A 72089-nucleotide genomic window follows, 5' to 3' on the forward strand; every position below is an offset into this window, starting at 1 on the left:
AAGTCTAACATTTTACTTTCCTTTAACCCATAAAGTAATTAGACGTTTTGTAATTCCTATACATACAAGGTGCATATAATATCAAGGCATACATCGTTAACAATATCTATAGGTAAGAATTCAAGAGGACTGTCACCCTCATGGTATTCCTCATGAACTTTATTGCGAAATGTGTCATTTGTTCTGAGAGGAGCATCAATTTCAGGAAAAGTCATTCTATGTTGAATGTATTCATCTTCTTGAGTACAAGACGAACACCCAAAATAAGCATTATGTGCTCGTACATTGGCCGGAGTATCACAGATTATGTGTCCTACTTTAAATTAAAATAATCTATTGTTCACAAACAAATCATTGTGTAAAATTTCACAAAGATCGTCTGCAAATGGTTGAAAGAATTCATGGACGGATGTTGGTTTTGTTGTTCCATGAAAAATCCCTACTAGAAATACATATTTATTTATTGATGGACAATTAATAACTGATATTAAAATAGGCCAAAGTTGGCTTTTAGAACTATTTGAAATTGGGTGACCATCTACATTAATACCTAACTTTAAATCTCCTTCACAATCAATTAAATTAAAATATTTTTTCAGTACTGGTACTGGAATCACCAAACACGGTAAAGCCTTATAACAGTTAAAATCGAAAACCATATACGGGCATCATGCAGCAAACGATATTTCACGTGACGGGTGAAAAACTTCGAAGAAAAATCATTAATAACTGGTAAATGAAAAAATTATATGTGCACAACTTATGCAGCAGGTTGTAGGGATCAATTTTATATCTTACGACTTTCGACCTATCTCCCACGGTTTTCCCGAAAAACAGTTCGTAAACGAGAATTTTTATTTTTCGAAATTTTCAATTTTCATTCGCGTTTTGTCGGTCACACCTGGTGATCCAACGATAATTTATCACATAGGTTTAAATATTCTACAAGTAAGTCTACACCATAATCAGTTTTTAATTTTTCCAAAAACTCGTTAGGTATTTTAAATTTTGAGTTTTCAAAATCGTTCGACCTAAGTACGAGGTTTAAAAATCCTAATAACGCCCCAACCTGTAGTCGTACGGACCTCATACCGATACCAATCGAACCGCGCCGACTTCCTCAAAAAACCAAAATTATTAAAACTGATAATCAGTAATCACCAAACACGGTAAAGCCTTATAACAGTTAATAATCGAAAACCATATACCGGCATCATGCAGCAAACGATATTTCACGTGACGGATATTTCTTCGTTTACGAAGTGTTTTCCGGGAAAACCGTGTGAGATAGGACGAAAGTCGTAAGACATAAAATTGATCCCCATAACTATCTTCATAATTTGTGTGCATTTGATTTTTCGAAAAACCACTATTAAGGATTTTTAATCGTCGTACTTTGGTCGAACGATTTTTGAAAACCCAAAATTTTAAGTAACGAGTTTTTGGAAAAATGTAAAACTGATTCTGGTGTAGAATTACATGTAGAATATTTTTACGTCTGTGATAAATTGCCAAACTTTGAAACGCGAACAAACCTAAAACGAATAAAAAGTTCAAAAAGATAATTCGTTAAATCGATATACGGGGGTATACTATAAAGAAACGTATGCGTATACAAAAAAACAAGCGATTCGATTTTCAACTATTTTCGCACCCCGATTACGGGGTAAATAATGATCCTACGCATTTTGACCATAGAGCCTTTATAACTCGTCATGGCATTTATAAGTCAGCACTCGAATTTCAAAAAGATTGAACAAAAACTCAATTTAAAAAAATTCGGAAAATACGTAAAATCTAAGTACCAAAAAAGAAAAAGAATATCATAACTTCTCACAAAAACGTCCGATTTCTTTGGTTTTGGTACCGTTCGATTTTTGACAAAAATTTCTTAACGATTCGTAGAAAACCACCCAAAGTCTAAGTGTTCCGTGGCGACAAAGTCCAAAAACTGCAAAATCCTAATTTCCGACGCCAAAAAGAGGGGTAAAAAAGGCTCTTACAGTATCGACACAAGACGCCGATTTTGATTACCGGTCTACAAAAAATCGAACCTGCAAATTTCAGAAACGTGGAACAAAAAATAAACATTTTTCAAAATATCCATGGGGGGGGGCATAAGGCCCTCCGACCACCGAAAGATTTTATGTAAAATAACTTAAAACAAAACTTTTTGTGAAGAAACTATGCTCCTACATCGAAACACGGCCGAGTAACACTCGACTGAAAAACTTTCGGAATTTCGGAATTCCAAAGCCCCAAAGTGGGGTAAAAACGGCTTTTACGGTCTCGACAAAAGATACCACTTTTAATCAGAATCCTCAAACAAAAATAAACAATTAATAAACATTCAAATATATTACAAACAATTGATTTAGGTACTTATTATACACAAGTTTTACTTATGTTAAAGTTGAACCAAACTTTCAGCCAGGGGCAGCAAACGTAAAACAAGTAATCCGTTATTCGTTGCCCGATAAAGTCGTTAAAATGTTGAATAACGGAAATTTATTAATTTCGACCGACGGAATACGACGGATAAATAATAATGTATCTGGTTCTGATGAACGTGGTGAGAAATTCATATACTCAAAAATCGTAGTAGAACTATTTACAATGTTGAATAGTTGGTATTAATTTGAATTTTTGCGATTTGAGGTTAGTGTTCGAACTTTTAATTTCTGTTATTACCTAGAATTCCTGTTGAAGAGATTCAACAGGAAGGGGTCCAACTCTTATCACAAGGTCCAACTGTACCCATCCCGAGATAAATATTATTGGATAATAGGAAAAGAAAAACGTGAAATCACAAATAACAATAACAATGATAACAACAAAACACGCAGACGATAAAGAACGGACATAAGAACACATAAAAGTGCACAAAAAATACAAAATGAATAACGAACAACCAAAACAAAACGGATATACTATAGAGATACGATACCATACAGAATATATCACGCAAACGCTATTTCGACTTTTTAGTACCCCGTAAAAAAGGGTCTAACGCGTTTCGACAACAGAACTATTTCTACTCCTGGTGGATTTATACACCAGTATTTAAAATTTCAATGTGATAGGAAAACACAAATTCGTAAAACACGTACCACCAAAAAACAATAAATACATTACGCAAATTACATCACATTAGAAATATAACACGTATCAAACACTGCAACATTGGAATACAAAATTATCGGACAAAAACTGCTACAACGTACTCGGCACATAAGGGAACTTTTCATCGGCGTACCGTAAATTATCGGAATCTCTAGTTTCAGAAAAATCCAACAAAGTCTAGAGGTTTTTCAAAATCAAAATTGAGGGGGGGGGTCAAATGCACCCCGACTATGAGAGGACTTTTTATAGGGGCTTAAATCAAAATAATTTGTGCAAAAACGGTGCACCTACGTTAAAAACCGACCGAGGTATACAAGAATCAAAAAACAGGGGGAGGGGTAAATTTTCGGTATGTTATGCACGGTCCCGCCCCCGACCGTAAGCCGCTTACGAAACAACGATACGACGATCGGCGGCTGCGCAATGACGAAAAACATATTTTCTGAAAAAATAGCACTGCAACACTACGTACACCACGTACACGCTTTGCGCACGCCGTATAGTCAAACAAATGTTAGCTTAAATGGCTAGATAACACAAAAGACTAGTCCGGTTAGAACATGGTGCGGACGAACACTCTGCACGGGGCGAAAGCGAGGTGGAGCAGGGTTCCACTGATGCACCTATTTTTTTTTTTTCCAAAAAATATTACAAGTCCAAAAAAACGAAAATAAATCATAACGCCCCAACCAGCAGTCGTACGGACCCCAAACCGGCACAAATCGAACCACGCCGACTTCCCCAATAAACCAAAATTATAAAAACTGCTAATCACCAAAAACGGTAAATCCATTTAAGCGAAAACCATATCCGGCATCATGCGGCAAACGATATTTCGTGTGACGGACGGGTGAAAAACTCCAAAAACCGGCTAGGCGCTTGGGAACAAAGTTTATCAGTGCCGTATTCTAGATCCAAATCTAGGGTTTCAAACAAATTGGGCAAAAATTAAAAAAAAAAAAACCACAGGTTATTTATATTACACAAATTACATCACATTAGAAATATAACACGTATCAAACACTGCAACATTGGAATACAAAATTATCGGACAAAAACTGCTACAACGTACTCGGCACATAAGGGAACTTTTCATCGGCGTATCGTAAATTATCGGAATCTCTAGTTTCAGAAAAATCCAACAAAGTCTAGAAGTTTTTCAAAATCAAAATTGAGGGGGGGGGCAAATGCACCCCGACTATGAGTGGAATTTTTAGAGGGGCTTAAAACATAATGTTTTGTGTAAAAACGGTGCACCTACGTTAAAAACCGACCGAGATATACTTAAAACAAAAAACAGGGGGGGGTAAATATTCAGTATGTTAAGCATAGGACCGCCCCCCAAAGGAAACCGTTCAGGAAATAACGATACGACGATCGGCGGCTGCGGAATGACGAAAACCATACTTTCCGAAAGAGAAACGCTAATACCACACCACGCACACCGTGTACGCCCTTTGGAAACACAAATTTCAAATATACAAGGAAAACCGGAAAAATAATAACTCCCCAACCAAAGGTCGTACAGACACCAAACCAACACCAATGGAATCGGACAGACGTCCCCCATCATAAAAAAATATCAAAACAGCTAACCTTACGGAAAACCGCTGATCTAAGTTGGAAAAACCATAATAAAGGGGGAAAAAACCATATTTCCCCAACTTTGGCCGACCCCCACCATTTGGTAAATCTACCTAGTCCTTGAAACCAAAACCCACGGATGCGCAGACATGTCGTCTATCAATTGAGACCAAAAAAAAACGTTAACCTTACGGAAAACTCCGGAGATAAGGCCGGAAAACTCAAAAAAAATTACCACAGAACCCAAATTTCCCCCTTCTCAAGTTCTCCATCCCTAGCTCCGGAGTTTTCCGTAAGGTTAACGTTTTTGACGACCTCTATCGATTCAGTACTAAATTCCCTATCGGGGGGTGTGACATTCGTAGCGCTGAAAAGAATACCGCTGGAGCTATAACCACTCCAAGTCAAAATTTTACAAAAACATGACCAAAAAACCCCTTTTTTTGGCTATGTTGTTGACTTGGAACAACGATATCTCCAAAACTAAAAGAGATAACCAGGATCTGCCAACGTGAGTCGATGAGTCTACTATATTACATCCGAAATTCACACCTGTAGGACTTCGGCACACCCTCTAACATTTTCATACAATATAAAGTGACCTAGCTCATCAACCATACGCCGTATAGACTTCAAACTGCCACCAAAAAAAGCGCCGTCGTCAGAACTATGAGTACCGCGAGTCCGAGCGTTAACCTCCTGTAAACACCGGTTCCATAACGGGAAAACCCAAAAAACCCCAAAAATAGTCATTTTTCTACAAAATAAAAGGCCCTAGCTCCTCAACCAAACGCCCTATAGACTTCAAACCGAAACCAAAAGAAACGTCGTCATCAGAACTATAAGTACCGCGAGTACAAGCGTTAACCTCCTGTAAACACCGGTTCCATAACGGGAAAACCCAAAAAACCCCAAAAAATAGTCATTTTTCTACAATATAAAAGGCCCTAGCTCCCCAACCATTTACCCTATAGACTTCAAACCACAACTAAAAAAAGCGCCGTCGTCAGTACTATGAGTATCGCGAGTACGAGCGTTAACCTCCTGTAAACACCGGTTCCATTACAGAAAAACCCAAAAAAAACCAAAAAATAGTCATTTTTCTACAATATAAAAGGCCCTAGCTCCTCAACCAAACGCCATATAGACTTCAAACCGAAACCAAAACAAACGTCGTCCTCAGAACTATAAGTACCGCGAGTACAAGCGTTAACCTCCTGTAAACAACGGCTCCATAACGTAAAAACCGAAAAAAAATTACTTTTTAACAAAATTTCACTTTTTTATAGTCACCAAAACCTGGAGCAAAAACTTACAGGAGGTTAACTTCGAACCGCTATCAAAAGAAAGCTTATTAGTTGCTGAATGCGACGCTGCAAGAACTGGAACGCTAATGTAAAAAGCAACCGAGTAACGACCCGTCAAAGTTAAAATTTAGTCAAAAAAACCATGAAAAAAACGTATTTTTTTCTCAGAGTATTCAACTTTGAAGGGCCATATCTCCAAAACTATTTGAGATACGCCAAATCTGGCTCCATGAGTCGATGCGTCTGCCTCTCCTCTATAACATATCCATGAACCAGACTTAACCTCCGTCCCGAGACCCCCTAACCTAACCTAACCTAACCTAACCTAACCTAACCTAACCTAACCTAACCTAACCTAACCTAACCTAACCTAACCTAACCTAACCTAACCTAACCTAACCTAACCTAACCTAACCTAACCTAACCTAACCTAACCTAACCTAACCTAACCTAACCTAACCTAACCTAACCTAACCTAACCTAACCTAACCTAACCTAACCTAACCTAACCTAACCTAACCTAACCTAACCTAACCCTAACCTAACCTAACCTAACCTAACCTAACCTAACCTAACCTAACCTAACCTAACCTAACCTAACCTAACCTAACCTAACCTAACCTAACCTAACCTAACCTAAACCTAACCTAACCTAACCTAACCTAACCTAACCTAACCTAACCTAACCTAACCTAACCTAACCTAACCTAACCTAACCTAACCTAACCTAACCTAACCTAACCTAACCTAACCTAACCTAACCTAACCTAACCTAACCTAACCTAACCTAACCTAACCTAACCTAACCTAACCTAACCTAGGCTCCAGCACCAACTAATTAAAGTCAGTACCGGGATTTTTTGGTACCTCTTGGCACCGACCGGAGTCGGTGAGCCCCCCCACCACGTCAAGGTGGGTACCGTTGGGGGGGAACCTAACCTAACCTAACCTAACCTAACCTAACCTAACCTAACCTAACCTAACCTAACTTTTTTTTTTTTTTTCATGTTTCAACCGACGACGCCGCGGGGACTGCTTGCGCATTACTTCCGCGACGCCGCCATCGTTTATTTGACAACAAATATTATACATACGTGGGGGTGATCCGGACAATACCCGATTTACCCCCGATCATTTTCCTGAGTTATACATAAAGAATTCAATTTACATTTTACATTGTTAATTTCGTCGGCTTAGCGTGGTCTTCACGAGCCGACCGGAGTCCGCCGCCCTGGTAGTCGCGTACAGTCCGTGTTGGGTTGCTGCGATGCCGTGATCGCCGTCCCGCCCGTGGTGTCACAGGTGGGGGATGAACAACGTGGTCGGTGACACCTCCGACGACTCGCATTAGCGAGTGGTGTGAGTGTCCCGTTGTTCATCTTAGGTCTAAATTGCTGCAGCTCTGTGATGAATCTGGTCTTCCCTTTCGTCTTCCTCCTTGGTGGTCATGATGGATTCGATCATACTGGTGAGAAGGTGACGGTTCGTTTTAGCTTGCTGGATCAGTCTTTCCCTGGCTGCAGATTCGTCGGGCAGGTCATTCGGAGGGGGACCGCACAGTAGGTCTTCCACGTCGCCCGCGTTTGGAGCAGTGCCGCAATAACCGGGTGTGTTGCGTGTGTCAAACACACGGGCCCAGGGCCCCAACCTATAATGGGGGGCCCAATGATAAAAATTGAAAAGTATGTAGATAGAAAAAAATAAAAAGATTTTGTTATAATAATATAATAATAATTAATAATTATTGAACAATAGATCGATTTTGTCTTGTACAACACAACGTTATCGTATATTAACGTTTCTTTTGCGGCCCGTATAACCGAAATTAAAAATAGTTTGGTTGCAATTGATTAAAGCGCGTCATGCGAAGGAACGCGTATTTTGACCGGCCTATATAGTATGAGTGTGTGACGCATCTCAATTATCGGTGTTTATTTTTGTTATGTGCCACGCGGGAAAACCGCGATCGGGCTAGCTTTTATATTGCACGACGACGACGCTCGTTGAAAATGCGGGATCTTCGTCAGTCGATGTTTTATATTCGGTCATTAGACAATAAGTTATCCATTTATTTATTTTTATTTACGTCTACAATAAATCATGCCGCCAAAAGCTTTAAGTGGAGCAGCTAAAAGAAAAAAAAAACACCAATTACAGTGTAATATTTTAAAAACCAATCAGAAGATAAATAATTTTTTTGAAAGCAGTCAACATAACAATGGTAAGTACAAAATTATTTTATGAATAAATATTGTTGACTAGCAAGATGTTAAATTAGAGATGACTGAGATTTTGTTATTTAATCTAGGTATTTATTAACAATTTTATTGCAATATTCATACCTATATCATGGTCCGTGAGACTCTTTTTGAAATCTCATACAGTTAAAATTTTAAACTCTACTACTAGTTTTTCAAACAAAAATTTTAAAATTATGGGATACTTTCCTTGTTTACTTCAAAAATGTACATATTATACAATTTTAGCTCATAAATGTAAATTTTTCATTGGTTTTTGTACTTTTAAACCGTGTGATCCCGTATAGCATGGGTGACCAAACTTTTTTTGGTCACGATCTACTAATATATACTTCACCCTTGAGGATCAACTTCCATTTACAATTTATATAATATATAAAAATTATACAGATAAAATTTATCGACAATTTGTTCACTACAACGTCGATTAATTTTCGTGCGCGTGGCCCTAAAAATAAATTCTAACATGATCGACTAAAATTATCCGCGATCGACTGTTTGGCTGTCTCTTCCGTATAGGGTCTCATACTCTCATTCTTATAGCACAGTAAATTAAATTTTGGTCGGTTTATAAATATATATTAATCAGGGATTCCAAATTGAAGTAAATGAGTGAACTATATTATAAAATTATTATATATTTTTCGTTATTTTTATTGAAAATTAGGTTAACATGATTTTTGGCATATTTGGTTCTTTAAGACTAATAAAATTACCTACTTAATTTAAATAAAAGGGTTAAAATTGAAATTATATGGAAAAAACTCAAAAACTTCAAATGTATTTATACTACTCGATATAATATTATATACCTAAAATTAATTTTGGTTTAATAGTTGTAGAATGTGATGTGGAACTTGAAAGTGTTGGACAAATATCTGAAAATGATTTGAACAATATTTTAGACTCAGAAGATGGACAAGACACAAATAATATATACACCGAAAATAATATATCTTCTGATGTTAGTACATCTACAGGTATACACTAGCTCAAATATATACATATGTTAATAATATTTCAGTATTGTAAAATATTTTTTAATACCTAATTCTTGTGATTTTAAGAATCTATTCAAATTCTATAATTACATTATACTTAAACCTAATAATATAATTAATTTTGATATTATAGTTGTGGAATATGATGTGGGACTTGAAAGTGTTGGACAAATATCAGAAAATGAATTTAAAAGTATTTTAGACTCAAAACAAGATGGACAAGACAAAAATAATACATATACTGAAAATAATAACTCTCCTAATGTTAGCACTTCTACAGGTATACACTAGCGTCTAGCTCAAATACGTACATATGTTAATAATATTTCAGTGTTGTAAAATATTTTTAATACCTAATATTTTTGATTTAAAAATTTCTATTTTATTCTATACTATTAATTATTATTATGTATGCATTATAATAATTTTGATTTTGATTTTTTCTAATATTACAAATTTATTATTAAAAATTTATTATTTTTATATTATGCTATATTATAATAAATATTTTAAAACTTATAGATTTGAATAGTATGCTGAATCTTCAAGATGATTTCCCAACAGACATAGCCAAATTTCCATGGACTATTACTGATTCAAATTTAATAAGAAGTTTGATTTTATATGGACCCTGTAAGCCAGATATTAACTTTCCAGTAAATAATAATGGTAAACGTTTTTCATCTAGTTATTATTTTCTAACAACTAAATCTGGTACAAAAATTCCAAGAACTTGGCTATGTTATTCTTATAACTTAGACTGTGTGTATTGCGAATCATGTTGGCTGTTTGCTGATAGATCTTATGGCAAATTTAAGTGGGATTGGATTTATGGTATTAATGATTGGAATCACTTGTCACAAAGTATTCAAAGACATGAATCATCTATTCAACATTTGGATGCTGCCAAAATTCGTTCCATTTGGGTTAAAAATGAAACCATTGACGCTAGTTTAGAAAAACAATATACTGATGAAGCAGTGAAATGGAGGAATGTATTGAAAAGGTTGATAAAAATTATACTTTCTATAACAGCAGGAAATTGTGCTTTAAGAGGGAATGAAGGAAGCCTAAAAATTAAGTGTGCCACCGAAGGAAACTTTTTAAGAACAGTTCGATTACTCGCAGAGTTTGATCCTATTCTAAATGATATTTTAAATGATGAAAATCAAAAAATTAAGTATTTAAGTTGGTCTATTCAGAACGAGTTGTTAGACATTTTGTCTACAGAGTTACGTCATTTAATTTGTAATAAAATAAGATCTAGTAGTTTCTTTTCTGTTATATTAGACTCAACTCAAGATGTAACCAAACAAGACCAAGTTAGTCTTGTAATTCGTTATACTACATTAGATTTTGAAAAGAAACAAATACAAATTAAAGAGTCATTTCTTGGTTTTTATTTACTATCCCATCATGGTGCAGCAAATTATGTAGAACTTTTAAAAAATACATTAATGAGATTAGATTTAAATATTATGAAATGTCGTGGTCAAGGATATGACGGAGCAGCAGTGATGAGTGGTTCAATAACAGGCGTTCAAAAACAAATTTGTGATATTGTACCTAACGCTACATTTGTTCATTGCTGTTCCCATAATATAAATTTAGTTTTATGTGATGCTGCTAAAAGTACTAGAAAAATACAATCATTTTTTGATACTGTGCAAGACATCTACAATTTTTTTAGCTCAAGTTCGCCAAGATGGGCTCAGCTAGCCTTTGGTGAAGAGTACGGGATAAAAATAAATAAAATAACTTTAAAAAAAGTGTGTCCTACTCGATGGGAAGCAAGACATAATGCTTTATTTTCATTAAAACACAGGTTTGTTGATGTTTTGAAAGCTCTTTCTAATATCCAGCTTTCAAGTTCCAAAAAAGATGAAATAAATATGGCTACAACTTTAAAAAAAAAAATGGAAAGTGCTGAATTTATAATTATTCTATGTATATGGGAACCCATTTTAAAATCTTTACAAGTGGTATCAAAGAGTATGCAATCAGTTAATTTCAGCTTGCAAAAAGCATCAACAGAATTAGAAAGTGCTATTTCAATTATAGAAAAGTTGCGGGATCAATATGACCAAATAGTAGAAGATTCAAGGGAATTATGTATGAAGTGGAATATACCCTTCAAGTTAAGTGAAACTCGTCAAAGATATGCTAAAAAGTATTTTGATGAAGTAGACAGTGATCGGCGGCTTACTACAACTGATGATAATTTTAGAGTTACTATATTTTACCCAGTTGTAGATACAACACTATTACAATTAAGAGTTAGATTTAAAGGAATGAAAACTGTGTGTAATGATTTTATTATATTAATGCCTGAAATATTAACATCAATGGTTGACGAATTGATTGTTAAGTCATCATATGACTTTATTAACAAATATAAAGAAGATATCAGTTCTGACTTCACTCGTCAACTTATAATAATTAAAGGCTATTTATCTTCCAAATTTCAAACCAACTATTTAAAAAGTATGACAATTCATGATTTAGCTGATACTATTGTTAAGGAAGAGCTAACATCAATATTTCCTGATGTATTTATCGGTACTATAATTTTTTTGACTATACCAGTGACATCTGCTTCAGCTGAGAGATCCTTTTCAAAGCTTAAACTTATCAAAAATTACTTACGAAACTCCATCGGTCAAGAGAGACTTTCAAGTATAGCTTTGCTTAATATTGAAAGACAACAAACAAATGATATTAACATAGAAAATATAATTAACAATTTTGCCAACAAAAAGGCAAGAAAAAAGAATTTTTTAAAGTGAGTAATGTATTTTTTTTTTCAATTTTTTAATTGGCTGTTAATGCTTATGTATAGTGTGTTCAATTAAATTGTTACTTGATAATTATTTATATTTAAAATTAATAAAAAAAGGTTACAAATTATTACATTTATTTATTTGTAAATACATACCTGTATGTGTTTTCCTTATGTTAACCTTATTTTTGTTTATATTTGTATGAGTAAAAATTCAAAATTCCAAAGTATGTTTTCAAATTTGGAAAAATTAATTTTCAAGACAGGGGGGGGGCATTAATTTTATTTGCACACGGGCCCAAATTGGTGTAGTTGCGGCACTGGTTTGGAGGTCTCCTTAGTATTTCTGTTAGTGGGGCACGTTCGTCCAGCCACCTTGGACAGGCAAACACGGTGTGTTCGGCCGTGTCGTCTGGGTCCATGCAATAACCGCAGTAGCTGTCGTCAGCCCGATCCCTTTTTGTGAGGTAGCTGCGGAAGCAACCATGTCCTGACATCACCTGGGTCAAATGATACGTCATTACTAGCGTTGGCTTAGTTAGCCATCGTGAGAGGTTTGGAATCAGTCTATGGGTCCATTTTCGGCCGATGGCGTCCGGTGTGGTTGCGATTCGATCCCATCTGGATTGCCATGCGCATATGGTGATTGTCCTCTCTTCTCTTTTGATTGCTGCAATCGGTGTTAGGGGTTCTACGTCGTCTCTCCGGGATTTTACTCTAGCTCGTTCGTGAGCGAGTAGGTCGGCTGGGATCATTGTCGCGAGTACGATTCTTTCCTCTCGAACCTGTTTTTTGTTTTGGTCGCCGGTACTGTCGGCGCGGGCTCCTGGGCGGAATTCTGGTGGACTGCGTTATCCGTTGGGTCGGTGTTGCACTGCACGAAGTTGAGTGCCATCACACCGCTCCGTTCACTTCTGCAGGCGTCTCGCTTCTAGAGGTCTGCGGTTGCTGCTTCTGCTACGTCTGCTTTTGTTGGGTGCAGTCCTTCACCAGGTGGTCATCCTTCCTGCACCTGTGACAGCGACGGGGCTTGGCCTCGCCTCGGCACTCGGCCGCGAGATGACCTTTGCCTTGACACCGGAAGCAGGTCGGTTGGTTGTTAGCCAACAGCTTGACCCTGCACCTGGTCCACCTCACGGAGACCGCATTCTTCTCCGCCAACGTGATGGCGTCCTTGAGCGGCAAGTGGAGGCTCGCGACGAACTCCCCTCTTCCTCCGGAGTTCTTGCGGATGATCAGGTTCTCGGAGGTGACTCCGGTGACTCCCGCCTGCGTGACGCCGGCAACGACGTCCTCTGCCTCTGCCCATTCTGGAACTCCCAGCAGAAGGACGGGTGTGCGGGTCTCGGGTAACCTCACCCTTGCCGCGTCTCCCACCACCTCCCGGATCTTCCCGGCTAGGAGCGTGGCTTTTTCATTCCCCTCAACCTCGAGGAGAATTCCACCCGCCCTGGTCTTCCTCGTCGTCAGCACCTTGACGCCGAGAGACTGAAGGTTGATCGAACCCGACACCTTCTTCATCAAGGAGGCTAGAGAGCCTCCTTCAGCCAGGCGGTCGATGGTGACCGCCATGGATCGCGGAGTGCGCTTCCGCAGGAGAGCCACTTGGTCGGCGGTCGAGCGCGGTTGTCGGGCCGGCTTCGGTGGCCTCGTCTTCCTCACCACCTCGCTCCAGGTCTGCTGTTTCTGGGGCTGCCGCTGCTGGGGCTGTTGCTGTTGTGGCTGCTGCTTCTGGGGCTGCTGCTTCTGCATTTCTCGCTGCAATTGTTGCGGGCTCTCTTGCTGCTGAGACTGCTGTAACCGCTGCCGCTTTTTGCCCTTCCGCCGTTGTTGCTGTTGCTGTTGCTGTTGCTTCTGCTGCTGTTGCTGTTGCTTTCGCTGCTTCTCCGGAACCGCTTGCGGGGAAGCAGTATTCGTGGCCGCATCCTTGCACTCTCGCCTGGCGGCTTCTCTAGAACTCGTCTTCTTGCTCTGAATAGTCTCTGACTGTGCATTGTCAATGGGAATGTCCTCTGTCTGGGTACTACTATCATTGACCTTTTTCCCAGTTTACGTTGAACTCTTGATCTTCAGGTATTGGTTAAGAACTAATCCAGTGTTTGCAAGTGTATCCTTAAGTTCTTTATGGACATTTCGTGTTCTTTTTGCAAAATCATTCATGGAGTTCACATATCCTTTTATCATAGTTAAAAGTTCCGATTCGTTGAGGACCGCTATGTCAATCGTCCTCCTGTGTTCGCGTTCCGATTCAGTTCCAGTCCGTTCCGTTGAATCCATTTTTTTTCCAGTTTCCAAGGCAGTTGTGTCACATCTCATGGCACTCACGTGAGTACCCACCAGCGCCTGTGAAGGAACGCCGGCGGTCTTGGAATTGTCCCTCGACCCCACTGAGATCCCTTGCTCACCCAATGAAGTAGTCTCCTGGAGGATATCCGAACCTCCTGGAGAAGTAGCAATATTTGTTGTCGTCGAACTCATATTGGCTTTACAGTGTGCTCTGCCATTTTCACCCTGCTGGCAGGGGGTTTGCAGTTTTCCTTCTCCGCCCTTTTGCTGGTGTGAGCAGGTGGTTACGATCCCTGCCACCCTCAACCGGTTAAGGTCAAGAGCGGCGCTGAAGGCTCCAGCACCAACTAATTAAAGTCAGTACCGGGATTTTTTTAGGTACCTCTTGGCACCGACCGGAGTCGGTGAGCCCCCCCACCACGTCAAGGTGGGTCCCGTTGGGGGAAAAACCTAACCTAACCTAACTTAACCTAACCTAATCCTGTATGCTCTTAGGGCGATGACTCTCTGAGGCCTTACGAGCTAGGTGACCGATCTCGCCGAGGCAGAGACGGTGTCAGCCCAGACCGGGGCCGCGTAAAGAAGCTGGCTCTCCACGATGGAAGCCAGGAGCCTACTCTTCCACTGCCCCCGACCCATGATATTCGGCATCAGTCTTGCCAACGCGTTTGCCGATGCCAGCTCCTTTTTGCCAGCCATCCGTACGTGGTCGACGAAGGTCATCTTGCAATCCAGTCTGACCCCTAGATATCTTATTTCGCTGGAAAGCGCGATATAGTGTTCGTCTAAGCGGATTCGAGGAGGGGTGTAGGACAACCTTCTTGTCAGCATCACCACCTCGCTCTTCTGGTGCACCAGCTCCAGCCCTCTGCACCACATCCACCGATCGATCGCATAAAGCACGGGGTTCATGAGGTCCTCCAGCTGAGGCCCCATCCTGGCACTGCCGACCACCGCCAGGTCGTCTGCAAAGCCGACCAGCTGTACGCCCTGTGGTACGTCCAGGTTCAGCAGGTCGTCGTACGCAGCGTTCCATAGGGTCGGACAGAGCACGGACCCCTGTGGGACACCACACGTTACTGATCCTTTCGTCCTGTCGTCTCCGACCAGCAGACTCCTGTCCGATAACCATGACGGTAGAATCCTGATCAGGTACTCAGGAGTGCCTTTGCCTCTAGACGCGTGGTCGATCACCGGCCACCTCAGAGAGTTGAATGCATTTTTCACATCGAGCGTGACCAGCACGCACAAGTCTCTGGTGCCGGTGCCGGCGGCAGCGCGCCTAGCGATGCTCAGGACGCTTTCCACCGCTCTTTCCATGCTGATACCCTTCCTGAAGCCAAACTGATTGGGAGCTCTCCTATAGGGACCTCCACCGTCCAGATGCTCCTCCAGCCACTGCAGTAAGAGTCTTTCCAGAAGCTTAGCCGAAGTGTCCAGGAGGCATATGGGCCGAAAGCTGGACGGCGATTCCGCCGGCTTACCGCCTCCTTTATGGAGGAGCACGAGCTTTAGCCTTTTTCCAACAATTAGGGAAGTGCAGAGCCTTCAGGCAATTATTGAACGCCCTCACTAGCTGCTTTACCGCTTCGTTTGGGTCACCAGAAGGGTCTCCCGCCTTCCCCGCTGACAGCCTCTTGCAAGCTTTCTGCAGTTCTGACGTCGTGAAGCACGGAATGACCCTCTGGAACTGCAGAGTGTCCGTCTCGGGGTCGAAGGCGTCAAATAAGTTCCTGACTTCCGGGGCCGGAGCTGCGTCCCAGTCCGTCGGGGGGACCATTGGAAACAGGTGATCCGCATTTGTATGTTCTCTCCCTTTCGCGGCGTCTCTGTGTGTCTGCTACCGTTCTTCTACATCACAATACGATATGGTTTACCCCAGGGATCCTTTTCTACCAAATCACACAGGACCCGCCAGCTCCTATCTTTGGCGCGTCTTATGGCCAGTCGAAGGTCTTTCCTGGCCAGGGAGAAGCTGGACCTCGCACCCTCCGAGCCCTGCATCCCCACACGGCGAAGACAGTCTTGATAAGTTCGCCGGAGACCAAGCACTTTCTTTCTTAGTTCGTTGATATCGTTAGACCCCCAGTGGACGGGGAGCTTTCCTCTCGGGCCTCGGCTTCTTAGTGGCATGGACGCGTCACATGCCCCTATTAGGTACCTGTCGAGGGACTGAGCTGAGGCCGTCGCGAGTTCTAGGTGTCACTCCTGTCTATCTTAAGTGGGTACGACTTCACATAACTGGCGAATTCCAGAGGGTCTCTCCTCTTGGCCGACCAGCCAGGGTGAACGCTTGGAGATGGGGCGCGGTCGATGACAAACCTAATCTAACCTAACCAAATAAACTGCGAAAAACATTTAATGGCATCATGCGGCAACGATATTTGATTTAATAAGAGTCGCCTATTCCCGAAAACAAATAACTCCCGAACAAAAAGTCATATATATATGTACCAATCGATCCGGCACGAGGATCTCTATAAGCACAGCAATTATAAGAGTTAACCACCTGTAAACACCGGCGCTATGGCGAAAAAGCCAGAAAAAAAAGGACTTTCCAACAACAATTCACTTTTTTAAAGTTCCCAAGACCTGGATCCAAGAGGTTCACTATTAAATCAATATCAAAAGAAAGCTGAATAGTTGGTTGCTGAATGCAATACTGTAAAAACTAGAACGCTTATGTAAATAGCAACTGAGCAATGGCCGATCAAACGTAAAGTTTAGTCGTTAAACAATGAAAAAAATACGTTTTTACCAAGAGTTTTCAACTTTAGTGGGCCATATCTCGGAAACTAATAAAGATAAAATAATTCTGCGTGCGTGAGGCGATGCGTCTGCCTGTTCTCTATAACATATCTAAAATTCAGATCTAACCTCTGTCCACGTACCCCATAACCCTAACCCAAGACATGACGAAAAGACGTTACGATATTACAGCAGAACTCATTGATACATAAATAAATAATCGTATTTGTGTCTGTATTATAACCAACAGATTATTAATGTTCGGACTTCGTCAACCTGCGTTCGTGTTGCCCAGTCCCCCTGCCCCAGGTTGGTAACACTTCCGAAGAGACGCTCCTCTTCACCCCGGTCGACTATCAGCAGTTCGCAACGGTCGCAATGTTTTCGACGGCGCGTATGTTGGGAGGCTATCTGGTAGTATTGTTTTCCTGTTCGTTTCCGTTCGCAACACTTTTTTTATACACCATCTTGTTCTTTATGTGTATAAAGCACCGTTCTGTGTAGAAATATTGTTCTGATTTGAAGCCCGTTCATACAATATTTAGCTTTCGGTCCCGTCGACCATTAGCATCAAATATAAGCTCCAGCAGTTCGCCATTCATGGTTATTTTGCAGCTCGCAGTCATATTAATGTGGTAATTATTCACATGGTCCAGCTCGGATCCAAAACCTCGTGGTTTTCATCTCAAGTTCATCTCTCTCCAGTCAGCTCAAGACGCAGCTCAGCATTCCCCTCGTATTATCATTTATGTATTGAGCAGTTGTCTCGTTTCCACCTTGGCTATTGCCACATTTAATATTATTATTATAAATTGATACATATAGCTCGTTGTATTACGTATTTTATATATCTATATATGATGTATATGTTATAATTTGTCATTTGTTTTGTTGTGTATTCCGGTATGGGACGGAGTATATTTTATTAATATATTATTTTTTGTCTATTAGTCTGAGACTGATCATCTCAGACAATATATCGTTTCTTTTGATAATATTTGTAATAAAGATTTATTATATTTAATTGTTACAATTTAGTTGCATATATATTTATACTAGCTCTATTGTACCTAGTCCGTGGTGTGTGAGTTCTAGGTGCTAACCGCAGAGTAAGGAGTTCCTAATGCGAACAATTAAATTTGATATTAATAGTTTCAAATGATTTGTTTTTACACTACCAATCAATTGTTTAATTTTTATTATACTAGCTATCTATTATTTTATTATTCGTTACTCGATTCTCGTAGACCGTAGGTAGTCATAGTCAGTCTTGTCAAGTCATATTATAATATGTATATAGAATATAGATTATAAACTGAATAACAAACGTACAACATTTTTGTTAACAGCGTTTTTTTTTTTAATAAATATGAGCGAAAAGTGAATTAAGTTAAGTGGCGCTAAATTTCTAGAAAAATCTGAGAAAAAAATATAAAACAAACTATTATCAAACATATACAATTCAAAGTTTCATCTAAAAGGTAAAAACTATTATTAAAACAAAATAACAAATCACAAATGTATAGAAAATAGTACATCAGTACCTACTCCGTACTCCTAAATAACAAAAATGAATTAAATATATTGTATTATATTCTATACTATTTAATAAATAATAATGAAAAATACTTATTATAAGGTCACAATTAATATTTATTTAAGGGTTTTAAAACTAGTAGTAAATAATCTAATTTATAATACTATTCAGACTACGATTCTATACTATTTATTACATTCATTTTTTATTTATTTATTGTTTATTAAATATAAATGGTGGGACAGCATTATTTGACATATGCAATAACTTTTGTTCTATTCACTGTATTACATTTTAATGAATTAAAGATTAAACAATTTTAATACTGTTTTTATTTTAATATTTTTCTTTTTTGTATGAACTGTACAAGGTGTGTAAAGGGCGGCATTTGAAAATCTTACCCCAAGCTGCATATTCGTTAACCCGTCACTGATTATAAATAATAGAAACTGAAATAAATAAATATCAATATTAATAATAATACTTAATAGTTAATATGCACCACAATTTATAATATATTAAGTTAAATCTAATTTTACCAGTCGTGTCTGTAGGTTATAGGCATTATGCGCATAAACAATCAGAAATTAGATATTATATTTGTACTAAAATTAATTTTTCCCATTTATTGTTTTGAGCATAACCGTGACAATATTGAACGTTGTCGTCATCACCTGAAATTAAATTGGTAAAATGGTAACATTACATATTTATATAATATGTAGATATATACAGTGTCCCTTGTTCCATAAGACCCATTGCAATATCTCCTGAAATAATAGATTTCAAAATTATGGTTTTTTTTAAAAAGGCTCATAGAGACAAGGGGTCAAGGACTACAAGTATTTCATATTTTAATTTAATTTAATGTTTTGGTAAAAAAGTTAAAAAAAAATAATTTTGTATTTAATTATTTTCAAAAAATATCGAAGATAACCATTTTGTAGAGTATTTTTCTGAAATGTAGACGTTTCAATATTTTATTTTCATTAGTATCGTAATTTTTAATATTTTTTCTTGTTTCAAGAAAAATTGACGATTGTGAATTATTTAATACTATACAAGTACCATTATTATCAAACATGTGGCACGTGGGCTTTTGCGTATATTATACTACAATAATATTCACAAGAATAAAAAAAGATATTAAAAATCACAATTCTAATAAAAATAAAATTTTGAACGTTAAAATGTTCAGAAAAATAAACTACAAAATGACTATATCTTCGAGTTTTTTGAAATAAATTAAATAAAAAAATATTTTTTTTTAACTTATTTACCAAAACATTAAATTAAATTAAAATATGAAATATTTATATTCCATGTCCCTGGCAATTTTAAAAAAACAGAATTTTCATATCTCCATTATATTTCATTATTTTTTTTTTTTTTTTTGAGTAAATCCTCCCGGAACATCATGTATATGTCGCATCTATATCGCGTTATTGTACGTTTCACGAAATGGAATTACGAGTTCTCCACTTTACGTAATTACACAATATGGATTATATTTCGTGAAATGGATACTTAAACCGTAATCAATGGAACTTGTTCCGTCATTTGGATGTCCATATAGCAAAATTTAAAAAAAAATTGTTATATATTATTCCTAAAAATCATTTATAATTAATTTTACAAATTTTATTTTATTATTATTTTTAAGAAAATATTTTACAAATAGGTACTTGAATACAAACTCCCAAGACAATTTATTTAAAATTAAAATTATTAAAGGAAATGTAAGTCAGAATAACATACCTTCGCTGTTTGCTTGACGTGACAATAATTCTTATCTGTTCTATCCCGGGGCAGATTTACGCATAGGCAACCTAGGCCGGGCTAGGCATGTCCCTAGGGTGCAATATCTTTCGGTGGCGCCGCAATTTTTCAGTATATTTCTACTTTTATTTATACAATATAATTTTGCTTTATGGACATCCAAATGACGGAACAAATTCCGTTGATGACGGTTTAGGTATCCATTTCGCGAAATATAAATCCATATTGCGTAATTACGTGAAGTGGAGAAATCGCGGTTCCATTTCGTGAAATGGATGCAAACGTTGTCCATTTCGTGAAAAGTACAATAGCGTGATATAGATGCCACATAATATGTACAAATAATAATATATCTATTGCCCAATATTTCAATATTTTATGTATGAAACGATCACTTACACTAGAAAATAATTGTAAGTTAACGATTTTGTTTGGTGTTGCTTTTATCTTTAATTGATTAGCATTATTGAACTTCATGGCTATTAATAATATTTTTTTAAATTTTAAATCCATGCTCGTCCAATTACAAGAATATATTCCAAAGTTAACGGATTCTTTCTGTATTTAAACACAAAATTAATGAAAACATTTTACTAATATTACTGTGATATATTTTACTTTGTCATTTAAAACATCAAATAAATAGCAGTATAAGTATAACTGAATTATAAAAACAAAAAATGCTGTTGAGATCTTGAGTATATTGAAAATAGAAAATGATTCTGCTGACGAACATATCTATCAACAGAACAAAATTAATATCCATTAACTATGATAATATTTAGGACACATAAATAGGTTATATTATTATTGTAGTTAGTGTCAATCAGTGGGGTGCGCAGAGGGGCTTTTTCTTGTGCAATTTTTGTGTTTGGGTAAATAATGAATTATTACTTAAAATGTTATAACATATATCACCCCCTCATTGAAAATTCCTGAGTAGTGTTCTTTTTGATTTACGAAATACCTATACCAATAGGAGTATAGGACGCTTAATCATTTTACATTTTAGTTGTCTAAGATGAACAAATAATTAAAAAAAAAAAAACGTAAATTTAAGATTGAATAGCCTACTGATAGACGAATTGATTCTTAAGAAAAATGTATCATTGGGGTTTTCTAAAAGTATATTTAGATTTTAATACTGAGTTAATAATACAAATATAAAATTATTTGTGTAATTACCATAATAAATGAATATGTCAGTATTATTAATAAAACTGAATCTATAATAATCAAAAATATAACTATTATCCACACCACACGATAGAATGATTTTAATTTTCTGAAAAAAATATATATTTATTATTTATTTATACATTATTTTTAAAAAGTATCTAATATTATATATATACCTAATTGATGAAAATGTTACATCATTATTATTTTAAATTTAAATATTTAAAAAAATGATTATCTATCAGTCGAATAATATTCAAGCATTCCTAATTATATATTATAAAATGTAAAACACTAAATATAAACTTAAAATAAATACTCCATTCACGTAAATCAACCTGGGCGGTGTCTAGTTTTTGTCAGTGACGCACAGGTTACACACGTAATTGTTTCCCCTATTTAATCAACCAGCAATAATATAAATACAGAACGATACGTCGTCCATGTTAGCATAGAATATAATAGAATCGACAGTTAAACAGCTGATCGATTTGTTTTTATATAATATATTAAGATAAAATGTTATAATGTCTGTGCTGAACTTCTGAACTTCTTCAATTAACTATCAAAATATAAAACCATAAAATAACTCGGAAAGGGTTGATGTATCTACTATCAAACCATTAAAATAATATAAACGAATTCCATAAATATATGATTAGGTCCTTAATATATAAACCTTATTGTCAGTTGTCACTCAAAAAAAAAAAAATGAATCTGACCTTTCAAAAAATTATTTATTGAACAAAATGTTATAGAAGAAGTGAAATCAGTATACTAAAAAAAACTATTAACCGATGGTTTTAGTAATATTAAAATGTGTTCTCCAATGAGTATCAAATACTTTATCTTCTATAATGTATGAGTAGATACACCATAAATGGAATATTATTTAACAATAATTAAATCATTTGAATCTATTTATTTCATAAATCTGAACGCCAAAAATGTACCATTCCATGCACATAATAAATAATAGTAGTTATACATTTCCTTAAAAGTATAACATAATCATTTTTTGTGTAAATGTATAATATTACATTATAATAACCAAATAGGCAATAAGTTACAAGACTAACGTGTAAATTTTTTTCTGATCAATTATTATTGATTTAAGATCTTCATATGCTTCGAAACTATTATTTTCTTTTTCTGGAAAAATAAAAAATGTATATTGTTAATTTTCTATAATTTATAATTACTACAACATTCGGTAATATTATAGTAATTTGTAATATTACCGGATCATAAGATAATATTAGATATATAAATACTATTAATGAGTTGTAATTGTTTTTATTGTTTTATTATGTGTGTTCTTTTATGATAATCTTATATTTAATATGATTTTCTATGCTTTAATTTAAAAATTATAATCCTAATATATTGTAAACAAGTTTAGGCCCGTAAATTTATTAAAATATAAAGTATATATATTATATTATATTTTCATGTATTAAATTGAAAAATATTAAGTACCAAAAATGATACTTTATAAAATAATTTAATTTAAATTCAACTTGTATTTATATTATAACATAAAAGAAACATGTTTATAAAATGTTTACCTATTTAGAAAGTAAAAAGGAGTACCCATCGAAATACAAATTTTTAATCCTTATTTCAGCACGTACATGCGGAATTAGCAATTATTTATAATTTTCTAACTTATTTTATAAATTTTGTAATTAGAAAAAAATTACAAAAATCGTTTAAAAAAAATAATACAAATATCCTAATTCCTAATATGCAGACAAAAAGTTAGCATTGCCATTCAAGAAAAATAAGTGAAAACTAAAGTATGGTTAATATATAGGTAGTAAAATACTAATAATTTCGGCAATAATAGTTAACACTAGACCAGCGGTTACCAAATTTTTTTTTCCGCGGTGCCTTTTTTTTGGACCCAATTTAGCCACGGTGCCCTGCTGTGAATAACAAGAAAGACAGAACAAAAAAAATACTCATTGATAACCAATTTTACGTAGACCGCGGTGCACAGTTTGGGAACCGCGCACTAGACTAATACTTGTACTACTATTAATAGTATTTATATAGTAATCGTCAAAAATAAAGTCTTAGAATTTTTGCTATTTTAGTGACATACCATTCTGAAGGTCTTCAAGTTTGCAGTCATTTCCAATATTTTCGAACGCTGTGGTAATTACTTCATACTGTGCAATGATAGCCCAACATAACGATATTAGGAAATTATCAATAATCATCGAATAATTTAAAATAAATATTCCCATCGCTATTTCCATTAAATAAAATATGTAATAATATTGATTGTAAATGCTCGCGGATACCGGATATTGCATGTTGAAAATATTATGATAACGCTGATTCGGGCCTTCCGTCATCACAAAAGTATTTAATACCAAGGGTACAATCATCCATATAATGAATACTACTGTGCTGTAATTTTGGTATAAATTAGTTATTGTTATCGATCTATCACGATATTTATGTAGGATTCCAACATTTTTGCGACACCGTTTACTCGATAAAAAATCTAAGCGCGTCAAATCAAATAAATCCCAAATTTGATCCGCATTAAATAAAAGTACACATATTTTCAATAAAGAAATAATAATAATAGAGTATATAAATATCATTAATAATAAATCAATACTGTCAATAATATCTATAGTATCTGTAAAAAAGCACATAGCTGAAAATATGTTATAAGATGTAACAGCCACAATAAACAGCACATTTGTGAACTTATAACTATCATAATTTAATATTTTTGAGCTGTTTGGATTGAATATATGATAAAATTGGTATCGCTTAAATAAAGCCAAGTTAATCGCTACTTCGTGATCTTGTAACCATTTCATTTTATGAAATATTTTATCTTACGAAATCTGAAAATAAAATTGATATATAGGTACGCATCGTATGAATAATATAATAAGCTGTCATAAGTACAATTTTCATTGAGTAAATATTAAGAGAAAATTGACCAAATTTACAACTTAACCTTACTAAAATAATGCTATACTTAAATAAATTAAAAAAAAATACAAGTTAATAAAAATAATCTTAAGATTAGGTTAGGGAATTAATAGTTACCGTTTACCACCCTATAGGTTACCATTACCCATGTCTAGCTATAGCTAGGTATCTTTATTTTATGTAAGCTCGGTTTTATAAGCTCTGAAAAATAATCAAAACTCCCAGCATTTATTATTATAGGTAATACTTAAGTCTACAATTACATTAACAGCACATAACATTTCTCAGGCTGATAAAAAGAATCCCAATAGAAATTTAACATAATTGTAATTTATATAATACCTACATTATGTTCAAGATCTATAGACTTTTCGATAACCATCATGTTCTAATCAAGCAAAATAAACTCATCATAAGAGGATGTTAGAATACATCATAATTTATAGGGGACGTATAGGATGTTATAGTTACTACCTATAATAGTTGGGAATTTATAGTTAGGTTATACCTAAGTATAGTGACCTACTGGTTTTAATGGTATAAAATTAAAGGACCTGTCAAAATGCTTATGTATCAGACTATCAGCGTTGGGTTACCATACAGGCAAAATCATCAGGTGATTGGAGCGGTAAGTTTGGCGCACTTAAAAAATAAAAAATAAAATATATTTATAATATTATATTATAATTTGAGACGGCGACCAATAGCTTAATCCGCCACTGTTATGTCTTATAATATGCTAATTTTTATTGGTTGATATATAAAGTTCTTACAACAATTTATTTATTGACGTCTATTTTTGTGAATTATTAGACAATCATTTGATAATGACCATAGACCAGGGTTAAGTTAGATTAGGTTAAGTATGAAATAAAAAATTTAAACACAAGGATAAATATTAAACAATTATTGTCAATTTATATTTTATATGGCTATATTAATAATAAATGTTTAAAAATAAACTTTTAAAAAGTATAAACGAAAATGCAACACGATTTATTATAATACACTTAAATTTTTGATAACATATATAAATAAAGTTATAAATTGTTGTGAAAAAAATTTAACAGAACATGTACACTATACTTTGTAATTATTATTTTTTTTTTTCGTTGTTATGTCTAATGACTAGGAAACGGATTTAAATGCTCTTAAGTATAAAAAAACAAGAAAAATGCCTTTAAAAACACGATTTAATGCACTCTTAACTGAAATATGTTTTAATTAATTATTAATACACTCAATAAATGATCTTAACATATTTTTAACATTGAAAAATTTGTTTGATTATATATATTTTTATTTTTAGGTATTTATTATTCGTATCATTCTCGTGATCTTCTAATTCTCCTATCTTCTTTTTACTTTGAAAATTATTTCCGAAAAATGAATACACAATTTTGATAAATACATTCGTTATACTTGTAACTTATGTTTTATAATAGGATTGTATATAATCGGTGTTGCTTAATTTTTATCCATTCTTTTATAAAAACGACATAAAACATAAAAAAAAAATGCACTAACAATGTCAAAAAATGCATAATAAAAGTTAAATTTTTTAATTTCTTGATATATGAAATTAACTGTGTATTTCGAAAGCAATGTTTTCGGACATTCAGAAAAAAATGCAATTTATATTTAAATCCGTTCCCTACTAATGACTATTGGTTTTCATGACCTATCATTTTATCTATTTTATATTTTTATCTTTACAATTTCGAGCAAACAAAAAATTAAAAACATAATTTCATTTATTTTTTTTCAAACAACTTATCCTCCACACCTGACAGATAATATAGTACCTACCTATACTTATAAATTTATAATACTACAATGTGTCAAATACATATTCTTATCTTCTAAAATTATAATAATTATTTAATATAAAATATATTATTACGTACCTATCTTCTTAATAAAATTATGTCAACAATAATGTGTCAACGTGCTTTTTAAAGTATAAGATTTTGTAATTTGGATATGTGTTATTCGGTGGCTGGTGTAGTATCGACTAAAATTAAAATATTTCACTTTAACATTAAGTTTATAGCACCTATATAAATTTATGAAATTATTGATTTCACTAATTATCACCTAAACTTTTTATACACTTTAAGTTCGCGATGTTGAATAATTTCTAACATTAATGGTCAAAAAATTAAAATATTAATAATAAATGTTTATAGATACGAAGTCTTACATAAAAACTTCATAAAACAAATTACCTATAACCTATATCTATGAAATAATTAAAAAGACAAAAACATAATAATTATCGTATAAATAATGCAAAATTATTTCGGTATTTTTTTGTTAATATTAGTAATTGTTTCAAGGTCAGTATTGAGTTATAATATAAATTCATGATAATAATATGCATATACAATCAAGGACATCAGTTGTAAAAAATTTAGCAAGGAACAAAAACAGAAAGTTTATTTAAACCTTATCAAATTCAATATAATCATAAGTCGTAATGTGAAACTCTAACCTAACCTACATATAGGTACATGACGTGCTATTTATATATCCTCAACGCATAAAGTAATAATTTATCATTTTCAATTTAAAACCTTATTTTATTAAAGAAACTGCTATAGGTTAGGTCTTAGGTATGTTACATAATTAAATTATAATAGTAGAAAAATATTTTGGAAAGAAGAAAAACGCATTCTTCACATATTTTACACGAATATTTAAGTTTATGGGTACCGATAAAAATTTAAAACGATTTGGGACAGAAATAACTTGCTACTTTTATTGAGCTGTTTAATTTGATATTATATTATTATTTATTAATATAAACTTATACATCTATGATAGATGATCTATCTAATTTAGTATAGTTGGAATCTAATTAGTGCGATGTGTATAAAAACCTACACTCTATATAGATGAGCTATTTTTTAGTTTTTTTTATATAATATAAATGTCAATGCCGTGTTAAGGGGGAAAGGGGGGCATTTGCCCCCAGCGGTAGTTTTTCAACGACCAAAATGAAAGTTTTTAATTTTCCTAATGTATTTTAATTTTTAGGATAAATTATTAATGATCATTAAAAAATGTGGTAACAAAATAATAATAATAGTAATATAATAATATATTATTACATTGTGATTGTAAATCACTGAGTATTATCATGTCAAAACCATACTATTAGCGTGTTAGCAGCCAACCTGTATTATTAGAGAGCTCTGATAACCAACGCATTTCTATTTTCGTTCTTATATTATCGTATTATTTTCGATTTTAATTTGTATACAATATGTTTACAGGCTTACAGCAGAACACATTGACACATAAATACATAATCGTGTTTTTGTCTGTATTATAACCAACTGATTATTAAATTTGATATTAATAGTTTCAAATGATTTGTTTTTAGTTTTTACACTACCAATCAATTGTTTTTAATTTTTATTATACTAGCTATATATTATTTTATTATTTGTCTCTCGATTCTTAGTCAGTCTTGTCAAGTCATACTATAGTATACGGGGTGATTCTTATGATTCTATTATCATAAAACACTCATTATTTCATAAAATATTCATGTTTTTGAAAACATAATTTCAAGTTGTTAAAAAGACTACGTTTTTATTAAAAAATTATACTTTTAAATATTTTTACCCTTAAATTTTTTTAAGTTTTTTACTTTTTTGAATGACAACATAGAGTTTTAATTTCATATTCCGAAGCAGAATAATTTTTGGATTATTTGGATAAATAAAAATCGAATTTAGGACGAGTAGTTTATGAGTTATACGTATTTAAAGTTTAGATAAGTAAAGTGGTGTAGTACGGGGTTACCCCACAAAATATTTGTCCACTTAAATTAGGCTAGATTAAATTGTTTTTTAACTTATTTTCAAAATCATCAAAGATAGAAAATATGATGGTATAAAAATTTAACATAACATATTTTTCAAATTTTGAATAATGTTTTAGAATAAAGGGACTATAATAATATTAATTTATGTCATAAAACGGTAATTATCTAATATCTTTCCTATAAATTACTGTAAAAAAAATAATAAATAATAAAAATATTAATTTGTCGTGGAAATATTTAGGGTAATAATAATCTATAAATCTTGGGGTAGCAGTATGATAAAAACGATAACTGATTACACACACTAATATCCATTGAGATACTACTCGCACATAGACAAAGCCAAAATGTTCGTGTCATACAAATTGCCTAAATATTACTCCTTAAAATACGTAGCCGCTTTAAACGCTGCGAAAAATACCGCTAAATATACTTTTAAAAATTTATAATTTATTAACTTTATTTTATTATTTTTACATTACGTAATATTAAATAAATATTCGTGGTAAATTGGACCTTCCAAATTAAAAATTGGCAATCCTGTGTATGAGTAATAAATTTAATAAACTTATTTTAATACATATACTGTCCAAACTCCAAAGTCTGGATTTATAACTTAGTGCAGTAGTACTACGTGATCTGATATCCAATATTCAATATAATATATGTATGAGGGTATTGAAAATTGCAATATAGGATTTAAAATACTTAATGACACATCCATTGACCATTGTACTTGGGCCCTGGAGGCAAAATGTGAACTAGCCGCGCGGTTACCTTTTTTGTTATAAACTAGGCCAGGAAATTTTAGGTAATAAAAATAATAAAATAGGTCGGTTGTAAATTTGGCCCGATAATTTTTCACTTATAAAAAATAAGGAAATATCGGTGAGTGAATACTACGTAATTGGAAGTCGTTCATAACCGCACACTTTCAAAAAAAAGGTCATCGTTCAAAACCGCACACTTTAATACCTTAATCCCGCATATTTTCCCCAAGGCCCAAATCAAACCGTTCAATACCGCACACATTGATATATATTAATAATGTATATATTTATCTAAAATAACATTATCGTTTAGTACCCCACACAAGTTAATCATATTCTATCAAGATCACAAAATTATAAAAATACAACTTTCGGGATTATACAGAAAAATCAGTTCTATTCGAATATTAAAAAAAAATTACAATGATAAAAATTCATAATCTTGATTATGGTTAAAACTTTTTTTTTAGTTTGCCTTATTTATCATCACATTTGATTCCTAAAGTGTTTGTTGAGATTATGATGGCTACTTATCCAGATGAAAAACAATTTTATGATTTTGTTTAATTTTTAACTGTCAATCAAATGCATGTGGATTTGAACCATCGACCTTTCAAATTTCCTTTTTTAATTATAATAGAATAAATGTGTGGGGTATTGAACAATATAAAATTTGCGGTTATGACGACCGCCGAATACACATGACTTTTTACTTAAAACAATAATAGATTTATATTATAACCTTACATTATTACACTAAAATTTTACTTATATTTTTACACTTTATAGCCCATTTAGCTCCCCCTTGGCTACGCTCCTACGCCACTGATACGCAGTGATGAGTAGTCTATTCAATTATGAACAAGTATACTCGAAATATATACATGTATAATGTAGGTTCTGTGCAATATTGTTGTTTTACGCATGTCCAATTTTTTTTCTGTAACATAAAATTTGCTAATAAAATGTGTCTTACATAGTAAAAAAAAATAATTAAATAAATACTATATACATAATACTTTATCCTTTCAAATAGCCAATAGGTAATTATTAATACAATATTGGGTAGTTGAACTATAATGATATAAGTATATTATATTTCTTGATAGTAAAGTAGAACAAATTTAAATTTAAAAAAAATATTTTCACAATTGTCCCAGTCATATTAATTACATAAAACTACTATATTATTACAGAAATAACGAAAAGTACATCATACAACCTGCTTATTATTATATAGTACTATAAATAGGGCATGGACCAATTGCGCCTAAAACAAAATTTTTATACTATGGTCAATATACCAATTGCGCTGCATATATTTTAGGGTCAGTGTACCAGTTGTGCCTATTATATTTTTCGGTTAGTGTACCAATTGCGCTCTTTATATATATTACGGTCAATATATCAATTGCGTTTGTATTCAAATTATATTATTCTATAATTGCCGTGCTCAAATTATTATTTAAAAAATTATTATTATTCTTAAAACGTGCAAAATACAAACATCATGATTACCTTAAACTCAAAATCGTATTATTATTATTATTATATCTTTATGATTTAACCACCTAGTCTCTTATTATTATTATTAATATTATTTTATTTTAATTTTCATTAACTTAACTGTATAAAGCCTATACATTTCACCGACTTGGAAGACTTTTACTTTTAACTCGCAAAAAAATTGGTTATTAAGTTTTCCTTAGGTAATGTAAAATGTATTGAGCGCAATTGGTCTATCGACCCTAACATTTTTAGAGCGCAATTGGTATATGAAAAGGTAATTTTAAGCGCAAATGGTAAACTCCCCTATAGCAATAGTTAGGTTAGAGTGGGCTGGTCATGTATGGCGTGTAGAGGGTAGACTGATAAGACAGGTACTCGTTAACAAACCAAATAAAAAACGACCTCTGGGAAGGCCAAGACAACGGTAGTTGGACCGAGTAAAGGACGACTTAAAGACATTACGTTATGGAGCAAGTATTGAGGATACAGAGGATCGGGAAGTTTGGAGAGCTTTGGTAGAAGCCGCGAAGCACCTAAATGGCGCGTGAAGCAAAAAAAAAATAGTAATAGTTATCACTGCAATATATATACAACGCGTGTATAACATGGTACACCGGTATTAGTGAGTAATTTAATCATTTTTCCAGATCTGTAGAAACACACTATTATGAAATATATAAAGCGTGAACACACGTAAATAAAAATTTAAAAAAGACATTATAATAATTAATGAACTTTAATTTTAAATCATTTTAGAGTATTATTATACCTGTAACCTGCAGTAGGAAACTAGGAAAGTAAGCACGTTGAGTTTTATGTTCCGTCTATTTAAAGTCGAATGCAATTTGAACAATTATTATTAATTATAGTTCATACATTTTCCATTTTTCTTTTATTTTGATCAATTTTTATTGAAGAAAATGTCACTAAAATTTAATAAATTAGTAACTGTCAACTGATATAGTTCTATAATCCTGTGTCCAAACACACTTGCTGTAGGCGTATGTAATATTATTCTATAAAAACTCCGTATTTGCAGTCTATCGTTATATTTTGTCGGTGGTTAAGGTGGTTTTTTAGACTACTAGTTAAAAATGCATTTAAAATGTATTTCAAATATTAATCAAAATGTATTATAAATATGAATCAATTTTCCAGTAAGTATTAAAATAAAAATATCAATTTATTTTAAATACTTACCTAGGTGCTAGGTATAGATGATACTTGTCTATGAGAGCTCTTCATGACCTGAATTATTTTTCTATAGGTGAGTTTAGGTGTATGCATATTGTTATTTTTTATACATATATTGCTATACGATTATTAATTATATAAATGTTTTAATATGATAAATAAATACAACTGTTTTATTATCAATTTTGGGATTGGGTAGGTAAAGTCAACATATTCCATATAATTTAACTATATTTCAGATTTGTTTAGTATTTGATTACAAAAAAAAAGTTAAAATGTAGGTATAACCAGTATAGTTAAAGAAGTATAGTTACGTTTAATTTTGTTATCTATTTGATCACTGCGAACGACGTCAGCTAATTATGTATTAAACCCGCATTGAATGCCAATGCCGTATAATACCAACACATAATATTATTATTATTATTATTATATACATTAGGTGCGAGTTTCATCATATCAAAACCACCATTGCCGCTCTTATAATAATAATTAGTTTTAAGATTATCATTACTATTATAATTCCAAGTATAAGCATATACTTTAAAATATCCATTACTGGATCTCTAGCTCCGTTTGTAATCTATAATTTCCCTTTCCCCTATAATGTTCTAAATGCGTATGGTCTGTTTTTCCTTCCACCCGACTACTGCAGTAATTCTCACTCACCCTCTCTCTAACTGTTTTCTCTCTTGTGTTTTCGCCGTCGAAACAAGTGCATTCTAAAAAGTGTTTTCGTTTGTTTTTTTTCATCTCATTTATAATGTTCATGTGTGTCACTCTTTTAGACACCATCTAATGTTTTCCCTTTAGAGTTTTCGAGTCTCGCTAAGATGGAGTAGAACGCCATGTTTTATACCCGTGGCGTGCAGTGGCACTGACGGGTCATTTCGCTCCGACATTTCATCTCTCGTGAGGTAATATAACATTATAATATAATATAAAATCAAAAAATATTTCAAGCTATATCAACTAGCCAGTGTCTATAAATTGTTTTATAGAAATATTAACAGGTATACGTGACTACGTCAGGCGACAGGCAATCAAAAATTCGTACCAGAAAAATGGTAGATATACATCGTGCGATTCTTATTCCTATATTGTGATTATTATTATGATCTTGATATAAATATTATGTAAAAAAATAATAAAATTTAATATTTATATACTTACCATATTTATCCCTCGTATATGATGCTGTCTATCCTGTTTTCTTTTGTTCAGTTATTACAATAGTTTTATTTTTCATTTTCAATTAATGTTTGAACTTTGGAGTTGTGTACTGATTGTCTAACATTAATCTGGATAACATTTGAAATAATTCACTTCTTTAAATATAAAATAGACGTTTTTCAAGTACTCGCATTTAGACTATTTTTTTTTATCCAAAATCCAACATATTTTATACTCATTACTATTCTCTGATTTGAGTAATTTCTAGAATAAAGATAATATAACTCACACAGTTGCGTGTGTGCGTGAGTTTAGCCATATAGTAAATTATCATTAGAATCTATGTGCAGCTTCAAGAGGGCGGGGTATTTTGAATGTTAATTTCATGCTCCTATACTTTCTTAACACGCATCACATACACAAACTTAGAGTCATGCCAATGAACAGATGTTATTTCACATAAAATTGTGTAATTTTTTATTATTGTGTTTATTGGCTTATAAATGATTCAATAATAAATTAAAAAGAAATATTCGCTATTACACGGGTACTTGAAATAAAATGTTCCGACTTTGTTGTTTTGTGGAGGAATGTATAGTCATGTAGAGCATTTATGTATATTAAATAGTATTTGGAATCTGGTGAATTGGTTAATTATAAAAGTTTTATCATTATAGATTGAGTTATACGATTATCAAAACTTCTAAAAATTAAAATGTTTTTTATCAAACCCATTCAATATTGATGATTCAATCAATTTAAACTATGATTTTTAACTATTGTTGTCTTTAAATGGTTATAATAACCTAATCTTAATTTTCTTCATTATCATTAAATTGTTTAAACTGCATAAATTTAATATTATACCATTGATTAAATATAAAAATAAAATATTAAAAATATAAAAATATTTAATCAAGGATTATACTATAAGATAATAGTAAGTTACAAATTAAGTGCTTACTGATATTTTGAATAATATGACACTCGCGGTATACCTATTAATGTTTAATATATAATTTAAAAACTTTGATAGATATACTCGTTATAATATACAAATATGTTTTTTTCAGTATCTAAACATGTGTCGATGTGAATTATAAAGTGGCAAACTGAAACTTAATATTGTTTTCTCTCACTGTAGAATTCTATTCAGTTTCTTTTTAAATTTAACAATATCTAAATGAATGCTGGAACCTTGTCATCTTCACTAAGCCGATCATCTGACTTCAAAGACCTCAACACAGCAAAACTTTGTAAAAATGTGTAAAATAAAAACAAAAATATTTGATCTCATTATAATCTCTCAATATTTTATATGATTAGAAGATGTCGTCGTGTTTAACGCGCCTAAAGTTTGATATTTTATGGTTACTGCTACAGTTCAAAAGCTCACTATTATGAATAAGTATCCTCAATGTCACAATAACTTCAAACCTTTTTTAGAAAAATACATCAAAGTATCATATATCACCAAAACGGCTTAGTCAATACTCGACCGATAATCAGCTTTACTCAAAATTCTATCATATAATCAAAGTTCATAGTCATGACAGACTTTAAAACCAAATATCCTGTTAACTTGTGGAAAGATCACGGGATCTACACCGATGATTACATTAAATTAATCAACAGCCATTGGTTAAAATTTATGCCTCCTCATCCAACGTCACATTATGTTCTCGGAGTTCTATACACAATCATTATGATGTTTGGCTGCACCGGAAACTCTCTGGTGATTTTCATGTACTTTAAGTAAGTACCAATATATTTTTGATATTAAAGCGTGGGGTAAAAATATTATTAATTATAGTAAGTTTTCATGTTTACGTTTACCTACTTTAATTTGCATGAGACTCAAATTCTAACAGAAGTGCATTATTTTTTTTTCAAAATATATTATTCCCTATACGTATATGCACTTTTTGTACACATTTTTCCTAATAATTTAACTGTTTAAATATATTCTGATTATTCCAATATATTATAGACAAAAATCAAATGCGAACTATCACTAACTGTCTTATGAATCTATTTTTTATTTTTGAGGAGGTAACTAACAAAAAATAGACAGATGTAATAATTCGATTATATTCTGGTGTTTAGTATAATAATATTATTTCATTGATCTTTTGTATTTATCTGAGTCACTAAAAATATAAATATTAGGTACGATTTTAGGTAAATCTAAATTATGATTTAATAAGTACCTATTAAATTTTTTTTTCAGATGTAAATCTTTACAAACGCCGGCAAACATGCTAATAATTAATTTAGCCATTAGCGATTTTATTATGTTAGCGAAAGCCTCGATTTTTATCTACAACAGTTATTATCTGGGCCCTGCGCTAGGAAAATTGGGTAGGTATTACAACTGGCACATTATTATATAGCATTTACAACGATATTAATAATATTTTATTTTAATATCAATTTAGGATGTCAGATATGCGGATTTCTCGGTGGCTTGACCGGAACCGTGTCCATCATGACGTTGGCAGCTATATCTTTGGATCGTTATTACGTTATAGTGCGTCCTCTGAAAGCAGCTGTAAAAACCACTAAACAAAGAGCGAAGATATGGATAGGAATAATATGGATTTGTGGATTTTCGTTCTCTATCGTACCAGTGCTGGATCTGGGGTACAGTCGATATGTGTCGGAAGGATACCTGACGAGTTGCAGCTTCGACTATCTGTCAAATGACGACAGAGACAAACATTTTATCCTAGTATTCTTTATAGCAGCGTGGTGCATACCGTTCACATTAATACTGTATTGTTACATAAGGATACTAATGGCGGTGTGGATGACCACCGAAATAGTCACCAGCAGGGTTGGCCAACAAGAGGAGAAGAGAAAAACGGATATACGATTGGGATACATGGTGATCGGGGCCCTTATGTTATGGTTCGTGTCATGGACGCCATACGCCGTGGTGGCCCTGTTAGGTGTATTCGACCTAAAGGAATACATTTCACCGCTGGGTTCCATGATTCCGGCACTGTTTTGCAAGGCGGCTAGTTGTACGGATCCGTGGTTTTACGCCATTACGCACCCAAGATTCAAAAAGGAACTTATGAAGCTATTGAAAAAAAGCAATACCAGAAAGTTATTCCGAAATTATGGCATAAAAAAGGGATGGGTCGGGTCGCATTTGAACGAAAACGGTAATATTGCCTTCGAAAACCATTTTAAAACCGAATACAAGGAAGTAAAAAAAACGATATTTGTGCTCGAATCTTATGACAACAACGTGCAATGTCGGGAGTCCAATTTCGGTTAAAAGACTGAATCAATCAATGAGTAGGTGACCAAGTTCCCTGGAAGTACCAACCAAGAGAGTTGCAAATACATGCTTTCAAGCTGATACAAATATACAAGAAAAATTAATTAATTTTATTTTATTAATCGAGGAACTTAATATTAAAAATTCTACTAGCAAGTATAGGCAGAAAAAGCAAAAACAATAATAGCTAAGTAAAAAGTCCAAAACCAAAGCAAAATAAATATTTTCATATAAAAATACACACCATAATTATTTACATACAATAACGAAAGATACTACCTAACTAATAGTCGCATAATTATTAATTTTCATATTTTAATCATGTTTTAAAAATTAAATATTAGAATCTTAAGTTATAATAAATATTACTTTATTAGGTAGATGCATGTACCTATAATTAGGTAATATATTGAGAGCTAAAATATAATAAAACTATCTATATGCATTTAAGAAAATTAATTTGAGTTATAATTATATTATAAAGTAATATTTTAATTATCTTTGCACAATCTTTACATTTTTTTTGTGGATTTTCACCTTCAAAATATGTTTTCAGTATATTAATATTTATTATTTTTTACCTGTCTATAGACCTATATAGTATATAGTATATATATATAATATACTTCATTATTATTCCTAATAAACTATTCTCTAATAATTATTATGTACACATAATATTTTCAATTTTCACCCATGTCACCTATGTACGTATTTCAATTTTTTAATATTTTATCGTAAATGATATTTATTTTGTTTCGGATTTTGCGATTACTATAGTTTCGCTATTTTAAATAACCATTCACCCTTAATTGTTACCCCATTGTTTAGGAACCATATACCACTGTATCTTGTTTTTTTTTTTACTATTAAATAAATCGAGCTTTGTTCCAAATTCACTTATAATTCGATTTAATTATACAATATAAGGACTTCAAAACAAATTAAATTTTCGACGTAAAAAAACGTGTATTTGAAAACGATTATTCCACTTCTTAGGATTATGTTTTCGGAACTTGTGTTAAATTGTTATGAATTCTATATTATATAGGAAACAAAAATGCAATTAATGTTGGTCACGAGAAGTCGAGAACAAAAACGATTTCATGATTATAACAATTTACTGTATTTGTTGATTTATTAATTTTGACCATGCATCTAAGAGATATCAGTTAACAGATGATAAAAAACCTATCAACCTATAAAAACTAAACAAAACTGTGATTTAAATTCTTCAACGTGTCTCTAAAATTTTGAATTTTTATCAAACCGGGTTTCTATTTAAACGACTTTGATCATACGTTATACGTACAGTAAAAACATTAAATACATCATAGGTAATTAACATTTTATATCATCTATCATTTAATATTCTAATATTTAAAACTAGATAATATTAAAAGGCATTTAAATCCGTAAAATCCATATTCCATAATACAGACATACACTACGGGTTAAATTTAACCTAACTAGCACAGTTGCATAATATATACAAAATACAAATGTATAAAATCCTAATCATATATCATTAGTAAATCAAAAAAAAAACATAAAAATGTCATAGGTATGGAAATTAAATAGCACAAATCATGACTACACGACCCCGAAACCACAGAATAGTTGACCGTCGTCACGTTTAAGTGGTTATGGAAAAAAATTATTTAATAATTGAGCAATGACATAATTGGTATATTATAATATACTGCCCATAGTTATTAAGAAAACCAGTCGCGTAGTGATTTGATGGGAGGGTGTAATTGTTGACCTATTTTTTAACCTCGTGTTTAATTATACCGAAAGTAACACTAGATTTAAATAATAATTTATAGCTCAACACAACTTACACAAGAATCAATGAGCAACAGCGCTACAAGACTTTAATAAATGAAAGTACTGCAGCTGTGATCTTACTTCCGTGTAATTGATAATATATAATATTATTAATTATTCATACTTCAAGTCTTCAACGGATTTATTTTAGAATTCGACAGAGAAACAAAAATTATAATCAAATAACAAAAAATATTGTAGATTTTGCTATGGAAAATAATATGAATAGCAAAATATAGTTTATATGATTAGGATGAACAACTTTTATTAAATTTTTCAATTCAACGGTGCAGTAGCGAAGTAATACCCGTTAGCGCGCTGACAATATTAGAAAAAAGCGCCTTTTTACCAATTAGATGATAAATGTACATAAACGCAATGAGGCGTTAATAACAATAATTCATGGAAAACTGATGGAACAATTTGGGATTTTCCTTATACTATTTACATAATTTCATAATTAAATTCACGCGTATATGAAGTACCCAGTACCAAACAAGTTCAATAATTTCACATAAACTCAAACCACTTTTATTTTTCCCATTTTTATCCACGTAGGTAAAAAATGGATTTTGGAAACGTATTGATTGCCATTTTTGACAACCTCTTGTTTGGCATTGCATGTATTTAGTTTTAACTAATTGACCGGTTGCATCTCGTTTTCGACTATTTTTTAATGTTTCTTTCATGTTAAAACCACACACTTCACCCGTACCATTTAATTTAGTACATACATTTAAATTCGGTAATAACCCACGTTCTTTTAAAAATTTGACACAAGATTCGTCGTTAAAAATAATATTTCTGTATAAATCACCTAAATTACTCATTTTCATAAAATTTAAATAAACACAAAAATACAAATACGAACACGTTTATCGTTTATCAAGCACCGAACACATAATCTGTATTCTATGACACATACTAGACGACACAAAACATATACGATTACAATCGTTTCGTAGTTGGTAACGTATTAAAAATAGGATGGGAAAATGTGTAGATAACTTTAATGTAGATAGCATATGACACCAATAAATCGACTGTAGATAGCATACGACACGTGTACCAAAGTTTTAATTTTTACAAATGAACAAATTTCTGACCAAAAAATTTTGGCGCCCTCAACATACTGGCGCCCGGGGCAGTTATAGTCAGTGCCCCCTCCCCTAAATGCGGCCCTGAAAATATCATATAGAGAGATTATATAAGTTTTATTTAAAATATTCTAATTTGTACTTTTTTTCCGGGACTTCCCCACTCCCAAGACTTTTTCCTACCATCCTAAATTAAAAACCCAACATACTAATACAGTAATACAGGTAATTTTCTTACCATCAATGTATGCCTGTATGCCTGCTATGTTGTAAAGCCAGTAGCCACGTCCATGCGCACAACTAGGCCGCCGAGTAATGATCTCATTGTGAATAGATTATAGGTACATTATAATGTTATTATAACCATGTAACTAATATCCAAATTTTGTTTTTTTAATATAATATAATTTATAATAATTATAATTATAATTATAATTATTTATAAGTAGATACATAAATAAATAAAAATAATTTGCTATACTGAAAGTTTAACTATTGGAATAAACAGTGGCTAAGTAGGTACACTACAACATTTTGTGCACTACGAAATCACAAATGTGTGCTAAGGAAAATAAAAATGTACACCTATGTCTTTATAATAATCAAGCTGTAATATTTTTCCTAATAATTTATAAAGCTATTGCCTATTAGTAAGATTAATAAAAATGTAATTTAATTATACTAAATAAACTAGTAAAAATTATTTTGTTAAAGGTCAATAATAGGACAAAACCGACAGTAAAAACATATTAAATGAACATGTAAAAGCGAGGGAGCTGAACTGTTTTTTGAGGGTTCTCGAGCACCCGCTTGGCGCCGTGCTTGCCTTGCGTTCCCAAAGGATCATTTGCAATTTGCATTATTAATATTTATATTAAATTATATAGTTAATATATTTATCTACTCCATCAAATACAAGTCGAATCATTTTATTTTTGTTTATTTGTCTGTTTCTTTGTACAATAAATAATATCTTAATATTAAACTTTTGTATCTTCATCTTGATAGCAGGTATCTATGTATATCACCACACCACACACATTTGAATAACTACATCAGAACTTTACTTGAGTTTCAATATAATACATTGAAATGCCATAATTTAACATTAAACGTTAAACAGACTTTTATAAGTCATACAAAATGTATTAATGTATTATGTATTTAAATATATAACATTATATAAATAAATAACACAATTTATTCTTTTTTTTCAAATTTATAGTAATACAAAATCTAATTATTTTTTTTTTCAAACATTTGTATTATACCAGTAGTATATCATAATATATTTTAATTTTAATAATTAAATTAGTACATATTACTAAATATCAAAATTATATATGAATATAATAAAAGTGAACTGACTTTTGTATTGTAATGTTTAATTATTAAAAGTTTTTATGTAATATAAGCATAAATATTTTTCACAGAATCCCAGTATAAATAATATAATATATACTATTAATTATTATTGACTACATTAAAGTAGGTACATTATAAGATTGTATTTTATTATTTATCAATAATACATTTTTAATTTGATTATCTGTCCTATTACATATTTCAGTATGATTTTTTTTTTTTTAATGGGATAGCAATGGACATAAGCAAATAAAATTAGGATAAAGCAAAGCAAAACAAAGCAATGTGATTCAGATTTTTAATTTATTAAATTTGTTTTATTTTAGGTTTAGTTACATACAATGATTTGAATGATTGATTGAAAAATTAATAGTATGTTAACTGACAATTTTTAAATCACTTACAAAAGTAATTTGTACAATTTATAATTCATTAGTCTTACAGCATTTCAAAAATATTTTTATAATCAAACATTAATGTAAAATACAATTGGACAGTGATCACTTCCTAGTACTTCACTTCGTATATCACTATCGCATACATTATCCATGAACCTTTTTGATGAAATAAAATAATCCAGTCTCCTAAAAAAAAATGTTTATTTACTAAATTGCATTTTATATTAAACTAATCATCTAACCTAAAGTAGGTTGCATAAATGTCTTATAATAACTTATAGAGCCTTTAGTACTTTAACTAGGTGTTGCTTGAACACCCAATAGTATTAATAACCCTGAAAATCATCGACTACTTAATCTGTAAACTACAGATTGAATTTTAGTTCTACAATTATTACAGATTAGTTAAATTATAATAATAATTTTTATTAGTAATTACTAATCGTTATTTAGTTTTATCAAATAAATGTAGTTTAATTTATTCAGTAACCATAGTTAACATTAATTTAATAATTGTTTTATGCAACACACATATATTTTACAGAATGAATAAGTTACAGGGCCAGTAACAAAATATACAGACTAGTTTTTATGCAACCCACCCTAATAATAATAATAATAATAATAAGCAGTGTCGTAGCCATTACTGTTTGGCATTTATAAATAAAAATTAAAAATAATTTATCATAGATTTACTTTGAATTATATAAATAGGTATATCAATGATAAAACTTATAAAAAATGTCTGTATACTACGGTCAATAAAATAAAAAATTCAGGAGGCATGTGACTCAGTGCACTTCTCCTACACCTACAGCACTGAAAATAAGTAATTTATATTTAAGTAGTAAGTACCAGATACAGATTTTTACAAAGCATTGTTATTTGTTACTCACAAAATGTCAATTTTCTTATAAGAATTGTAAAAATATAAATTTTAAACCGTCAGTTATCTATTTATGAGTAATACCATTAGAAAATTAAAATAAGGTTACTTGATACCTTATTATAAACACCTATTTTCTAGTTACTTTTTAAAACATTTAAGCTACCTTCCACATTGGACCACTTAATTTATTGTCAAAAATAATCATAAGATAGTTTAAATAAAAATAACTACTTATTTTACAAATTGTATTACTTACCATCCAACATTTTTAGCTCTTGAGTTATGAAAATATGTCCAAAAAGTGTAGGCTCCAGTTTTTTCAGGGTTTAATGTTCTAAATGTATCAATAAATCCTTGTTCAAGAAGTAATGACATATTGTCTCTTTCTTCTTTAGTAAAACCTGCATTTTTTGTATTTGTTTTTGGGTTTGCAATATCTAAAAATAATAAAAATATTTTATTTTGTAGAAGGTAGTTCAAAATGAATACTGAAGCAAAAATTAATAAAATACCAATTTCTTCATGAGCAACATTCAAATCTCCTGTTAACACAACTGGTTTCTTAGTATCTAACTCTTTCAAGTATTTACGAAATTCCTCATCCCATTTCATTCTTTTTGGTAAAGTTTTTAACCCTGCACCTGCATTTGGAATATCTAAAACATTTGATTGTTAGTAATTAAAATTATTAAAAAAATTAAAGATTTGGAGTATTACAAGTAGAAACCAGGAAAAATTGTTCATATTCTGCTTCAATAACCCGACCTTCATTATCGTCCAATTCTTTTATTTCTTTTCCCATCCTCACACTAATAGGCTTATTTTTAGAATATAAAGCTACTCCTGAGTAACCAGCCTTGTCACCTGTAAATAAAGTTATTATATATTTCTGTTTTATCATTAAGTATTTTAGAACTTAAGTTAGTTATAAAGTATTGAGATAATAACTGTTTAAAATCAATTTTACTATGTTAATTTTTTGAAAATTAAATATAATTAATTTTAAGATAAAATAACAGTTATCAAATACTTTACTAAATATATTTTAAGTTTTAACCTGAATTAATATAAATTTTATATCCAGGTAATTTTGCTTCATCTGGCATTTGTTTTTCAGTGCATTTAATTTCTTGTAGACAAATTATATCAGGATTCTCCTTTTTAAGATACTGTACAACATCTTTCTAAAATATAAAATAAATATAAACAAAAACATTGAAGTATGACAATGGCTACATTATCTTCATATAATTAATTACTTTAAGCCATGCTCTAAGTCCGGCAACATTCCATGAAATAATTTTTAGATTCCATGTAAGGCCTTTGGCATTTTTTTTTCCACAGTCAAAATTTATTTTATTCAAATCAACTTGTCCTGATTTAGGCTTTTTAGATTCTGAATCATCTCCATCATTGTTTCGAGCTCTTTTTTTTGAGTTATCTATGGTTGTTGTGATATAGTCAGCCATTTTTTTTTGTTTTGTTTTACCACTCATTGTATAAAATACAAATTTTATAATCTGAAAATACAAAGAATATTTTACAATTTTTTTTTTAACATAAATAATGATGCTGAATAAAACTTTTGAAACGCATTTACAAATATATTAACAAAGATAACCGTTCTATTTATAAACAATTATAAAACCAATTCTTCTTTATTTATATTTTAAGAGACTTAAAATTATTTGTTATAATTGGTACAAGTAGGTATCATTGATATGTTTTATTTTATATAATATAAAGTTAAATTACTCATTACTTTTCAAAAATGATACTACGCATTTAACAATTGTTACATAATACATATATCATCCTTTCCAATTGAATCTCTAACTAGTAATTACACTTAACTATTTTGAGTTATAATACTAAATTCATAATAATAATATTTTGGGACAATACAAATATGTATATAGAGGCTGTTTCATTTAATAGCTAATTTTTGTTTTTCTACATGTTCATTAATATATAATACTTATATTTTATTTAGATATACATTAATTGTTCTCGGTATAGTGGCATGCTCGTGGGAGGATCAGGGTGTCATATCCCCCTTTGGATTTTGTTGTAATGATTTATTATCTACATGAAAAACAAATTTAGGTTCTATGACAAGTCAAAAATGAATATCGCCCCCTTTCAAAAAAGCTGAGCACGCCACTGCTTGGTATAATCAAGTGTTTTATCAATTTAAACATCAAACTCATATAATATTTCATCATTGAACATTTTTCTGAAACTAATACACTGTATCATACATAGACAATGTTTTAAAAATATGACCAGAAAAAATAAACATTAAAACAGACATCAATAAATACCAATTATTCATAATATAAGTACCATATTACTTAATAAATCAATTTTAAACATTATAGAATAGTAATAATAATTTAAAATATTGTTTCTAATATTAAATATCATATTTAAAACTGTTGTATTACCGAGAAAAAACATGTATTACTTATAACTTGACAAAACTAAAATGTACAGTAAAATTTGGTAGTTTTAGAGTTTGGATTTTATTTTTTCATTAATTTCTACATTTTATTTTTAGGAATTTATGCCATCTTATTATTATACATTATTATATTAGATAACTTGACATGATACAAAGTAGTAGCTAATTTATTAAATCTAATGTTATGTAATTTCTACAAATGCTGAAATTATTGATATAAATATATCTATCACTAAGAGTAAATTGTGATTATGAATTTCAAAAGATAGGTAGATATTAGATAAATAAGTAGGTAAATAAAATTATGTAGGAAATAGATAAATAGCAACAATCATGACTAAATTAAGGTTTCATAATAATGTCGGGAGTATTGGTAAGCAACATTATTTGATAAATATCAAAATACAGACGATAAAATTTGTATAATACACAATTTATTAATGACTGTATTTTAATAAAGTACAATTTATTTTGTATTCAAAACATCAACATTGAAATAGATACATTTCTGAAAAAATAACTAGGTATAGTTAATACATCAACTATGTGCTTATAAAATTAAAATTAAATTAAAAATAGCAAAAATAAGTTATGTTGCTTAAATAATTTTTAACAAATTTATTCTGAAATAGAATTAGAACTAGGTATCTATATTTTATTTTAAAGGCGCTTAATTCTCGCTTAATTTTCATTAGGTTAAGTATCTAATATTCTTATTGACTTATGATTTATTAAATAGAAATAATATAATTGTTTAACATTATTACATACTTTATATACAGTTTAAAAGCATAGATAAATAAATAAAAATTATCAAGTAACAAGCATAGTATCAATTGTGACAACAGTCTGTAAACAACTAATAGTGAACAAATATTGTATCAAATAAAAATAAACCTCTCTAAATACATATTGAGAGGATGTATGCCCACTAATTTATAATTATTATTTTTTTGTTTTTGAGTAATATCACACATCACAAAAATTATAAAGGATAACATTTTAAGAAGTTTAAAGGTTTTATGAATTTATTTAAAAATTTTCTTAAAACAATTAGATGTAAATTTAAATTTATTAAATGTTTTTTTTTTGTTAATTTAAAATCTAAATATATTAAATTTAAAATTTAATAATAAAACACAAAACCTCAAAATATATAAATAAAAAACAAATTCTTGAAAAGTGTTTTGAGTACCTAGGTTGCGAGTGGATCTGTGATAGAAAAAATATTGAGTTAATAATGAGACATCTTCTGATGTTCACTTCCAAAACCTCGTTTTAGGTACTTATTATGATTAAGTAGACATTAAATGAAAGTATGAAATAATACAATTTTAATTTCAAACAGAAAATATACACGACTTTTACGGTATTTTATAAATAACGTAAAATGTGAATAATACTAACTGCTTACATAAATGATCTGGAACAAGTAATAATATTGCAATGAACAACAAAATACATAATGATTAGGTATGTGATTCGTGCAGTTTGGTGCATTTCGCAATACCTATACTTACGAATTACAAATCACGATAACTCGGAACTTTACTCGAGTAATCGAGTTTGGCGCCTGACTACTTGAGAGAGTTGTTGAAAAATAATTGATTAAAATTTACGATTTACAATTGATAAACTATAACTATTTTATACAACTACAATACACTCCAATTGGCGATTTCCAATTTGGTATATCCGCAGTTTGTATTTAAATTTATGATAATAATACTATTATTCTTTAGTTTATTATCATAGGACAGGTATAAATTCAAAATTCGTTGTGGCATGCAAACTCCAGCGGCTGGCACTACTAGCAGGTCGATCTCGTTGTTGACGGAGCAGCCCGAGCCATGAGTTATGGGTTTATAGAATTACCTTATTTTGATAAGTATTCGTCGTTATCACACGCCATAAAAAGCAATGTACTATACGTCTATACACTCTCCAATAATAATAGCCTACTTAACATAGTACATACCTATTTAGTTTTTATATGCTTTATTTATTAGATATTTCTCTTCGTTACATCATAATGCATACCGTGGAAAAATTCAATTGACTTTCTATGGCTTTTGTAATTTGTAAATAGTTGATAAGGCAAACATAATTCATGACTATAGGTAAATGTACATTACAACAATTTGTAATCTTTTGTATATATTTAAACATCAACATTTTAATTATTCTTTCTTTAATAATTTCAATTTCATAGTGGGCTAACACTTCAACAATATATGTATATGGCCGACTACTATCTACCTACTATACGTTTACTGCTCTTGATGTTCTAAATTCTAATTGAAGAAATTGTTCACGTTTTGTAGTCAGTAATGAGTAGGATAGTTGACTGATGGCTGATCGAGCAAGTGTCGATTCCGGTGAATCCATTACCACCAGTGATGATTACGAAATTATTCCATCAAATACGTTGAATGTAAAATCATTATCTCATATATTATTAATTGATTCAATAATACAAGTATATATGTTTTTTTAGAAATGTGATGGTAAACCTGAATTGAACATTGGTGGTGACGGTGATTTGGAACATATGCAAAAATGTCTTGGTGAGTTATTGGATGAAGAGAATGAACGTCAATCTATAAAAACAATCATGGCTGATAAAGATATTAAAAGTTATGTACCATTGACAAAAATATCAGATCCTGTGTCTGATGATCTAGGTAAATACATTTGAAATCATGTTTGTATGTATTATGTAAACAAGGAATTTATATTTTATATTGCATAAACTATTTGAGAATCTAGATTTAAAAACATAATACATTTTGATTTTTGATCACGGCTTATAAATATTAAGGCATTATGCCTGTATTATCTAAATAATAATTTAGGTCAAATTGAAAAAGGTACAATGTTTGATGGAATTTCATATCTGGGTTCAGCTAGTATAACATATCCTAAAGAAAAAACCGAAATATTAAGGATTATGGCTATATTAAATGGAGAACATGTTGTTGATCAAGATATGAAAATATCAGTGTCCATTCCAATTTCATCAGATGGAGCTGTTATGTATGTAGTTTAAATATAATATAATAGTTATAGTATACATAAGTAACATTAGTATTTAGAAAAAAGTTCAAGTATAGATTCATTAATCATATATTTTGTAAGTACCTAATTAAAGCAAATTAATTTTTCATGTAGTTTATTTGATGGAACAAGCAATACAATAATAGCCCGTTACGAGATTGAAAGAATAATGTTTTATGCTAATGGTGTTAACGGAACAAATGAAGCATCATGTTTTGCATTCAGCTGGGCACATGGTAACACTAAAGAAAATGCACTATTTCAATGTCATGTTTTTCGTTGCTCAATTCCAGAAGCTGTAAGTATTTTATGTGTGTTTATTTTGAATTGATTAAAATAATGATTAATTGAGACTTTAATGTTAACATTTTTAGAACATAATGATACATTATAAGGTTATAAAACTATTTTTTTTAAATTACTTTTATTTTTAACAACTTGCATTAGTTCTTTACACATTAGCATTAAATTACATTTGATATATTTTTATTTTATATGAAACTTGGATGCCATAAACACAATATGCATTTATCTGGTGTAACAGTTGTTTAAATAATTTGTTTTGTTATCATAAAGCTTATATTATGTGACAGGTGAACCGTGTATCCAACTGTTTTGTGAAGGCCTTTCAAAAAGAATCGAAATTTACTTCAAATTCTACATCACCAGAATTAAGTTCTAATATAACTTTAGATATGCAAAGTAAAAACGGTTCAACCGAGATTTTTATTTTTGAAGTGAGTTTAGAAGTCAAAGAAGATGATGGAAAGGTAAAATACTTACTATAGTTGTTAAAAAGAAATATATTGTGAACAATGGTTAATCTGTTATTTTTATACATATTATGTACACTATGTATAGGGTGGATTTATATCAGTACCAAGAGATAAAAATTTCCTTAAACTTCGAGCAAATGTTGAAAAACAAGTTTGTTTAACTATTAATCAAGTAGTATCCAGAACTCAACAAAGGATATTGCATTTGGAGCGATGTTTTGGAGTACTTGTATGTCCTGGTCGTAATGTAAAGCAAAGTGATATGCAACTTTTAGATATGGTAAATTATTATAGTTGTTTTTTTGGAATATTATTGCTTATAAATTTTAATTAACCAAACATTAGGTATCCATGGGAACTGATTTATCAGACTCTGACGGATGTAATACCATTTATTTGATTACTGGTCACTGGGATCCTTCAGACAAGGTGTTTGAACCCTTAAATAGTGAAACTCAATGTTCCTATATTACTGTAGCAGTAGATTTAGTTATGCGAAATATTAAAGAACCCGTACGATTATCTATAGAAACTCCTATCAAAGTATATGCTGCTAATGAAAGATTTTGGGTGTTTGGTCGAAGACAAGTTACTCATCAGTTTTACTTGAATTTGCAACAAGTAAGTTATTTTAAATTAATTTAAGATGGTCTTAAACTACTATTTTATTTTTTAGATTAATTCAGGAAATTCTGATATTGATTATAAACTTTTAAATATTGATTCTTCTGGTGAAATGGATAAAAGTCGTTTGAATATGACATTAAATAATTTGGCTAATTTCATTAAAACTCAGAGTATTAACTCAATTGAACTGTCTTCTCCTAAAGATGAAGATTTGTCTGGTAATTTTACTATAGTTTGTTTTACTATTTTTTTTTTTATTAATTTATAAAAAAAAAATGCATTAATCATAAATATTATTATTCACTGATTCTGTATATTATATATTTTATTATAGTTATTCATTTATAATAAATTAAAGTATTTGATTTTAAATTTTTACTTTATTTTAAGATAATGATGAACCTTTGGTAAGTGGTACTGGAGATGTTTCCAAAGAATGTAATGAAGTGGAATTAGAATCGTGGAAAGATGTTTTATTAAAATGGGCAACATGTAAATCTCCTCCTGCACGGCAATTAGCTGTACTTGTAAAAGAAGGTATACCTGAAGCTTTACGTGGAGAAGTATGGTTACGTTTAGCCAAAGCTGATTTAGACCCTAAACTCATGGATACATATAGAATACTTATTACCAAGGTAATCATATAGTAACAGTTTTAACTTCATATTGATTTTTGAAGCTAAACTTAAACTATATAAAAAAAAAAAAAAAAAATGCTGATTTTAAATTGCATTATTATACATTTTACTTTTTATATTTTTCTTAATTTTTAAATTAAATTTAACATTATTATTATTATTGTTGAAATGCATAAATACACAGGACTGTGAATGCGGAGGAACTATTCAACGTGATATCCATCGAACATTTCCTGCACATAATTTTTTTAAAGAAGCTGGAGGTATTGGTCAAGATAATTTATTCCATCTAACCAAAGCATATGCTGTATACGACACTGAAGTCGGTTATTGTCAAGGTCTAACATTCTTAGCTGCTACATTATTATTACATGTAAGAGATTTTCATTTGTTTTTAATATAGATTATAAAAAATGTTAATTATATTTTATTAGTTAATATTATAATTTTTAATTTAACTTAGATGCCCGAAGAACAAGCCTTCTGTGTTCTATTAAAATTAATGTATGATTACGGTCTACGAGAGTTTTACAAAGATGGTTTTGAAACAGTTTACTTAAAACTTTATCAACTGAATAAGCTCATGGAAGTTAGTTTTATTATTATTAGTGTAGTTTAAATTTTTCTCACATTAATTTTTATTTTTTATTTAGGAACAAATTCCTCATCTTTTCAACCATTTCAATGCTAATGGAATTGAAGCTCATATGTATGCCTCCCAATGGTTTCTTACACTTTTTACAGCAAGATTTCCATTGTTTTTTGTATTTCGCATAATGGATGTAGTACTTCTCCAGGGGTTGGATACATTATTCCAAGTCGCTATTGCCTTATTACAAGTATGTGATGAACAGTTTAAACTAAAAATATTGTCACAAATGTATTATATTACTATTAATCATTTTTAGTTTTGCAAAAAAGACTTGCTACAATTAGATTTTGAAAATATTCTCAAATATTTTAGAGTGACAATGCCAAAAAAAGTACGTAATGAAGAAGTTGCCAGGTATTTAATAAAGAATGCGTGCGCTATAAAATTGAAAAAAATAAAAAAATATGAACAACAGTTTTTGACTTTGAAAGGTAAAATATGTTACTAACAATTAGAATTTGTTAACTGTTTTAATAATTAATTCGTATATAGAAGCTCAAGAGAGTGCTGAAAATTTTACTAGTGAATTAGATCAAGTAAAAATGGCATTAAAGCAGACTGAAGAAGAAAAAAATCGCCTCGAAGAAGAACTTACAAGGGTAAAATTTTACTTTTCGAATTATATTGTTAAACATAAAAGGATGTGATTATTATTTTGTTGATTTAAGGTGAAAAATATATTAAAAAAAGAAATTACAAAAGCTGATACAGAAATTAATAGAGATCAAACAATTATTAAAGAATATAAACAAGTAAATAACTATAAAATATATTCCAATAATATTTAATAATTAAGAAGACTCTACACCTCCATGTATTGTCTCTGTCTTAGAAACGTAAAACAAGAAAAAACTGTTTTGCGTGAGGTAGAATGAACCACTCAGGCTGTAATGATTCTTAAGACTCTAAATTGTTATATAATATAGTTGAAAACATTATCTGTAAAATATTCTTTTTTTTTTGACATCACTTATACAATAAAAGTTCTTATTATTTCAAAATCCATTATTTTTGTATTTTTCAAATTTAAATAACTTTTTGTAGTTCTGATATCGATAAATTAAAAATCATATTTCACAGCCAAAGTTCTCCTTTTTATATAATGAAAATTTTGCTTCTTAGTTATGACTTTCTCGGTTCTTTCCTGCTCAAAACAGTTTTTACTATGTTTTACATTTGTTAGACAAACACAACACATGCGGGTGTAGCGTCTTCTTGAGGCAGATAGATTCACTAACATTATTGATAAGTATTATGTTTTTTTCTATGCTTTTATTATAATATAATGTTGGTACTTAAAAATTATATCTACGTTTTGGTAAAAAAACACATTGTAATCTAGACATTTAAGTCATTATAAATTATTCTGTTGGCCTCTGATTATATTTTTTTTATTTTTACTTAAATAAATATTAATAATTTTTTATAAATTTCTAGATATGTCAAAGATTAGATGCTGAACAAGCTTCTATGAGGGCTGTTATAAAATTACTTAAAGTTAGTACATGACAACCATTTCTTTACAATTTTATTTTTTTTATTTAAAGAATAATAATATTATGTTGTAGAATACATTAGGTGAATGTGCTAGGTGCAGATCATTTATTGAAACACCATTATTAAGTAATGATTTGTTATCTCAAAGTGGAGACACTTCAGATTCTGTAACGGAAGAAAATAAACTTTCAAAACGAATTACCGAGCTTGAAATTGAACTTGCTCAAACCAAATTAGCCTTAGTAGAATCAGAGTGTAGAAATCAGGTATGCAACAGTTTCTTTCCAATGTGTTAATACAAATCACATATGATAAGCTGCCATGTTAACAGGATTTGGGGCATAGATTGGGTGTAAAGTTTTCGGAACTGCAAGCATCCAAAAACACATTACCTCCGTGGTTGCAGAAAACACTGACATCAATCAAAGAGGTAACCACCAATAAGACAAATGATCAGCTACGTATGATTGTTGGCAGAAGAGATTCTGCACCTAATACTCAGTCTTTTGATCTATAAAGAATAACCACCTAAACAATATCTCTCAATTGAACAAATACTTAATGATAATAATTATTAAACAGTAAAGTATGTACTGTAGTATACTAAAACTAATTTTAAATTAAATAATCAATAATTAGAAATGAGCTTTTGTACTAAAATAAGTTAATATTATATAAGTGTATAATTTAATTATACATTTTATTGTAGGCTGTTAGATAAATGATTAATTTTTAATATTAATTTTTATTTAAATATTTTAATCATTCCACACAACTTCTTGTCTTCTTGTAAATACTATACTATTAGTTATCCTAAAGACATTATTTTCTTGTGGTAATTAATTTCTGATTGAAGAACAATTTTCATGTTCCGAAATCAAATTTCTTGAAATATTAGTTATTTGCAATATTTGTATGTTTTTTTGTTTTTTTTAATTAAATTTATGTAGGTTTAGTATATTTACTGTTTTTCATTGATAAAACGAATGTTTAAATTGTTTTCTAAAAAAAAAAAGTTAAAATTTTACTTTTCAGATTTAATGAATCATAAATTGATTAATTAGCTAATACCAAATCAGCAAATGTTTAATATTGTAATCTTATATTGTGAATTGTGATTTATGATGTATGGCAATAAAACACATAGAACAGTGTCAATACTTGATTACTGATGCAGTCGTTGTCAGATAACGAGGCTCACAGTAGCGCTCACCAGTATATTATACAACAAGGAATCATTTTAATATTTTATGCTTATAATGTGATCCAACACTTAAAAATGGCATTTAGCGTTATTTACTTTTATAAATTATTATTCAATAATGAAAAATACTACACATAACAACATCGGGAAATAACGTAAAGAATAATTAAATAGTGATATTTATTTATTTAATAAATTATTTTCTTGAAAAGTTTTATATTTTTTAACTTCGAATAGTCTAGTGTTGCCACTTAGGCTGGATCATCCCGTGTTACATTCGTTACAGAGGTGATATGAGGGGTTGGAGGGTGATTCTACTTATACGAAACTGAGCTGGGTGAAGAGAAGAAAAAAAAAACAATAGAATACGCCGTAAAAATCGGGAATTACTCGCAAGGGGTTGAGCGTCGAAAAAAAGTGTTACGATTTAAGAGTGTATAATATATATATATATATACGTATAATCACCAACAACAACTATACGCAGCGTGTTTTCATTACGATACCGACTACGGATCGCACGCTGAGGAGAATCTTCCGCCGCTTCGCGTCTCTTGTTAATCATAAAACCGTCGTCGTCGCTGCCTGCCCAACACTGTGTATATATTATATATGTAGGTATGTATTTTATACGGTTTTTAATTTTTTAGCCGAGTCATAGCGTGGGAGGTTTTTTCATTGGCCTCTGGGGGCCAGTTTTCCATACGGTTTTCTGCAGAGATGGCTTCGCTACACCGTGGCTCTTTTTCCAAAGAAAATTAATTAGGTAGATACGACGAGCTGCCGCCACCCTTTTCGATCCTTATTCCCCGACGCGACTGCCTCGGTAAGTAGCTGTATAGTTTTATTGTTATCGCCCATGTAGAATCACAAATAATACTTTATGGGGGCTGAAGCATACCATATTTTAAGGATGTGTTTAGGCATTTCATATTACATGTACATTTTGGCTATGTCAATGTATGAGAAGTAAATGAACATTAGCGAGTGTGTGTGTGTGTGTGTGTGTGTGTGTGTGTGTGTGTGTGTGTGTGTGTGTGATCCATTATCGCATTTTTCGCGACGAAATTTGAATTCCTAGGTTTACGATAATAATCAAAATAAACAATGCCGTAAGAGAATTCGTCTGAAAAAATTATATTATTATTTTTCTATATAACTACTATAAATATTCATTCATAAATCATAATATAGTCGCGTCGTACCCGCATCATAAAACATGATAAATAAATAAAAAATTAACTTACATAAAATTAAAATAGTACCTAACTATATTATTTTGCTGTGTTTATTTTTGACCACAAATCATAACGAACAATAACAATAATTTTTTTATTTTTATTTTTCTTCTGTTGTTAAGTGTGTTAAACTATTAGAGACGTTCCAATAGTTCTCGTCGGGTCCAACGTAAGAAATTTTAGATTTATTTTTTGGTTTCGTAGAAAAAAGTTTACGTCGTATTTTACGGGCGTCTACCGTTTTTTGATATTTTTTTATAAACATTTTAGTATATTTCCCTAGGCTTTTATTTGTAACGTGCTTATTAAATAATGATAATCGATTAGATCCCGTATTATAAGCCATAACTGCAGCATTACACCTAAGTTATCAGTAAGATTTGAAAACTAACAACATACCGATCTTATTTACAAGGGTAACTGTTAATTTTGACCATGGAAGTTATATTATTCTGTTATAAGTATAACTATATATCTTATAGACTTATAGTATACAAATATTATACGATCAAAATATCAAATTGTAATGCGATATTGCGACTTTCCTTTTTAGGTTTATGTCACGTATACACTATACTTAGACTCGTTAGACAAACTAATGCCATACAGTATAACGTATACATTAAATAATAAATTGGGTTTGGGACGTTTGGGTGCATCGTTTTAATTTTTAGTTTACATCGATGCTTCCTCCGACCGAGTAATATAAATTGTATACATGATAATCGTATGATACTATGATATACAATGTACCGGCTTCGGCACGTTATACCGAAAGGGCGAAAGATCATTACTATGCATATATGTATAATAATGCTATATGCCTATATATGTACTGTTGAACTGTTCGGCAACCATATGGTGTTTTCCTTATTTTCATGATATTATAATCGATAATGTTTTATAAAACTAACCAGGACGTCCTTTATTGTACAAAACACGCACACCGTGTACTTTATAGAAAAAGACTAAAGAGCGTTTTGCTGTGTGGCGGTGTCATATTATATTAGGCAGTTGTGTTGTGTACTTCCCTCGCTACCGTGCCTCTATTATGTGACCGCTACTGTGCGTGGACTGTCTTATAGCGGGATAAGAGAGCGCCGATAAATAAATCCCTCTGTGACCTTATTATTGTTTAAGCTTCCGGTGATTTAGAATAAGTTATTTTAGATTAAAAAAAAAAATACTTAGATAACATAATAATTTATAATGTAAATTGGTATCATATATTAAAAAAAATATATTTTTAATGTGGCTGATAAAATACTTAGTAATGAAAAATTATTATCGTGTTATAAAGTATTTACTATATTTGTTTTTTTTTTTACAAATTATCAATTAGCTTCATTAGGTAAATTTATGAATAATGATTGTGCAACGACTGCAACCGTTTTGAGAAATAATAGTTTTAAAATGTCAATTATTCTAGCCTAACCTAACTTACCTGGCTACCTATACAAAATTACTCTGTATTTAAATCCATATAATTATTAGTTAAGTTTCTATATAGCTTATAATATTGCTTATATATTTATATTATATTTTATATAGTTTATTCCAGAACGCACTATAAGCACACGACATACACTATTGTCTATTAGGTATATCTACTAATGCTTATAAACGAAAACAAAATAATTAATTTTATATTATTACCTAACTTGAAACCTTGTGATATTTCAGTTAAATACTAATAGGTAGCTTCTTATATTAAGGAATCACGTTCACTTTTTTAGTCACAAACTTGACAAACTAAAGTAGGTGAGTACACGCTGTACAACGCTGTACCTTATTCTACATAAATTAAATGTGATTTTCCAACAACAAACATGCTAATACATTTTTCATACCTACCTAGGTTTATTGTTATTGATGTGAATACTGAATATACTAAATATAGTGTAAACTCTAAAGCAGCATAATATAGAAATCAGGTAATTATAGGTTGCGTATAGACGTATAGTTATTAGATAGAATAGTTAAATTTATTCTCCCGAGTTCTGAGTGTCTGTCATCTGACACCACAAGAAACATATACCTAACGTACAACGGTAATTATTATAATTTTATATATCTAGCCATTTAGGTATATTTAATTTCAATATTAATCCATTATCCATTATATTTTGTTCACAATTTATGATTTATTAGATATTTTTATAAATTTATTAATAAAATTTAGTATAATATAGTATTTGATATTTATTATTGGTACACCAAAATAATATACCTAAATAATTTAATAATTCACATTTCACGGGGACACGTGTACAAACTTTATCAGCTGACAAATAGTATTACTTATTAGTTATTCTTTAATAGATTATAACACAGTACACTATATAATTTACTAAAGCTTAGCAACTGAAAATAAAATGTATTTCTAAAAAAAATATTAAATTTTATATTACGATTTCCTATCATACAATTATAGAACGATATCGGTGTCGAAAATGTGTTACGATGTCGATATCGTTGCCCATCACTATTACTTTATAGTATTTTTTTTTTTTTTTTCGTAATAATATCAAACTTTTATATGTATAGTGTTCGAGTTAACGAAAATAACTAAAAATAGCCAACTATACTTTTCAGGAAATAAAAAGTCTTATGTATATTGTTGTGATGGATTTTTTTTACTATCAATTTATTGATAAATACATTTTTCTAATAGTTAGAACAATTAAAAAATTGTTTAAGTTAATTGCTAAACATCCAATTTTTAATTAAAAAATGGTAGTTGAATTATTTTCTTATTCTAGGTATCTTCCGCATGGCGTATCGTACATAAGCGCCAAAATCCTAGGTACGCACAGTGTGTGCCACGGTTAATAGATATTAAATTTAGAACTATTATATCTTTCAAAACTCCAAACAGTCCAACGTTATATTTTAATCGACAAATGTATTATCTGAATATCTGTTAACGATAGATTGTCACTTAGACAGTGACACAGTGTGTGATCATATACATATAAAGTATATATATATATATATATATATATATATATATAGTTAAATACCTACTTATAAATTAGTTATAAAAGTGGTATAAAATTTACCTAGCGGCTAGCTAGGTAGATAGTAGGATATAATTGGCATAAATTATTATTATTATTATTATTTTTTTTTTTGAAACAGAAAAATGAATTTTTGATCTCCAATTTTACTATAAAAATATGAAGTATAAAATAGTAGGTTCTTTTAGTGTCTTTAAGAATTTCATTTGTGTACCTATAAATTTTAATTTTTTTTTACGCCTTATAACATCGGTGTAACTCACAAGTAATGTTACACAAAGTTTAGTATAGGTATACACGCCATATTTTTCACAGTTTAAAAGTTTATGTCTTAATAGGTTTTTATGCCTTAAATCTCACTAGGTTGTATTAATACTCTTCGGGGAGTGCTAAGCTCATACACGAGCGCGTGGGTAATATGAAAAAGACCCCTGTCCCTTGTGACACGTTACAATAAAAAATGTAATTTTTAATTATTATTTTTCAGTTACAGTTTTTAATAACGAAACAAACACGTGTTTAATTTAATTTCAAAAATAATATCATAGGCTTTGAAAACAAATTGTAATAAATACAACCATTGATTATAAATACTAGTAGTATTTATAATCAATGATACAACGTATGATTTAAAAACCACTGCACTATTAAATATAATAATACGATAATATAAATAACAATAAAATATATAGCGTATTTAGATAGTTACATTCTGTTATTTCATTTATAAATTATAAGAGTATGTCTTTTTATTTTATGACCTACATAAAAGATAGGTAACTATAAGACGTATAATAGTATATCATAAGAATCATAGATGCACTTTTTATGGTAAATTTCTTAATTTTTTGGATTATTTATGTTATGTTCTTTGTATAATATTAATTAAAATTAAATAAATGTATATTATAAAAATAATATATTAGTATTTAGTATTATACCAAATATTATTTTTATTTTTTTGTAATCTATATAATGACTCTATAATATTTATTTATAAATTTAATTTTAATTTTTCAAAACAATCTAATATGGCAAAAAAGCGAGTAAAATATGTAAATAACCCAATTGTATGACTTCTGTAAAAAGTTAATAATATGTTTGAGTACCCAAGGGACACTAAACATTTAAAAACTACATAATTTAAAACCCCTTTCGTAACATGATATCCTTTTATCTACCAACCTACCACCCCATATAGAAAAATGAATACAAATATTTGCAGTGAAAATAAGATGTATATTGTACTGTAAACAGAAATTATTATATTTGGACTGTAAGATACGATATATATATATATGACCGCGTACCAAAATTGGCAAAATTATTCTCAAATATCTATTATACAATACAGATATAGGTACCTAGTATAAGTTTTTTTTTTAATTTACTTATTTTAAATAGTATAAATCCTAATGTCACAGTTCACTTGACATTTAAATTATAGTTATTTTCGATAAATGTTTAGATGAAGCATTTTTGCCTTGTATTTTTATAAATATTTTAAATTAGGTAGGTACTTACTTATTATAATACTATGTTATCGTTACATTACGATATTATTGGTACCGATGGCATTTGATAAACAGTTTATTTTTCTTATACCTACTCTGTAATTCTGCTGTCTATAATATTAAAATGTACACATATAATTATAATTAATTTAATTTGCCAATAACTATAGCATACAAAATTAAAATAACAAGCTTTTCCATATTGTTATTGTTATTGTTTACAACTTCTTAATACACATACATATTTGTAAATAATTAATAATGTATAGAATAAGATAATAATTGTTGTTAGGGATAATAACTTAACAACGAATTTGTCATTAAAATACTTTTATAAAATTATTTTTGAGTAAAACTTACAAATCAATGATTTTTTGCGGCACAAGTATAGACTATCTGAAATATTTTAATATTTATAAAAAAAATATATATACCTGTAAATATATTATTTTATTTTTTAGATAATTTAAAAATAATATTTTACATCTAGGATCTAGATTATTAAAATATATTTACTTATAATATTTTAAAATTACTCAATTATATTACAACTTATATTTAATTATTATGACAGATCATTTAAATTAAAAATCTGTAAGTACAAGCAAATAGAAGTAATCGAGGAATTGTGATTGTTGAGCGTTGAGTAAATCTCTACTATGAATGATTACTAGTGTATAATTTAGGATAATAATTCTTCTTCTTTGCTGAGTTCGTAATATTATCTTATATACTTTAGCGTACTTATAGTTTACGCTAAGTCACATTATGGATATTATGTATAATATAATATAGAGTAGGTACTAAATTAACGAAGATCTTTTTATCTGTACACAAAATATATTACCTTTTTGCATATTATATTATAGTATTATATTAATATTATAGGTTAGGTACTCATTGGACATTGAAAATAAATAATAACCCTGAGTCAAAAAACACTCAAAACTAATTTTAATAAGTCAAGGAAGTATTGTTTTATACTCTTTACCGGAACCAACAATTTAAGTACTATAATACAAAATCTATTTGAAACTCTTCTGGTCTATGTAATCATTAACGGTTAATCTCATAATTCAAATTCAACGATGCGCGGTAACCGTTTTGAATATTTTAAAAATAAAACTGTGAAATGGTAGCTCATATACTTAGGTATGCGAGTACAAGTTACACAGGTAGGCATTTACTTGTTAGTTGTTAGCCCTGTATAGTGTAAAAAGTGCATTCTTGAGTCACTAGTCTAAACTATTTATATTAGGTGTCATAAAGTGGTTTTATTAACAAAGACAGTTTCTTACCTATATAAATAGGTGTGAAAATATATAGGTACATCATGTTTTTACTTGTGTTACATTTCAAGTTCGTGGTTTGAGAACTATATAATATGAATATTGTATAAGTTCAAAAGACGATGGATAAAATAAAATACGTACTTACAATTATTATGACGCATTTAAGCATTATTATATTGCAGCTGTAACAGGTAATAATATGTGTATATTTTCTGAGAAAAAAAATGCAAAAAAACGTGTTTGAAAATATAATATTATTATATGTATAAGATGAAATATTCATAAATAAACACAAAATAATAATATGCAATTAATACTGTTTTTTTATCATTATAATATTATAATATAATAGATAGTCATAATTTGACATTCGCTTAGCGCGAACAACCAACATGCATTTTAAGGTAGGTATACACCATACCTACTGTGTGACCTACCCCAAAAAAATTTCTATAGTGTATATATTATATAAAACAAAAAGAATATTACTAAAAATAACTAAAATATATATTATTAAATTATAAAACGGTTTTTTTTATATTTTCCAAAAACATTTGGAATTTTTTTATTGAGCATTTGGTTTTTGATTTTGAGCAAAACAATTAATAATAAATAAATAATAATGAATATTTATTTAGCAGTTTGATATTGTTTACATAACGTCTACCACTAAGGATATATTTCCTCGTTTTGATAGACACGAGTCAGAAAAAAACAATAAAAATAAGTAAATAAATAAATAATAATAATAAAGATACATGTTATTGTTATATAGTTATATGATAACAAAAATAATAATAATGATAGCTTGTCAATAGTTCGTACAATATAATAAAATATAAATTATGGATAAGAGAAAAAGAAAAAGAAAGATAACTATAGTATAATAGTTAGTAATTATATAGTTAACTTAAGGATTTACTTAATTTGTCATTAATCATCTGAGATATAACTTATACCTTTCAGACTCTGTGGTATAATTTCCGTTCATTACATATTTTATATGTACTACAATAATAATCTTCACCAAAATGTATTTTTGGTCAATTGTAATTTATTTATTTTTAACTCAATTTATCTATACGATTATAAATTATAATAGATCATGGTAGGCTTAATAGGTCTCACATGCTAAACAATGAACGGTCATAAATTATAATGAATAATTTATGCAGAAGTTATTTTAGTATTTTCGTCAGATTTTTAGCAACGATTATGGTAATAATAATGTAATTCAGTTTTTTTGTTTGTAATTTTAATATAAATATACTAGTTTTAAATGTTTTAATTTCGTTAAATACGCGCATATAATTTATTACGTTAAAGACATATGTACACATATTTATATACATACGTAATTCCTAGTACAGTGTACACACGTATCACATATTATATACACACATACATTGCTGTAGAATGTTAAAAGTTTTGTGTTAGCGCTCCCTAAATTGATTCCCATGAGAACACCCGAGACCTGACCGAAAGTGGTATATATATCTGGGTAGTAGTCGGTCTACTCGGTCTTTAGTGGAATGTTGTATTTGCCTGTTGGTAAAAACGCGTTTGGGAAATCGTGGACTTTGGTCGTTTTCCATGGCTTGGTGGCGGTGGTGGGGAAAATGAAAAGGGAGATCGAAAGGGATTGATGGGGCCGCGTGCACGCTGACGAAAACGACATGACACATGAGGTTCATTTAGAAAGTCCGGTTGATTACTATTGTAGCGACTTGTGGCATGACGAACACTACCCCACTGCCCGCCACAACCGTTTTCACCACTACCACTACGATCCCGTCACTTCATCCGCACACTCGGCCGCTGAAAACTCACATTATATTGTACACGCGAATATAAACTATGCAGTATGTACACACCGAGTGTGCTGTGGTGTTAAATGAAATGATGACAATATGGTGGTTAGGTGCACGATAATAGCGAGTTCACGTTAACGATTAACATCGATAAATTATACAGAGTAATTTGCCAACCTCACACTTCTTTTATTCTTCAATAATGCTGTTGTTATTCAAAATCTGATTTTTGGAATTTTTAAATAAGTTTAACGATCATACTTTCAAATTCTGAAGTATTTTTTGTATTATACAACAAAGACTTCCTTTGAAGATACAAACTTTTTTTTAAATAAGAACCCATATTCTCTACTGTAAATTATTTAGCAGATAATTTTTCTGAAAAATTTGATGCGTTAAAATCATAATTCGAACAATTATTAGTTTTTGAATTATTTAACTTTGTGTAAAAAATTGTTCAAGCATAATAAATACTAAATCCAATATTAAACCTATTTAATTTTTTCGTATAAAACCATATTTAAAGGCTTTTATCCTATTAAACTCAAATAGCTGAAAAAGTTGAATAATTGTATTATTAAAACGGGAGTGATTGAGTGAGCATGCTTATTAGTGAATCACGCGATCATCCCATATATATACATATTATATTTATATACCAGAGATTATAAGTTCTCGCGTTTCTGTGCAGCGTTGATGCTTCTTGAACTTTTATATTTTTAGGGTGGTTATAATGATGTATTATATGTGGGATTCCAGTTAGTGAACTATCTTACATATATTTTTTATTCAAATATTCACTCCGATAATTAAACAATGTTCATAAAAAAAATAATCATAACCACCAATATTTCGCTGCAAATTTGGTTCTAACATATGAACATTACGAACACTTATACGCACTAAAATTGACTCCATTTTATAAGAACATTTTTTAGGAGGGGAGTATAATCCACAATTTAAGTGTAGCGTTTTGTGATCGATCTCTATTTAAAGTATAAATATTTTAATTTTTAATGTACCTATATAATTATTTAAAATCATCCTTTTTAGTGCATCATCCAATAACACACATTTACGCACATTTATACATGAGCGTAATTTAGAAATTTATTAAGGAGGGGAATACATTTTATATCAATATATTATTGATTATTATTATATTACTTACTTCTAATTTATTCTAGGGGGGTAATGGCCTCCCCTCTAAGTTTACACCAATGCAGTTATCGTTGGGTAACTTTATCCCTTATTTTACACCGTTCAAAACTGCAAACATTTTATTGATAATTAAAATTGAGTTATTAAATGTTTATTGTTATTAAACTAACAGTACCAGATTTCCATTTAATGCACCTATTTATAATTAAGAATTATGAAATTTAAAAAATGTGGATTTATTCAGTTGTTACAACAAGTCTAAATAGCAAAAAAATAATTATCCTATATACAACATATGTAATAATAATTAACGAAATATGAAGGTCTCAGACCAATTTGTTTACGTCTATCATTATAATCCTATCATGTTTCGTTTGGACCATATTATCATCGCCAAGTTCCGGCACTTGTCATGGATTTCATTTTAAGATTTTGCTAATCACGAGTTTTTCTCATTTTCTCTGTTTACCACGCAGGGTCTTTACACAAATGGATTTATCATGTTAAACAGTGCCCATTATGGGCCACTCGGTCCGCATATATTTTATATATTAGTATAACGCGAAGACGAAGGGTGTTACGAATGAAGAAAAAATAATCGTGGAAAGCTGCGGAAGGAAAAAAAAATAAAAGAAGCAAACGAGAGTAGGGAGCCGATATTAATTTTGGTGGTGCAGCCGCCGCGACATTAATTAAACCTCGTTTTTAGGAACGCATTAAAAAGACGCTCCTGTCGCGTGCTAGCGATCCGATTGAAATATTGCCACAGCAGCGGCACCGGTGGAGCAGCGTGCGTTCGCGGATTATATAATAACAACCGCGGTCGTTGTAGTTTTTTTATCCCCGCGCTATTTAGTATACGTATACACACACCCACTGACGCCTCCTTCAACGAAACTAATTTAAGGTTATAACTGCACTGTAGCGACGACAACCCTAATGGCTTTTAAGTGAGATTTACGATCGACTGTTATTGATTTTTGGCCTGTGTATCTATAAAATAGTAATATTATGTAATATTATTATAATAAAATTATGCATTCTAATTTCTAGCTATATCATAGAGATAATATCAGCATTGATGAATACTGCAGGCTTGATCAGTAAACATGTATCAAAGTTTGTAGTTACGTAACAAAGTACATTAATTGTAACTTATAATTTGTAATCATTTTCAAAATTTTCAGTAAAAGATGCATGTGTGTATAATATCTATTCAACGTTTAAAATTAAGTATTAAGTAGATAATCAATAATATTTTTGTTTTAGTTTTTAAAAACTGAAATATTTTACGTAATGAATATCTATTATTGAAACTAGTATTTTTTCTACAAAAGAAATCAATATAAATATTACTGATGCATATTTATTTAAAGTTAGAACAGAATCACTCGATCATATGGGTTATTTTATAAATTTTAGTTTAAAATTTAAATACGTAAAAAGTTTCTGTATTTTTAGTTTTTACTTAAGTAAAATAGTCATAAGCATAACTCATATTACAAGTTTACAGTAATCATTAGTGTTACCTATAAAATATATAAAATGTATTATTTTTTATTTTATTTCATAATAAAACCGCATTCCCACAACTGGTGTACTTGACAAATACGCCAATAATCGTACATTCGACCAGTGTATGATTACGGTGTTCACACGACTGGCGTATTTGACAAGTATGCCAATACTTGAGTACTTGTACAATTAGCCAAGTACACTGTTCCCACAGCTGGGAATTATAGCAAATATTGGTGGTGGGGCCACATTTATTTTTAATATGTTTAATAAAAAAAACATAAATATGTACGCATGGGTATTATATAAAATAAATAGTATCTACGTAGATTTCTATCGAAAAATGCTAATCAATCAATTATTGATATCTAAATATCAAATTTGTCCATATAATAATTATTGTAAATTTTTCAAGTAAAAAAATTATTATAATGTATACATTAAACATTGAATTGTATAAATATTGGAAAAAATGTATTTTTTATTTGTATGAATAATTTTTGAACATTTAAATACTATATTCGAGTAGTACCTATGTATTATATAATACTATCATATATTCATATTATCATAATAATAAAATTATTGTAAATTGTTAATAAGGTAATATGAAATATATGGCAATACTGATACATTGATAATAATTCAAATCAGAATCATATTATAATTTTCGAGTATTTATCTGATTTTCTTTGTATAATACTTTTACCTACATATAAGTATAAGTACACCTACGTAGGCTTATACATCTAATCGTATTGCTAAAATTATTCACCGGACGAGATGTTCAAATTAAATAAATATGTTATAACATGGCTTTATAAATATGTTGTATTGTTGTTTGTGTGTTTAAAAATAAATATTGTATGATTAATGATTAAAACAATACAGACCCCTTTTATAGTTTAACATTAAAATAATTAAACATAAGTTAAAATCTAAGAGGGTATATCATTATTTATTTAATTTTATTATTTTTAAATAACAATCTCGTGGATAGGTACTTACACAGTAGTAAAAAATTTCAGCACATCTAATATAAGGCATGACGCTCTCCCTTATTTTTATTGTTTGGTATAGGTACATTTATTTACTTCTTTTTTTTACACTGTCGAGTTTGTATTGCAGTGTTCAAAGCAAAATAAAATGGATCAAATACAAAATTGCAGATGACAAGGTCAGATATTATAGAAACAATTTGGATTTAGAAAAGAAGGGTGGGTATATGGTATATTGGTGACATAAAAGGGCTGGTTTCCTCGATAACAGACCACCAGTGAATATGCATGCATGTGCGTGTACTCGATTTTTTCCTCCTGTCCTATAGAACCCTTTTTATTCCTTGAGACAAGTATAAATTATTTAAATTTAATCACGCTTTCATTCCTATCCCCAGAGCAGTAATATTCATCTCCCATCCACCGTGTCCTTCCAAGCAATCAGCTACGGGTACCAATCTTCGTCCGGATTCAATTACTACCAGCTTTATTAACCCTTGGTCCGTCGTTCGAATCGTATATTCTTAAGTGTAAAAAATTACATTTAGAAAGTTTATTTTAATGAAATATATAGTTTAAAACGAATACAACGTGGGTGTTTATTGTAATAAGTATAGGTACTTATATTTTAAATTGTAATCAATAAATTTTATTAGAAACTTAAAATTAAAAAAAAAATCACTCTAAGACACTAAATTCAATATTTAATAATATAATAATTTTTTTTAAATATATATAATGATATATCAATAACTATCTTTGTATTATACTTAGAGATGATAATATAATATATAGGTACAATACCGAGTATCTATATTATTCTGTCAGGAATATATTTCAAATTAAAATACAAAAATATAATGACATTACAGAGATTTGGCTACTTCAAATAAGTAATGTAACATTAACTTAAAAAAAAAACATTAAACATTTATGATTTATTTTAATGTATGTAAGTACAATAATAACCTATGTAATTAATTAGGATATTTTGTTATTTTTTTTTAGTTGCTCTCAGTATAATATTATATTTTGTGTAGATAGTTTCTAAATATAATAATATTTAATATGTTTTGCCTAAACCTTGTTTATATTGTACCTACATTATTTATTTTAATAATTATATTATTTTTTATTATTCATTATATTTACAGTATGTTAATTAATAAAAAAAGTCATAATTCAAGAGGTTATCAATATTTAAGTGAAGTTTTTTAATGTACTTAGTAGGCTTATGAGTTTATGACTAATAGTCTCCTTCTATAATAATATTATAATACTTATATAATATATAATATCATATACTACATAGACAAAATTGCACTAAAATAATCGAATCGTAAACAATATGTTAAATAAAATTTAAATTAAATAACACTATATTAAATAATATCTACTGTAGGTTGATATATAGGTATAAAATATTTTATTAGTATCTAATACAATATTTGTGCATATTGTTAGATCCATCAAAAGGCAAACAAATATTGTATTTTAGATAATTCATAAAACATATAATAGATTTATTAAATATTTGAAAAATATATGAATATGATAGTAACAAAAATAATTTTTAGTATAATCGATTTATATAAAAATAATTATATTTGATCACAATATTATATTATAGTATTACAATATGTATATATGTATAGTATGGCTAAATATATTACCCAAAACCAACTAACAAATTATCCATTTACAAGATTTTGGTAATTTTTTTAAATGATTTCACACGAAAATAAAAATGTATATTTTAAACACAAAGAAATACCTAGACTGAAATGCGTGCAAAGAAAATATTAAATTTTGTTCAAAGAAAATCCTCAAGATGTTTTAGTGATGGATCGGTTGTCATTAGGTCGAGTCGTTTTTGAGCACAACAGATGACGGCAATACGACAACCTGATAAGGGAGAATTCTGGTTATTAATACACTCTGTTATATAAATGGGAGACTATTATAAAGGTTTGCGGGTTCGTTTTTTTTATATTCTTGTCCAAAACCAATTCCAATTAACTGATTAAGTCTACTTACAGAAAAAAATAACTTTATGAAAATTCTGACATCATTTTAAAAATAATTAATTTTTTCGAAATAATATGTTCAGAACTCAGACACATTGGTTCTCATATTCCAATGATTATGCATAATTATAGTTACAACTTAAATCAATATTTTAATTTTTATTAACATATAATGTTTAACGAATTTATAGGTAGCGCATTGTGTTGTCATGAATTAGGAATATAATGTACATATTATACTCTGTAATTATGTTTATTGTATATTTGTGTATGATATTTGTTTACAGTTCTGTAGCAATACAAATTTTTAATAATCATAATTGCTTATATTCAATTGTACAAGTATTTTTAATAAATAATCAATATCAAGAAGAAAGGTATATAGGTGTATAGCCCGGTATAGCCGGTATTGGTAATGATTACATAGTTCATACAACATCTATAATGCATCTATACATATTATAGTTTACATTCGTGTATAAAATAGTATACATTTTAATTACAATGAATAATGATATTATAGCTTCATTAGATTTTTATTGAAATGACAGCGATGAGCCTCTAGGGTTAGAATGGTTAGATTAAAGGGATAAGATGTTTTATTATTCCAATTATTATATACGTTCGTGGATTTTGATAAAGTATCTATGAACACAATTTCGTAAACTTTCATATCTTTTAATTTTTTTTATTTAATACCTGTAATACAAAATAAAAATATTGATAATCTAGCAAATTAGTTAAAGTCAGTTTTGACCTAAAATTTTTAAGTCATGAAGAAGTTGAAGATACGATTTATATTTAATGAGCTATAGTAGAACAAAGCTAAAAATATATTACCGAAAAAATAAAAAGACAAAATAGTGAACATTAAAAAAAAAATAACATGTGATAAAAAGTACAGTTAATTTATTAATATATGTTGGATAACGTTATCTTTGAATTGACATATAACTATATAAGTAACTTATTACGACTTATAATTTATTAACCTATTATTTATATAGCCTTATTTTTTTATAAAATTATTATTATAATTTATGACTACGACTTTGAACATTTTTATCACACATATTATTCAACTATGTATACATTTATCATAAATTATTTTAATAAAATTACTAGTGTATAACCCATCTTTACCTGGGAAAAAAATAAATAAACGTAAAGCATGGTGCTAAATAGATCTATGTATCTCAGTTTTATAAGTTTTAGTTCAACGGAAAATTAGTGTTGGTGTACCTCACTTTGTGAACTAATTTGATTAAGATTGGCAACTGCTTATATATAGTAGCTATATTGGATTGGATGTAGCACTTTGTATATTTTCATACGTGATTCAAAATACTCCCTAGTCTGTACATTTTCCAAGCATCTCTAAAAATACCTTTGAGAAGAAAGTTTTTCCAAAATCAGCCTATTAGTTATTGAGTACCTACATAAACAATAAACATACATTAATTTTGTTTATATTATATAAAATATAACTTTTATTTTTGTAACCAATGGCAACCCTATAGCTGTGTATAAACAAAAAATAATTCGATTTTCGTAATATAAAACAAGATTTGTGTATGAGTCACCCTTTAGTAATCTAAATAGGTTAAAAAATGAATCTGTCAAGAAATATAAGTGCCAAATTTAGTGCGATAAGTAGTTTGGGAGATTAGCAGTACTAAAAAATGCTTAATCATTTTTATACATATAAAGATTAACATGATTACTTGAATGATACCACTTAATACGTTAAATAACGAGACAAATTATTATTTTAATCATAACTAAAGAAATGCGTACGAATGAACTAAACATGAAGTATCTACCTATATTATGTTTACCTATAGGTATTTTAAAAGGGTGAAATTTAAATTAAACTTGATTTTTTATAATAATTAATATTCAGAATTACCAAAATAAACTCTTAGAACCTTAGATTCTGGTATTAATCTTGGTCTACCAAATCAGAATAATTATATTTTGAATTATACACCTACCAATGACCTGTCTAATTAATTATTATCTTGGTAGGTACCTAGTAGAAAAATCAAACAAATTGATAGAGATTTTAATAGATATTGAAAAATAAATTTATTACAAATACATCTTTCTCACTTATAATTTTTTTTATTTGAATGAATATATCAGTCTATATTTATGCAGAAGAATTCATATTTGTATTAATTTAAAATAATAATAACATATAAATATACATTAACTTTAGGTTAGGTAAACGTTTTATTCGCGTTTGTTTTACTTTCGTCGATTGGCACAATCCCCCGAGAATAATAATTTATTATTGTACAGTGATTGTAAAAAATAAAATATCCATATTATAGGGTATAAAACCCAACCGGTTTATAACTTTACACCGATTTCTGTATCTCATGTCGTATGTATATAAGAAAAATTGCAATTAATTCGGTATACGGCATAGGGCTAATGGTGGCCGCCTTTGGTCATAAACTTAATGGCCTGTTGTATACATGTACTTTTTATTAAGTGCCGTCCACCGTCGACTCTGTTAAGGGTGTGTTCCAGCAAGACATTCTTCACACTGGTAACGAGAACAAAATAAGGAGAAAACAATTCTTCGGTATAAATCGCCCAACACCTTATTGCCGTTAAGGTTTAGGGGTCATAAAACAACTTACCACATTTAAAACGCACATTACGGCGATGTATATTATACACAAAATATTATGGTAGGTACATGATTTCAAAAATAAGAGAAAACATATTAATACTTCATAAATACAATTGTATGGCAATATAATTAATAATATTAAATGTATGTGTTTAATTGGGAGGAATAATTATTTTTCTATAACAAAGAACTTATACACATAATTGATGACCTAATACGTGTTAAATTAAATATTTAGGGGGGCTATAATAATCCAATGTAAAGTGACCCTGCACCCCTTTTCTATACACAAGTATAACATATTACATTCGATTTTCGAGGGGGTCTTTTGAAATACTTGGGGAGCTAAGCCCCTTTAAGTCCCCCCCCCCCCGATGACCACCTATGCTGATTACTTTGTCTGTAGGGTAACCTGACTGAACGAACTTCCATTTAACGAAATTTTCTGTCTAACATATTATTTTTTGATATTATTATGACCTTCATTGTTAGTGAATAATGCATAAATATTGATCTCTGTACAAAGAATCTGATGTTTCTATATAACGAATTAACTATTCGATAACAAACCCATTTTTGTAAACCAAATCGAAATATTTTACGAAAAAGTACATGCAATTTATAAAACGAAACTAATTATTTTTCAATAATAAATTAAATAGATAAATATGATAAATATGTAATAACTTATTGTTATTATAACTAATGTTATTACTAATAACTAATAATATAATAAGATTTATAATATGATAATATGTACTATTTGATGTTTATTTTTTAATATATTTTTTTTAAATACAATATAGAATATGAAATATGTAATTATGTAAAAAAATATATAATTCTATTTAACGAATTCCTCTATATTACAATTTTTTTTGTTTCTCATGCGACTTCGCTGTATGGAAGTTTCACTGTATTTATATTTTGTCTTATACAATGTGCTTCTACGTGAATGAAATATTTGAAAAACTCATATTTATATTTATATTTATTTTTATATTATATACCTATACTTGATGTCCGCTGGAATGGATCAGATTTATTTCATCTTGTTATGTTTAATTTATCAATATGATAAATATAAGAAATTACATGATGTAGTCTTGCAGTAGTATCGTATATGCCAATAGGGCATATTCTAAGGTAATCATAAAAAAATATTCATGGATAATTTAGATCATTGAAGCAAGTGAGCTGAGACAACAAAATGTATATCATTTAAAAGAAGACGAATATGGGGCTCTCTTCAAAACTCGTGGCACGGTAGCACTATTACCAGAGAACTGATGATATTATGTGTTTAATGAATAAAGATATTTTAATAAAACTGAGTTTATACTCAATATACAAAAATGACTAATTTAAGTTTTGAATTCCAGTGTTCTTAATTTAATACCAATAATTATTTTGTACTTGAATCGTTTTAGATCTTATATAAGTTACAATGTTACATCAATTTGTATATAATAAAGTTTGAATATTTAATAAAAAACTTTTGTTAATTTTATTATTTACAAATATGTGTTAAAGAATTTATTAAATTATCAAATTATCGTATTGTTTTATAAGTTTATAATAATATTAAACTTTTAAGCATTTTTTTTAAATAATAAAAATTATAATAATGAGGAGTGGGGACTTCAAAAATGTATTTATCTTTGTTTTTATTTGACAATGAAACTTCAAACTTTCTTTGTATAAAATTATTAGATTCATAGTAGTTGTAATAGTTTAATAGCACCTAAATTATACGATTATAATTATTTACTATATTTACTTATATGGAAATATCAATATTATATTATTTATTACATATAATCAATTGACTAAAACTTTAAGATTAATCTACTTGTCTCATTGTTTTTTTTTTTACAATATTAGGTATTGCAATTGTCTTGTTATAGAATATTTATTTATTCATCATAATATTTATTAAGTTATATTACAATACTATATAGAGTTTAAGTATACTTACAAGTTGATAATTATGTTATGTACATGAAATACAAATTGTTGGATTTATGTTTTATATTTGAAAACGTTCAGTGTGTCTGAGCTAC

At 29.8% G+C, this 72089-nt stretch overlaps 7 protein-coding genes across 14 annotated transcripts in view; 4 read left to right on the forward strand and 3 right to left on the reverse strand.

The window, feature by feature from the left end:
* The window catches only part of LOC132928646 (histone-lysine N-methyltransferase KMT5B-like), a 14321-nt gene extending 4757 nt beyond the window's left edge, over window positions 1-9564 (forward strand). The window contains exons 4-5 of the mRNA XM_060993458.1: window positions 9109-9252; window positions 9407-9564. Of these exons, the coding sequence (XP_060849441.1) occupies window positions 9109-9252; window positions 9407-9564 (302 nt within the window). The remainder of the gene's footprint in view (window positions 1-9108; window positions 9253-9406) is intronic.
* LOC132929712 (zinc finger MYM-type protein 1-like) lies at window positions 9413-12160 on the forward strand. The gene is made up of 2 exons (XM_060995240.1): window positions 9413-9553; window positions 9796-12160. The coding sequence occupies exon 2, from the start codon at window positions 9807-9809 to the stop codon at window positions 12057-12059; it is 2253 nt and encodes a 750-aa protein (XP_060851223.1). The 5' UTR covers window positions 9413-9553; window positions 9796-9806; the 3' UTR covers window positions 12060-12160.
* A 786-nt stretch (window positions 12161-12946) lies between these two features.
* Window positions 12947-14530, reverse strand: LOC132928647 (uncharacterized). Its single transcript, XM_060993459.1, is given in 2 exon segments — window positions 12947-14089; window positions 14141-14530. Coding segments are annotated over 2 exon segments (1533 nt in total).
* Window positions 14531-18795: 4265 nt separating this feature from the next.
* Window positions 18796-24441, reverse strand: LOC132930631 (uncharacterized). Its single transcript, XM_060996604.1, has 7 exons — window positions 23689-24441; window positions 22661-22733; window positions 21588-21687; window positions 21021-21140; window positions 20802-20960; window positions 19163-19297; window positions 18796-19072 (listed from the first exon to the last, which is right to left on the reverse strand). Exons 1-6 carry the CDS (start codon window positions 24422-24424, stop codon window positions 19235-19237), a joined length of 1251 nt encoding a protein of 416 aa, XP_060852587.1. The 5' UTR covers window positions 24425-24441; the 3' UTR covers window positions 18796-19072; window positions 19163-19234.
* An 8130-nt stretch (window positions 24442-32571) lies between these two features.
* Window positions 32572-36707, forward strand: LOC132929468 (opsin, ultraviolet-sensitive-like). 2 transcript variants are annotated; one of them, XM_060994841.1, is made up of 5 exons: window positions 32572-32767; window positions 34097-34279; window positions 34350-34778; window positions 35254-35384; window positions 35462-36707. In XM_060994841.1, the coding sequence occupies exons 3-5, from the start codon at window positions 34573-34575 to the stop codon at window positions 36307-36309; spliced, it is 1185 nt and encodes a 394-aa protein (XP_060850824.1). In that variant the 5' UTR covers window positions 32572-32767; window positions 34097-34279; window positions 34350-34572; the 3' UTR covers window positions 36310-36707. The 2 variants fall into 2 exon arrangements, with proteins under 2 accessions (XP_060850824.1, XP_060850823.1); XM_060994840.1 differs by having other exon boundaries at window positions 34097-34778.
* A 4181-nt stretch (window positions 36708-40888) lies between these two features.
* Window positions 40889-46149, reverse strand: LOC132928967 (DNA-(apurinic or apyrimidinic site) endonuclease). 4 transcript variants are annotated; one of them, XM_060993950.1, is made up of 7 exons: window positions 45866-46149; window positions 43151-43411; window positions 42949-43075; window positions 42609-42755; window positions 42404-42547; window positions 42148-42328; window positions 40889-41188 (listed from the first exon to the last, which is right to left on the reverse strand). In XM_060993950.1, the coding sequence occupies exons 2-7, from the start codon at window positions 43385-43387 to the stop codon at window positions 41071-41073; spliced, it is 954 nt and encodes a 317-aa protein (XP_060849933.1). In that variant the 5' UTR covers window positions 43388-43411; window positions 45866-46149; the 3' UTR covers window positions 40889-41070. The 4 variants fall into 4 exon arrangements, with proteins under 4 accessions (XP_060849933.1, XP_060849931.1, XP_060849934.1 ...); XM_060993948.1 differs by having other exon boundaries at window positions 45876-46147; XM_060993951.1 differs by lacking the exon at window positions 45866-46149 and adding an exon at window positions 45770-45775.
* Window positions 46150-46207: 58 nt separating this feature from the next.
* On the forward strand, window positions 46208-52760 carry LOC132928966 (rab GTPase-activating protein 1-like). Of its 4 annotated transcripts, none has more exons than XM_060993944.1 (19): window positions 46208-46475; window positions 46568-46789; window positions 46853-47039; window positions 47211-47391; window positions 47527-47710; window positions 48006-48182; window positions 48274-48468; window positions 48534-48809; window positions 48865-49033; window positions 49206-49450; window positions 49638-49826; window positions 49917-50042; window positions 50107-50292; window positions 50362-50536; window positions 50598-50704; window positions 50774-50857; window positions 51543-51602; window positions 51674-51868; window positions 51934-52760. In XM_060993944.1, the coding sequence occupies exons 2-19, from the start codon at window positions 46706-46708 to the stop codon at window positions 52117-52119; spliced, it is 3006 nt and encodes a 1001-aa protein (XP_060849927.1). In that variant the 5' UTR covers window positions 46208-46475; window positions 46568-46705; the 3' UTR covers window positions 52120-52760. The 4 variants fall into 4 exon arrangements, with proteins under 4 accessions (XP_060849927.1, XP_060849929.1, XP_060849928.1 ...); XM_060993946.1 differs by having other exon boundaries at window positions 51948-52760; XM_060993945.1 differs by having other exon boundaries at window positions 47226-47391.
* The last annotated feature ends 19329 nt before the right edge of the window (window positions 52761-72089 follow it).

The sequence above is a fragment of the Rhopalosiphum padi genome, chromosome 4 (assembly GCF_020882245.1).
Source record: "Rhopalosiphum padi isolate XX-2018 chromosome 4, ASM2088224v1, whole genome shotgun sequence".
NCBI lineage: Eukaryota > Metazoa > Arthropoda > Insecta > Hemiptera > Aphididae > Rhopalosiphum > Rhopalosiphum padi.

What these genes read in the sequence shown, in the direction of transcription:
- LOC132928966 (XM_060993944.1), top strand. Translation starts at nt 46,706, where the DNA reads ATGGCTGATCGAGCAAGTGTCGATTCCGGTGAATCCATTACCACCAGT. An exon ending in TCCTGTGTCTGATGATCTAG is followed by an intron (nt 47,040 to 47,210) that starts GTAAATACATTT and finishes ATAATAATTTAG; the next exon opens with GTCAAATTGAAAAAGGTACA. An exon ending in TCATCAGATGGAGCTGTTAT is followed by an intron (nt 47,392 to 47,526) that starts GTATGTAGTTTA and finishes TTTTTCATGTAG; the next exon opens with TTTATTTGATGGAACAAGCA.
- LOC132928967 (XM_060993950.1), bottom strand. Translation starts at nt 43,387, where the DNA reads ATGAGTGGTAAAACAAAACAAAAAAAAATGGCTGACTATATCACAACA. An exon ending in TAAAATTTATATTAATTCAG is followed by an intron (nt 42,756 to 42,948) that starts GTTAAAACTTAA and finishes CTTTATTTACAG; the next exon opens with GTGACAAGGCTGGTTACTCA. An exon ending in ATTTTTCCTGGTTTCTACTT is followed by an intron (nt 42,548 to 42,608) that starts GTAATACTCCAA and finishes CAAATGTTTTAG; the next exon opens with ATATTCCAAATGCAGGTGCA.
- LOC132929712 (XM_060995240.1), top strand. Translation starts at nt 9,807, where the DNA reads ATGCTGAATCTTCAAGATGATTTCCCAACAGACATAGCCAAATTTCCA.
- LOC132929468 (XM_060994840.1), top strand. Translation starts at nt 34,573, where the DNA reads ATGACAGACTTTAAAACCAAATATCCTGTTAACTTGTGGAAAGATCAC. An exon ending in GTGATTTTCATGTACTTTAA is followed by an intron (nt 34,779 to 35,253) that starts GTAAGTACCAAT and finishes TTTTTTTTTCAG; the next exon opens with ATGTAAATCTTTACAAACGC. An exon ending in CCCTGCGCTAGGAAAATTGG is followed by an intron (nt 35,385 to 35,461) that starts GTAGGTATTACA and finishes ATATCAATTTAG; the next exon opens with GATGTCAGATATGCGGATTT.
- LOC132930631 (XM_060996604.1), bottom strand. Translation starts at nt 24,424, where the DNA reads ATGAAATGGTTACAAGATCACGAAGTAGCGATTAACTTGGCTTTATTT. An exon ending in ACTTGAAGACCTTCAGAATG is followed by an intron (nt 22,734 to 23,688) that starts GTATGTCACTAA and finishes TTATTTTTCCAG; the next exon opens with AAAAAGAAAATAATAGTTTC. An exon ending in ACTTACAATTATTTTCTAGT is followed by an intron (nt 19,298 to 20,801) that starts GTAAGTGATCGT and finishes ATTTAATTTCAG; the next exon opens with GTGATGACGACAACGTTCAA.